The sequence below is a fragment of the Melospiza melodia genome (genome assembly GCF_035770615.1).
Source record: "Melospiza melodia melodia isolate bMelMel2 chromosome 7 unlocalized genomic scaffold, bMelMel2.pri SUPER_7_unloc_1, whole genome shotgun sequence".
In the NCBI taxonomy this organism is placed as follows: domain Eukaryota; kingdom Metazoa; phylum Chordata; class Aves; order Passeriformes; family Passerellidae; genus Melospiza; species Melospiza melodia.
This window is the reverse complement of record NW_026948497.1, coordinates 5,570,099-5,639,689: the sequence shown is the minus strand read 5'-3', so window position 1 is coordinate 5,639,689 and position 69,591 is coordinate 5,570,099. Positions and strand designations below refer to the sequence as shown.

The 69,591-nt window shown below is 52.0% G+C and overlaps 2 protein-coding genes, 2 long non-coding RNA genes and 2 pseudogenes across 4 annotated transcripts; 2 read left to right on the top strand and 4 right to left on the bottom strand.

The window, feature by feature from the left end:
• Window positions 1–3,863, bottom strand: part of LOC134432827 (zinc finger protein 850-like) — a 7,715-nt pseudogene extending 3,852 nt beyond the window's left edge.
• A 15,636-nt stretch (window positions 3,864–19,499) lies between these two features.
• Window positions 19,500–28,540, bottom strand: LOC134432771 (zinc finger protein 239-like; annotated as a pseudogene).
• A 258-nt stretch (window positions 28,541–28,798) lies between these two features.
• On the top strand, window positions 28,799–33,324 carry LOC134432846 (uncharacterized). Its single transcript, XR_010031411.1, has 3 exons — window positions 28,799–29,038; window positions 30,451–30,515; window positions 33,193–33,324. It is a non-coding gene; the product is annotated as an uncharacterized LOC134432846 (long non-coding RNA).
• A 33-nt stretch (window positions 33,325–33,357) lies between these two features.
• On the bottom strand, window positions 33,358–39,944 carry LOC134432833 (serine/threonine-protein kinase PAK 3-like). Its single transcript, XM_063181739.1, has 10 exons — window positions 39,346–39,944; window positions 38,846–38,883; window positions 38,064–38,445; window positions 37,479–37,784; window positions 37,224–37,287; window positions 36,345–36,393; window positions 35,214–35,323; window positions 34,338–34,455; window positions 33,845–33,944; window positions 33,358–33,593 (listed from the first exon to the last, which is right to left on the bottom strand). The coding sequence occupies exons 1-10, from the start codon at window positions 39,620–39,622 to the stop codon at window positions 33,358–33,360; spliced, it is 1,680 nt and encodes a 559-aa protein (XP_063037809.1). The 5' UTR covers window positions 39,623–39,944.
• Window positions 39,945–40,000: 56 nt separating this feature from the next.
• LOC134432837 (uncharacterized) lies at window positions 40,001–42,569 on the top strand. Its single transcript, XR_010031402.1, has 3 exons — window positions 40,001–40,072; window positions 42,155–42,253; window positions 42,356–42,569. It is a non-coding gene; the product is annotated as an uncharacterized LOC134432837 (long non-coding RNA).
• Window positions 42,570–48,784: 6,215 nt separating this feature from the next.
• On the bottom strand, window positions 48,785–52,229 carry LOC134432743 (class I histocompatibility antigen, F10 alpha chain-like). Its single transcript, XM_063181638.1, has 5 exons — window positions 52,145–52,229; window positions 50,386–50,649; window positions 49,759–50,034; window positions 49,175–49,447; window positions 48,785–49,089 (listed from the first exon to the last, which is right to left on the bottom strand). Exons 1-5 carry the CDS (start codon window positions 52,209–52,211, stop codon window positions 48,785–48,787), a joined length of 1,185 nt encoding a protein of 394 aa, XP_063037708.1. The 5' UTR covers window positions 52,212–52,229.
• Window positions 52,230–69,591: the final 17,362 nt, after the last annotated feature.

The window sequence follows — 69,591 nt, the reverse complement described above, 5'->3', positions numbered from 1 at the left end:
CCTGTGCCTGAAAGCCCCACAATTTCAAAGGTATAATATTGTGGAGGGAGGGGGCCATCTTTTCCGTTCCAGGAAGGTTGCTGCCTTCCTTGGCAGACACTTCTCTTTTAAACCAGGACAACTGTCAAGCAAATCACAGCAGAAGGAAAAGTAAAACTAATCCTACCAAAAACACCTTCCCCTCACCTCTGCCTGCTTCCCAGGCTTTGCTTTCTCCCAGATTCCCTCCCTTCTCCCCAGCCAGAGGCGTAGGGGATGGGGGTCACAGCCCGGTCCTGTCACAGCCTCCCCTCAGGGACAGGAATCCTCGTCCTGCTCCGGCCTGGGGTCCCTCCCACGGGACACATCCCTCGGGAACGGGCTGCTCCAGCGGGGATCGCCCCGGGCTCACGGTGCCGCCAGGAGCCGCTTCCATGGCTCTGCAGGGGCTTCCCAGGGGCTCGGGGGAAGATCTGAGAGAGGCTGAAAAGAGAGAAGATCTGGAGAGGCTCAGGGTCTCTCTCAGTCATCACCTGCTCCGGGCTGGGCTATTGCGGGGCTGCAGGTGGGTCCCTGCTCCATCCCGGCTTCAGCCACAGCTCCCAGCGCCTCCAGCTCCAGGTGACCCCAAGCTCCCAGTGGTCCAGGGCAGCAGCAGTTCCTCGGCCTCCTGCCTGGGCCATTCTGGGGTGAGCAAATCTCAGCATTTCCTGGGAGAGCAGCACACTGCAAGGCCCGGGGCAATTTATCCCGTGTACCCAATCTGCACCTCACCCAGCTGATTCTCCCAATCTGCACCTCACCCAGCTGATTCTCCCATTACTCCTCTCCTTGAGCGTGGCCTGGTGAGAATGGAGGGGAGGAACAGTCCTGGGCAGTCCCACACCTTCTCCCTCGGGGCAACCCCAGGGCTCAGCCCCACATTGCTTTGATTTCCCCCAAAAAGGGAAAACCGCCCCAGACCCCTTCAGCTGACCAGAGGATGGGACAGGGCTTAGCAGAACACTTGCAATATTGTTTTTCCTGAGTCTGGAAAGAACCAGCCAAACTGAACCGATGTGGGACCCCCCAGCAGTGCCCCTCTGCCGTCCCAGCTGCAGCCCTCGCTGGCTGCTCCAGGCTCAAGGGCAGACTGGGAGCTCTGGGAAGGGGCCTTGGCTCGGGCTGCAGCCCCCGGGGCAGCCCCACGGCAGCTCCGAGGCTCCTCCAGCTGGGATGGAACGGGCAGGGGGAGCAGGGGAAGGGACGGGGCTGCCGGTGCCAGGGGAACACAAGGGACACCGGAGGCACTTCACAAGCATTCAATGCAAAAGATAAAATCACAAGGAAGACAAAAGGAACAGCAACAGCGTCACCGTAGCACAGGGCCACAGGAGGACGTGTCCCACCGGAGTGCAGTGACGCTGGCCAGATGCCAGGCACCCCCCAAAGCCGCTCTCTCACTGCCCTCCACAGCTAGACAGAGGAGACAAAATTTAACCAGGGCAAAACAGGCTCAAAACTGGAGATATTAATTGAATTTATTGCTAACAAACTGGGGACTAGTAGAAGTAGTAGACTAGTAGAAGTAGAAAAAAAACCCTCCAAAACACCTTTACCCACCCCTCCCTCCTTCCAGCTCTACCTCCTACTTGACAGTCCAGGGAGACAGGGAATGGGGCCATGCTCAGTTCATGCCCCATGGCTTCTCCCTCTGCTCAGGGACAGGAATCATTTCCCAGCTCAGTACTGGAGTCCCTCCCATAGGAAAGGTTCCCGAGGAACTTCTCCAAGCTGAGTCCATCCCATGGGGCACAGCCCCCTCTAAGTGCAGCAGCGTGGATCACTGTGCCCCAGGGTCAGTCCTGCCAGGACCATCCAAAGGGATGTTTCTGCCCCTGCATTCATCCAGGTGCCCATGAGGCTACAGGAAAATGTGGAGCACCCCCAGCCAGGACTACAGATCACCAGGGCTCTGCCCAACAGGGGTCAATGGAGATCATCCAACGTGGATCCTCCCATGGGGGATGGAGCTGGAGCAGCACACAAAGCTCTTCCCACACTTGGGGCACTCGAAGAGCTTCCCTCAGTGGCACTTCCGTTTGTGTTGTGTCAAATAAGAGCTCTTGGTGAAGCTCTTCCCACACTCCCCACACTCATAGGGCCTCTCCCCGATGTGGATGCGCCGGTGGGTGGTGAGGGAGGAGCCGCGTTTGAAGCCCTTCCCACAGTCGGGGCAGCGGAAGGGCTTCCCCTCGGTGTGCATGGGCTGATGATGGAGGAGATGGGCACAGAGCCGAAACCTCTTCCCACACCCAGGACACTCGTAGGGCCTCTCCCCGGTGTGGATGCTCTGGTGGCGGCTGAGGTAGGACAGGAGCTTGAACCTCTTCCCACAGTCCTCACACTGGTAGGGCCTTTCCTCAGAGTGCAGGCGCTGGTGGTTGATGAGGTCAGAGTAGTCACTGAAGCTCTTTTCTACACGTGTAGGGCCGTTCTCCTGTGTGAATCAGACAAAAGCTATCGCTGAAGCTCTTCTCGCATTCCAAGCATTTATAGGGCCGTTACCCAGTATGGATCTTCTGGTGGCTGCGCAGGCTGGACTTGTGGCTGAAGCTCTTCCTACATTCCAAACACTCATAAAGTCGTTCTCCAGTGTGAGTTCTCTGGGGGTGACTCAGGGCAAACCTCTCGCTGAATCTTTTCCCACACTCCAGGCACTCATGGGGCCTTTCCCCGGTATGGATCCTCTGGTGCTTGGTCAGACTGGAGCTCCAGCTGAAGCTCTGCCCACACTCCAAGCACTCATAGGGCTTTTCCCCAGTGTGGATCACCTGGTGCTGCCTCAGGATGGAGCTACACTTGTAGCTCTTCCCACATTCCCCACACTTGTAGGGCCATTCCGCCGTATGGATCACCTGGTGTTTCTTCAGACAGGAGTTGTAGCTGTAGCTCTTCCCACATTCCAAGCACTTGTGTGGCCTCTCTCCAGCCTGAGGCTTCTCCACCAGCTCTGAGCTCTGGCTGGATCTTTGGCCGCCTTCCTGGCTCAGGGGGGCTCTTCCCTCCTCACAGCTCCCTGGGCTGGGTTTGCAGCCGCTCCTCGTGAGGGATCTCTGGAGCTTCTCCTCCTCCATCTGTCCACAGCTTGGGAATGACAAATCCTGGTCTGGGGGAAAAAACAAGGGGTAAGAGCCTTGGGCTGGGAGTTCCTCCTGCAGAGGACTATTGCTGGGAGTCTCCAGGCTTTTGAGTTCAAACAAATGTGCAAAGCACCAAGATACAGCTCTCAAAATGACCCTCACAGGAGATCTGCCCCTCTTGTCTCTTCAATCTGGGGTTTGGTTTCTCTTCCTTGAGCTGATGGGAGTCCCGTGGCTCCTGGAGTTCCCCCTCTCTGAAGTCTTGCATACAGATGACCCAGGGGATTTTGAGGGTCCCAGAGGTCCGTTCTCCCCTGATTCTCTGCTCCAGGATTCCACAGATCCCAGGGATCCCCACACCCCCGGCCCTTCCCTCCCCTCTTCAGGCTGCTGGGTCTCACCCAACCATGGAACCACCCCTCTCACCTTCTCCCACTCCTGGGGTCTTGAGGTACCACTCCACTGCTCTTCTGGGAGGGTCCCCAAGACTGATGTCCTCCCACTAGCAGAACCTGGTGATTGCCATGAGGGACCCTTAATATTCCCAAAAGGAGAATCAGCTTTGGGGTCCTGCAAGATCCATACATACCCACAAAAAACCAAACCCTCTCAGGGACCACTAAGATATTTGAGTCTTGATTCTGGAATCTGCCAACTCCAAACACTTCCCCCAGAAGAACCCCTCTGGAGGACTCCCTGATACATTTGGGGTGAGCTCCCCCCCAGTCACCAGCAGGATGGAAACTTGTGCTTCTCCTTCTGCTCCTCTTCCTGCTCCTCCTTCTCCTCTCCCCCTCCCCTCCTCCTCCTTGACCAACCCAGATCCCCCTTTCCCACCCCCCTCTGCCCCACAGCTGAAAAAGCATCACCGGCTGCTGGCTGGGGGGAACCAGCCCAAGGAGCTCCCCAAGGATGGACAGGGAGTTTGGGGAACCGCCCAGCGCGGATCCATCCCCTCCCACAGCCCTGGGGAATCGCTCCAGGGACTGAGTGATGGGCACACAAAGGGAACACCACGGAACCCCTTTGCTGCTGTCCCCCTGCCCTTATCCACCTCTCCTATCCTTTGTCTATCATCCCCTCTAAATCCCAGCTCCCCTCTGGCTCAGTTTAGGGCTGACCCTCCCCTGTCCCTCGCAGTTTTAGTGTCCTAAATGCCCTTTTATGGCTTCTCCCCCCTTTTCCCATTGTATTGAAAAGAATGAGATGAAAGTGTCTTTACAAACAGATAGTGTGGATCTCCTTTGAGGTAGATAAGGAAGTAACAGGAGAAATCATGAGTTTTAGAAAATGTTATTAATCAACAGGAAATGCTGCTCAGCCAAGGTCCTGCTAAATTCATGAACTTTGTGAAGGAGAACAAAGATTTAACGGAGCCATGAATACTGTATTTTATACAAAAGGGTAGAATGTTGAGTTTGCACATTCTCCCAGAGGCAATTAAGGACGTGAACATGCAAGGGGGCAATAAGGGAAAGTCAAGAAGTGATATGGACAACAGAGCATGGATGCTGTTTGTGTGCTGCAAAGGGATTGGGTGAAGGGGAGTGTGCAGCATTCTGGTTAAGGCAAGAAGCAGCAGGAGGAATCTATGTGGTAAGAAAAAAGATGATGGAAAAGAGGAGGATGAGAACAATACTGAGGATTGGGATCTTTTTCAGCAGGGTCTTATCCTCAACCTTTGTCAGCTGATCATTTGTATCCCTGGTTTCCAGGAGAGCAAATCAAGGAGGTCAGGGTTTCAGGGGCTTTCTCTGTGGGAAGCAGCACCGGGAGCAGAGCTGCGGCACCGGGAGCACGGGCTGGGGGCCTGTGGGGAGCTGCGGGGCCGGGCCGGGGCTGTGGGGCAGCCGGGGCTCAGCGCCGGGCGCTGCCTGACCCCACCAGCCCTGGGCAGGGCCGGCAGCGGCCCCCGGCCCCCAGGAGGCTGCGGGACGCCCCGGCCGCTGCCCGGCCCCGTGGAGCTGCCGGCCCTGCCCGCCAGGGGCGCCTTAGGACACTGCGGCAGGACAGGGAGCGGCTCTGGGCTACGGGCTGGGGAGGGCACCCTGAGCACAGGGAGGAGGAGCAAGGAACACCTGGGAAAGGCGGATTGTACACGGAAGGATCAGGATTTTCTTTTAAGGATTTCGTTTGGGTCACTTGAGAAATGAATGATTTTGGAAAAAACTTGGCAGCTTTCAGAGGATGAGCAGCCACAGGCACTGAGGGGGCTGCAGGAGGGGCACAAGAAGGCCCTGCAGCACTTGGGCACAAAGGCACAGCAGGTGAGTGCAAGAAGGGAGCAGCAAAAGGCCAAGCTGAAGGCAAAGGCCAGGGCACAGCTCCTACAGCCCCTGAGAGATCAACCCCAGGGCCCAAGGGGGCCCCAGCACCCAGGGCACGGCTCGGCCACAAGCACCTGGCAGAGGCATTGCCCTCCTCGGCAGGGGAGAGCCCACCCAAACAGCCCCTGGCAAGGAACCAGGGCTCCAGCTGCAGGGCACAAGGACACTGCAAGCACAGACAGCAGCACCCTCAGGACAAGCAAGTCCACCCCTTGATGGACATGGATTGGCAGGGCTGTCACAGCTCCCATCACACCAGGGACCCCCCACACTGCAGCCCTTGAGAACATTCAGGGTGCGTTTGCATTGAGAGGAGGCATTTTCTGATGGACACAGGGGCCTCTCAATCCACTCTGAATCTCAGACTCAAGGGGGGAAAATTGTCAAAAAGTTGTTTGATCATTCAGGGAATAAGTGGGAAAAATGAGCAGGTGTGTTTTCTTCAACCACTATTAGAAGATGTGGGAGATAGATTTGAAATGCATGGGTTTCTACTTCCTCCTAATAGTGATTATCATTTGCTGGAAAGGGATTGAATGGCTAATGTGGAAATACAGATTTGCATTCTAAAAGGTAAAACAGAGGCTCATGCTGTATCTTTGTGTGAGATGAGTGGCAAGGCCTGTGCTAAAGTGAACCCTGAAGTGTGGGCAGCCCCAGGAAAATACAAACAATCTGATATGGAGCCTCTCCAAAGTATTTTGTAGCAACCAGGACAAGAGGTGTCTAAAAGAAACACCCTATTCCAAGGGTGAGAAGGAAGGAAGGGCTCACAGGCTGGTACTGAATCCCTGTTAAAGGCAGAGCTTTTGGAGCCAGGGATCTCTCCCTACAACATCCCTATCTTGCCAGTCAACAAACTGGATAGGTGGACAGGAGGAGGAACCACAGAATTTTCAAGTGTTAAAATGAAGATTAACTGAGGATGCTGCCCTGGGCCTTCCAGACAGGGAAAAAGAATTTGAATTGTATGTTAAACAGGGCCATGCCAAAGGAATTCTTGTGTTAAAATGTTTAACCCAGTGGCCAGAGTGGCCTCATTGTCTGCAGAATTGTGCAGCCAGGGCTTTCATGGGAACTGAGGCCTGAGAACTGATAACAGCAGGAACTCTTGTTGTTTAAGTCTGGCATCAAGGTAAAGGTTTCACAAACAAAAGAGCCTCTAAATGGATGAGCAGGGCTCGGTTATTCCAGTATGAAACTTGTTCAGTGGCACAGGAGGATTTAGAACTGAGGACAGGGCAAGGGTTTAACCCAGCCTCCTGTTTGAACAGCCTGGAGAGGGGCTGGCAAGGAACCCAGGACTGCACTCAAGGGACAGAGCTCCAGACCCAGGCTGGGACAGATTGATGGGACACACACACCTTGGGACTCTGCTGCTGCCGACACCCAGGACACCCAGCCAGGACATCGGCTCCTGCCCAAGGAGTGCAAAGCAGCACCACTGGTGGCCAAGGGGCCCATGCCAAGTGTCCCTGAGGCCAGAAACAGCCGCCAGCACAGCTCAACACGGGGGGACCCCTCAGCCTGGCCTCAAGGGCTCTGAAGCCCCGGAGATTTGCACTTCCCGCCCACAGCAGGAGGATGGGAGGCCGCCCCTGAGCCTGCCCTGAAGGCAACGCAGCAGCAGCCAGGGCTCCACAGCGGGCCAAGCCCCTGCGCCTGCCCACAGATCCTCGGCTGGAATCCTCTGCAATCCTGGCCACCCTCCTCTGCCATCTCCAGCCACTGGGGCCAAGCCTTGCTGCCACTGCTGCAGCTTCAGCGCTGGCTGGGCCTGCACTGCCACAGCTGCTGGGGAACACCACGGCACAATTCCACTCTGGGGCTCACTGACACCCACGCTCTGGGCTGCCTGCCATTCCACTGCTGCAAAATGTACCGATTTGGGTTCTTTTAAACCTTATTTCTCTGCTCAGGCTTGGTTTGTCTTTGCCTTGGGGAAAGGAATTTTAAAGGTTTAATTTAAGGGACGTTACACCACTCAACAGAGATGAGCTTAACATGTTAACAGACTGGAAATAGCACCCACAGAGATAACGACAGCAACAAAACATCAACATTGCCCTGCAGCAAACAGCAACCAACAGCTACCCCAGACACTGCCCCCGGCAGAGCTGGAGACACCTGGGCTGGAAAAGGCTGAGAAGGAAATCCAGGAGTGTGGAGACCGAATTCACATCAGAGGGGAAGAAATCCGGGTCCAACAGGAAACCAAATGCTAAATAAGAACTCGGCAACTTGGAAGCAATGTACAATAAACTATTTCAATGGGTTTTGGACAGTAAAATCTTAATGATAAATCTAGTAAAACCCACGTGTCATGGAATGATTTTTCTCGACACAGCCGGGCTACATGCGGATGAAATTATTTCTGTTGCACATCCTGGACAGAATCAATTAATGCCTTGATTCTTTAACACTAGAAATATTGTTGAAGAATTTTGGTTCTTCTTGCAGTTTTGTTGACAACATTACACGATTAGAATGTTTTTTCTTAATAATCCTACTTTTATACTGCCAGTTAGATTAGGGGTGTTGGGCCAGGGGTGTGAGAGTCAGTTTTTAGTCGTAGGAGATGAAGTAGAAAAAATCTTTATGGTTTTGGATTTTTTTGTGTATGTGCATGTGTGGCTGTTGTGATGGCAAAATTTTGGTATGGGCTCTTCGATATTCAAATTTAGGACTCATTTTTAAAAACTAGAAGAGCTTTAAAGGTGACCCTTAAACTGGTAAAAAGTTAATATTGGTAAAATAAAAGTAGCTTTTAGGGGGGCCACAAGTGAGTCACAGAATGGCTTCCCTGGAAGTCAAGCTTCATTCCAGGCAGCCTGGAGAGGAGCTTTAGAAATGCAAATGAACACTGCCGGGGCAAAGTGCGGACAATGTACCTGGGTCTCTTGCCTGGGGCAGGAATTGGGCTGATTCCCTCTGCCCCTCACCCCAAGCTCTGCCTGCTTGCACTGATGGAATTTGCACAGCTCAAGGCAGAGCCCAGGGGGAGGATATCTGACCCTGCAACAGAAACGGGTGAAGCTGCAAAGGGAAACAGCACATGGAGAATGTTGGGAAAACTTCACTATAAATAAATGGGGGGAATCATCCCTCTGCCCACTCCAACACGTGCTGTCACTGTCTGTGTTATATAGGGTATATCAGAGCACTGGGGATTTTTTGCTAACACAACTTCAGAAAAATCAGCTGGGAATCCAAGTTTTTGATGATTCAACTAGAGAAAAGTGGTTTGATGATTCAATTAGAGAAAACTGATGCAGTCTTGGCTAGAAGAGAGCACCCAAAATGGGGAAAAGATGAACGGCCACCAGAACAAATCCTACAACACCATGGACCAGCCCCTGGGAACCCGAACCAATTCATATCAGGAGCCACAGAACCCATTTCTCATTTCAATGGCATCATTAGATTACAAGCTGCCCTCGCAATAACCAACCAGACAGCTCCAGCTCCTGACCTTCCTGCTGAGCAGTCTGGGGCGAACTCCCCGTCCCAGCTCACCCGCGAGATGAAGAGGGCGAGGGAGCGGAGGCGCTCCCGGGGCTGCAGGGCCGCACACTGAGCGGGGAGCCCGCCACGAACCATCTTCTTTCTCCTCTTCCTGCTCCTGCTCCTCCTCTTCCTCTCTCCCTCCTCTTGCCCCCGCTCCTCCTCCGTCTTTCCTCCCACTCGCCCCCCTGTTGCTAATCCCGCCTCCTTCTCCTCTTCCTCTGATCCCGGCCATTCTCAAGCTCCTTTGTCTTCCCTCCTCCTTCTCCTCCATCTCTTCTCGTGCTGCCCCGGGCCCAGCGCCCGCGCTTTGTCCTCATGTCGGCTTCTCCCTGCCCAAGAAGGTCAGGGCGAGTCCCGGGGGTCGTGTCCTCCCTCCCCCGGGGTGTGTGCGCTCCCGCCGGGCCCCCCAGCCCGGTGTCACCCCCTTTTCTCTGCCCACAGAGCTCCTGAGCCGGCGGCGGCCGCAGCCCCTCCCCGTGGGCTCGGGCCCGGCCGGGACCCCCCGCTCCGTCCCCGCTCCGCTGATTTTGGGGGGGTCCCGTGTCCCCCCAGCCCCGCTGGCGCTCTGCCCCCGCCCAGTGCCTGCTCCCAGTGTTTCCAATAAAACTTCCCAGTTAAACCCAGTCCAATTTATGGGGAGGGACTCGGGGCGACCCCGCGGGGGGCTCGAGATTGGGGGTGGCAGAACCGACCCCGGGATGGATCGGGAATGGGGACCCCCGTGTGTCCCCCCGTGTGTCCCCGCTCGGGGGGGCCTTGATATGAACCCCAGCGGGGCACCCAGCAAACCCCGAAAGGCGCCAGGACCCTCCTAAGTCGCCCCACAGGCCCCAAGGACTCCCAGACACCACAGAAAAATTCTACCGAAAAAGAAATCTGCGGAAAGCAGCCAGTCAGAGAAGGCGGTGAACATTTTTTATTAAAACAACGCTGGGCGCTGATGATTCCCCAGTTGCCAGGCCGGCCCCAGAGCCCAGCGCTGCCCCAGCCCGACCTGCCCCGGCTCCATCCCGGCTCCTCCCGCGGGAAGCGACGGCGTCGGGATAAGGAGGGGCCAAGGGTACGCGCCAGGCCCGGGGGGAGTAGGGGAAGGGATGGAGGAGGAGGAGGAGGAGGAGTAGTGCCGAGGAAGGAACAGGAGAAGGACCAGAGGGAAGAGAAGGAGGCGGGATTAGGAAGGAGGGGAAGCGGGAGGAGACGGCGGAGGAGGAGTCCCCATCCCAAGGTGCTAACCCCTTGTTTTTCCTCTCAAATCAGGGTTTCTCATTCCCAAGCTGTGGCCGGATGGAGGAGGAGGAAAAGCCCTGGAGATACCGCACGTGGAGGGGCTGCAAACCCAGCCCAGGGAGGTGTGAGGAGGAAAGAGCCTCCCTGAGCCAGGAAGGCGGCCAGAGATCCAGCCAGAGCTCAGAGCTGGTGGAGAAGCCTCATGGCAGGGAGAAGCCACACACCTGCTTGTGTGAGGAATGAAATCCTGGAGATGAGACTTCCTTTTCAGAGTAGTAATTGGTAGTTGATGTTATTGAAATTGATAAGGTCTTAATTTGAAATGTTGGTCTGTTGTTAAACATTGAATGTTAGAGTTCTAGGACTTGCCTTCAGTTGCCGTTGCTAAATAGTAATTTTATATTTTACCCTGTATGCGTATCTCTCCTCATCATACTCGGTATTTGTACCCGGTGTTAGTCTGTTGTTAAACCTGGAATGTTAGAATTCTAAGACTTGCCTTTAGTTGCCGCTGTTAGATGTTACTATTTTACCATGTATTTGTATCTCTCACCGTCATACTCTGGATTTGTACCCCTTTCCATCTCACCCATTCCTGTCGGGAACAACTTCCCTGCTCCCCTGCTCCCAGGAGGACTTGCACCTGGACTGAATTCAAATGAAAGGCTGTGGGAACTATGTGAACCCTCTCAAAACAACAAACCAACACATAAACTTTGACTGTAACCCACCAGAACCACACTAAGTCACCCACCCTTGACCAGAGCCAGATCCCGTCCTGCCACAATAACTTTGGTAGTACCCAGATTGGAGGATACCCTTGGGCTACGAGCCAATATTGCCTTCCTAAGGACTCTCCTGAGAAGGGCAGCCTCAGCTCTGCCGAGAGACAAAGCTGCACTCCTCCTCCTCCTCCTCCTCAGCGTTGTCCTGTGGGAACAGTGGTGCTGTGTGCGACCCTTTGGGTTCCCCACCCAGAGCTGTCTTTAATAAAGGCCTTTTAAAGGAGCTGCTCTCCTGCCCCTATTTATAACATTTGGAATGTGGGAACAGCTTCAGACAGAGCCCCAGACCACATCCACCACCAAAAACCCACACCAGGGAACAGCCCTACAGGTGCTTGGAATGTGGGAAGGGCTTTAACCACAACTTCCACCTCATCCGGCACCAGCACATGCACACCAGGAGAGGCCCTGAGTGTGGGAAGAGCTTCTCCAGGAGCTCTCACTTGACCTGACACCAGCGGAGGCACCACTAAGGGAAGCCCTGCGAGTGTCCCGAGTGTGGGAAGAGCTTCATGCACTGTTTCAGCTCCATCCCGCATGGGAGGATCCGCGCTGGATGATCCCCAGTGACCCCCGTTGGGCAGAGCCCTGGTTATTCATGGTCGTCATGATCCTGTTGTGTGGAGGGAAGGTGTTGGAGAGATTTCTTTCCATTCTCCTTGTGCTGCTGTGATTTGGTTGGTAATAAATTCCCTCCGTGTGCCCAGGCGGGGTCTGTGATGCTCATTTTGGGGTTTGATGAGGGATCTCTCCCTGTCTTATCCCAACCCAGGAACTCTTGGTTAAATTCTCTCTGCCCTGTGCAGCTGCGGGGACAGGGACAGAGTGGCTTTGGTGGGTGGCTGACATCAGGCCAGCATCACCCAGGCCATCGGCACCCCTGAGATCCCAGTGTGGTGGTGCATTGCCCCCTCCTCCTTTCCAGGCTGCAGTGTGATCTGAGAAATGCTTGTTAGGTCTTGTCCTTGGAAACAGCACCTGGGTTTTGCTCTTTCCAGACTTATCAGAAATACTGTCTGCTGCCAGGAACTGCTAAAAGGCTCCTGTTATCCTTATGGCCAGCCTTGAAAAATGTTCCTCTCGCCTGAATGGCACAACATTCCTTTCTCACACTTTTAGAGGAAGTGCCAAGCCAAGCTGTGGCTGGGATGAAACACCCTTGTGACTGAAGCCCACTCTCTTGTGGCCCTATCAATAGCAGTCCAAAAGGAGACCCTGTGAGCTGTCCTGGGCCACTGTGGGCTGTGACCCTCAGTCTCCCTCTGAGGGGGCCTCTCAGAGCCAGCAAACCCTGGGGATCATGCTGGATCATGCCCTCGGGTTTGCTCTGCCTGCAGGATCACTGAAACCTGTCCTGGCTGATGCCCTCACTCCTCAAGGCCCCAACCTTCATCCAGCAGGAGATGCAAAAGCATCTGGAGGGAGGATTTCAGTGACCCCCGAGGGGAATTTTTCACAGGCACCTTGCTTGCACTGACTGTTTCTGTTTGTGTGTGTGCTCCTGCACATATGCCATAGGAAATCAGGGAGAAATAATGCTTTCTTAGATGTGTAAGTACCTTGGATATCTAAGTTAGGCCTGTAAGCAAGGTTCAGTTATAGTTCTGAACTTACTTAAATGCTGCTAAGTATTGTTCCTTTGCTCAGTTGTTGAACGTAAGTTGCTAAACATTAAATCTGACTCTTGCTCATGCCTTTGCCACTGATTTTTAATCAATCTCAAACATTCTTGTTGCGGAAGATGAAACAGGAAAGCCTTTATAAATATGATTGTCTGGCAAAAGCAAAAGATTTTGAGAATATAGAAATTATAAGCAAGATTGAAATGAAAGCAAGCTTTGAGATCCCTCGGTTACGGAGCAACTGGAAAACAATGGTGTGGCCCAGCTGAAGGTGATCCCCTTTTGATGAAACAATTCCCTCTGCTTGCAGACAGCTCCAAGAGTCAGAGCAGACCCTACCAGCTTGGCAGAAGGAATCCAAAGAGGAGTTTTTAGGGTTTAAAATGTAACACATTATGGTAATGTATTGATTCTCATAGGCTGTATGTAAATGCTATAGGATTTGTATCTTGTACTAGATTGGTTAGTGAGAATCAGAATATTCAACACAGAAGAAGATTTATTGTATTGTAACGGGAACCTTGGTCTCTTACCCCTTTTACTCTCTTGCCTCTCTTACTCTCTTACCCTCTCATCCTCTCTACCCCTCTCTTCTCTCAGGCCTGCTCCAGCTGTGCCTGGCAGCTCCAAGCAGGGCCCTGCACCCAGGCCCTTTGCAATAAACCCCAAGTTCCAGACCTGGCTGCAGAGATCTCTCGTCTCTGTCCCTCCCGACCATCCTAACCCCTGACACTCCTACAGCTCTCGTTCCTGACTGCCCCACAATGTCCCACATCCCCGAGGGTGTCACAAGGGCCACAGCCGGCACCCAGCAGCCGAGGGACAGCCTGGAAGGGGCCGGGAGCAGCCGCGGCCTTGTGGCCTTGCAGCCCCCGCGGTGCCCGGAGCCCGGGCAGGCTCCGGCCGCGGTGCCAGCGACAGCGCCGCCCTGCCGAGCGCCGGGGCCGCAGCCCGGGCTGCCGGGGAGCGGGAACGGCCCGGCCGGACGCGCCGGGGCCCTGCGGGCCGTGGCTCCGTGTCCCGGGGGGGCCGGGGCCCAGGGGGACCCTCCGGGCTCTGCCGGGCACCGGGGCTCGGCCCTGCCCCGCCCAGGGACCCCCGGGGGCACCGAGCGCAGCCCCGGCCATTGGCAGGGCACGGGGAGCCGAGCGGGGCAGCGGCACCACGGAAACACCGAGGGCTGCCCGGGCACAGCCGGGGAGAGCCGCGCTGGAGAGCCGGGAGAGGCTGCTCGGAGCTGGCCCGGGGCTCGGGCACCTGGGGAACAGAGCCCGGCTCGGAGCTGACTCTGAGCCTGAGACACCTGAGAAATGACAGCGCGTGTTGCTAGACACACTTCATTATTCTGTATATTCTCAATGTGAGTTTCTATGAGGGAACATTTCTTACATTCATTTTACAATATTTTCTCCCTTTAAAATGAGATTAATCACTTTTTGTTATAAATCTGGAGGGATGGACTGGGAAAGGTTGTGGGTAATGGAGTTTTTTATTCACCGTATTTTCAAACCTGAGATGTGCAAGTCCAGACTTGGACTCCAACAGCAGTGTCTGGTTCTGACTGCTCTGCTTTTCACAGTGTGATCCCGGTTCTTTCAAATCCAGCAGTCAAAGCCCTTGAAACACGGAAAAGCAGGGAATCAGGTTAAAGCCCTTGGAGGGTTTGCTCTGTCCGTACATTCCCCATCTCCCCTGGTGTCCGTTCAGCCTCTCCGCTCCTGTCCTGGTGCACATTGCTGTATCCCGAGTTCAGTACGTGCTGTTATAGATAGATGGAGACCTGTGATTATTGTGTATGCAGTTGTCTCGCAGTGAGTTGCTGTGACGGCACATTCCGTGCTCCTCTGCTTTGTGCCCAAAGAATGGTTATTGTGTCTTTAACCCCCGGCAGCGGGGAAGGGCCGTGTGCGGGGCCGGGGCGGGAGCGGCTCCTTGTTCGCTGCTGGGGCGTTTCGAAGCCTCGCTGCGCGGCTTTTCCGCGGCTCTCTCTGCGCCCCGTGGTGTTCTGTGTGGCTGAAAAGCTTTTTCGGGCCAGGCAAAGAAAGGATTTTCCTTTCCTGGGTCGGGAGAGGCTGCAGCGCGAGCCTCGGAGTGCCCGGGGCCGAACTGAGCAGCGGCTGTGCCGGAGCCCGGGGCCCCGCGGGCAGGAGCGGAGCGGCGCCGCTGCCGCCCGAAGCCGCTGCGAGCCGGGCCGGGCCGCGCCGGGCCGGGAGAGAAAACAGCCCGAGGCTGCGGCGCCGCCGCTCCACCCGCCGGGACCGCGCCCGCGGAGCGCGGCTGGGGAGGAGCGCAACGCCGGGCGAGCCCCGGGCTCGCATCGCCTTGGGACAGCCCCTGGTTGGCTTTTCCCTGCGGGAGAAGCCGGTGCCGCCTGTAGCCTGTGTCGTGAGCGGGGATTTCTCTGGCATTTTGGGTCTTTTGTCCCAGAGTGTGTGTGGGGGCTAAGGGCTGAAAACTCACTGTCTATTAATGTTTTTTAATGGTTTTTTGTTCGTGCCTTGTGGGCATTCTGTTTGTTAATACACTGTTGGATTTTTTTTTTTTTCAGTTTCATCTATTAGCGTTCATTTCCTGTTGGTGGAAAGGGATTATTGGAATTCTGTAGAGGGGACAACATTCACCCCAGAGTGTCCTCCTTTAAATCATCTCTCAACCTGAGATACCCTACAAGTGCTTGGAATGTGGAATGAGCTCCAGCCAGAGCTCCCACCTGATCCGGCACCAGGAGATCCAAAGCAAGGAACATCCCTGCTGGGGCTTGGGATGTGGGAAGAGCTTCATATGGAAGTCTGACCTGGTTACCCATCATAGGATCCACCTCAGGGAATTGCCCTACAAATGCTTGGAATTTGGGCAGAGCTTCCAGTAAGAACTCCCACCTCATCAAGGTCAACAAGATCCACACCGGGCAATGGCGCTGTGGGTGTGGGGAGTGTGGGAACGGCTTCAGCCCGAGCTCCCAGCTCGTCACCCTCCAGTGCATCCACACCAGGGACAGTCCCTGCAGGTGTCCCAAGTGTGGGATGAGATTCTCACAGAGCCCTCACTTGACCCAACACAAACGGAGGCGCCACTGAGGGAAGCCCTGCGAGTGCCCCGAGTGTGGGAAGAGCTTTGTGTGCTTCTCCAGCTCCATCCCCCATGGGAGGATCCACGCTGGATGATCCACAGTGACCCCCACTGGGCAGAGCCCTGATGATCCCTGATCCGTGTGATCCCTACCGAGTGCAGGGAAAGTGTTGGAGAGATTTCTTTCTCCTTGCTGCTGTGATTTGGTTGGCAATAAATTCACTCCCTGTGCCCAGGCTGGGTCTGTTTTGCCTGTGCCGGTGCTCAGGATGGGACTGCTCCTGTTCCTTTTCTGAGCTCCTGGGCTTCTCCTTTGTGTTTCCTCTCCCTGTGCAGCTGCAGAGGGCAGGCACAAAGCAGTTTTTGTGGCTTCCAGGCAGGGTCAGCTGAGCCCTGGATGATCAAAGGGGTTTGTGGATGTTCCCTGTTTGCGGGTGTCCCTGCTGGAGGAGGGTGTCCCTCCTTGCTGCAGCCCCAGCCCTCAGGCAGAGCTCAGCCAGGCAGAGAACACCCTCAGATGTGGCCTCATTTTTGAGCACTCCTGAGCCCCTCGAAATCTCCATCCCCATTTTGGGTTAACCTGAGGTTCTGGATATCTCTGACCCCATTTTTGGAGCTGTTTTGGGCATGCAGGTTTTGTTAGCAGGGACGGTTCAGGGCTGGGTTTTGAGAGAAGCTGCTGGAAGCTTCCTTCATGTCCCACAGAGTCAATCCCTGGTGCCTGAACGATGGAGATGCCGCATGCAGAGATTCATGGGGATGCAATGATTCACCTGCAGCCACTGGAGAAGCCATGCTGGAACATGGGGGTGCCTGACAGGAGGCTGTGTCTACGGTTGAAAGGTGTAGCTGGTGTGTGTATATTAATGGTATAAGGAAGGGTAAGACCAACTGTTGCCACATTTCTCTTCATAGAGAAAAGCAAGGCACAATTCTTCCCAAGAATATTTCTGGGTTTCACATTCTCTGAACATCAGAGAAAGAAAACATAATTCTCATTTGCTGTGCCTGTGTTGTGCAAAAGTAGAATGTAACATGGAGATTGTTTATCCAAAGTGATGGTGTTTTGTTTCCTAGACCTATCAGGGCCAAGTGTGTGTGTGAGTTGGGACTGTCAGCCGACAGTGACGGGATGAGTGCAGTGAAGTGCAGTTGAGTGCAAAGTGACTGCTTGGCAGATTCAGTTTAGATATAATGTATATTGTATAGAATAATATAGTATAATAAAATAATTAATTAGCCTTCTGATATCCATGGAGTAAGATGAATCATTCCTCTCCTTTGTGGGGGCGCCTTTGATTCGATAAGTGGTGACCGCAGACGTGTGCTGTAGCCTGGACTGCAGAACCAGGACCCTGAATTTGGGCGGAGTTGGCGGCCAGACCGAGCACAGAAGAATCTGCCGAATCCTCCCAGCAGCGTGTCCGGATCCTTCGCGGGAGAGGCGGGAGAAGCCGCGGACAGCCTTTAGGACCCAGCGGACCCCAGCCGCTGAAACGGGACACTGCCGCCTGCTTTCCCCCTTCCTGCGTCTCCCTAGGTGGAGGCTCGGTCTTTTCCGGCCGAGTTTGGCCCCCTAGCCTTAAAGGCGAGGCCTGGGGAAGCCCTTCTGGCAGGCACTGCCCGAATGGGGGGACTTTGACTTTGGGAAGAAATGTCTGTAGACATCAGCACTCGATTTGCGGGGAGAGAGAGAGTCACTTTTAGGATATGGAGAACCTGGTTTGTGACCACGGAGTTCTCGTGCCCTCAGAGAAACTTCACGAGTTTGGTCCCTCCTGTTGCCAAGACACTCGCAGCACGGTGGGGCCGGGTGGTGAGAACAAAGACCCCCACCATGGGCCGGGTCTGGCCTCTCGGCCCGCCCCCCCCCCTTTGACTCCCCCACCCGGGCCCGGGCCGCCACCCCATGGGACGGGTCTGGTTTCCTTGGCCCGCCCAACAAGGAGGGGCTCAGGGACATGGAACAGAAATAGGAACAGGGGAAGGAGCCAATGGGGTCGAACAGCTTTTTGAGCGAAGCTTCTTGCGTCTCCTAAAAACCAGGGAATGCCCCCCCAGGGTGTCCACAGTGGCAGGTGGAGGTGACCCCACACCAGGGGAGGTTTCCAGCAGCACCAGGAGCTGGTGGGTCCAGTCACCATTGGGGACCACATTAGGGGTCATCACGTGCCCCAAGAGCTCCTGCTGGCCCTGGAACCACCTCAGCTGCACCTGCGCAAGGTGAAAATCCATCACAGAGCAGTGCAGGCAGCTGGGGCTGGCCTGGGAGCTCCAAGGCACCAGAGAGGTAGACACGCTGGGGGGCTCTGGAAGAGAGCAGGGAGACACGGGGGGTATGGGGAGAAAGAGGGTGCAGGGCTGTTGTGGCACTAAGAGGGACTGGGAATGGAATGGGGTGGCACTAAAAGTGAGTGGAGCAGGTTGGGGAGCACTGAGGGGGCAGGGGCAGATCTAAATGAACTGAGAATAAACTGGAAATGGACTGGGAGGGATGGAGGGAATCCTAGGGACTGGGCTTGAACAGTAAGGGACTGGGACTGAACTAAGCAGAATAGATTGAGACTTGGAAGACCTGGATGAGAACTGGAAGGCACTGGACGGGGGACAGATGGAGGACACTGGAAGGGGCAGGGAATGAAGTGAGAAGCACTGGGAGTGTGAGGATCTCTGCATCCCCGTGGATGTCTGTGGAGGGTCAAAAATGGGACATCACAGCATGATCAATGTGATCAAGTGAAGCCGATTTATCGCTCAAATAAGTTACATTTATACCATGTTCACGCACCATAAGCGAATACATGATTGGTTCAGTCTGTGCATGCACCTCAAGCTGTCAGCTAATTGTTTAGTTTTCTTTCTTCATGCGCTCTGCTGTGGCTTTTAGCTCCATCTTCATACCCTGCCTTCCATCCTGGACTTGTTTACTCCTGAGTACGCTCTTCCTCTTTCGTGTCCTTAAGGCCGCTGCGACCTCCTGCTCAGTCTCAGTGAAGGCTGGGTTGTGCACACGCCCACAGTTCTGCAAGAAACCCTCAACAGATGTCCAGGGGCTGTGGGGGGATCTCTGCATCCAGCACCTCCATCTTTGGAACCACCAGGGATTGGCTCTGCTGGACATGGAGGAAGCTTCCATAGCTTCTCTCAGAACCCACCCCTAGAGAGCACCCCCGCTACAAAAAACAGGCTGTGCAAACCCAAAGCAGCTCTAAAAATGGATATTCAGGAACTCAGGTGAACTCCAAGATGGGTATTGAATTGTCCAGGGGCTCAGGTGTGCCCATAAATGAGGCCCCAGGTGAGGGCATTCTGTGCTTGGCTGAGCGCTGCCTGCGGGCTGGGGCTGCAGCAAGGGGGGCACCCTCCTCCTGCCGGGATGTCCCACGAACAGGGGAGCCCCACAAGCCCCTCAGAACCCCGGAGCTGGGCTGGCCCTGCCAGAACGCTGGGAGCCACCAAAACTGCTCTGTCCTTGCCCTCTGCAGTGGCACAGGGAGAGGAAATACAAGGAAAGGGCCAGGAGTGCAGAGAACGACCGGGAGACATCCCGTCATGAGCACCAGCACAGGCAAAACAGACCCAGCCTGGGTACAGGGAGTGAATTTACTACCAACCAAATCACAGCAGGATAAGGAGAAGGGAAAGAAATCTCTCCAACACTTTCCCCCCACAAAATGGAGATCATGCAGAACAGGGGTCACCAGAGCTCTTCCCAACGGGGGTCACTGGGGACCATCCACTGCGGATCCTCCAACGGGAGCTGAAGCAGCGCGCTTCAACGAGTCCCAGAGAGCAACCTGTGCTTTCAGGGCCTGGAGCACGCTTACTAAAGGAGCTGGCAAAGGAGGGGAGGGACAGGTCTTTCTTTGGAGATCTGAAAACCTTTTATTGCCAGGAAGAGGGCCCAGGGACAAAGACCCAGCAGGGTTGGGGACACAGGGTTAAATATGGAAAAAGGGACTGACTTGAACGCCAAGAACCAATGGAAATGGGGAAAAGTGGTGCAGAGGAAGGGCAGTAAACTAGGGGAACCAATGGGATAACAGGAACGGAACACTGCAGCAAACTGGGGCCAATGTGATCAGGCGAGAGAAGAACATTCTAGGGGGATACAAATATAATAAAAAGGGGCTGAACAGGGGCAATGTCAACTGGATAAACCAATGAAATTTAACACATTACATGTGTCTGTAGAGGCCAATGGGAGGGAGGCTCCTCTAACCCTAACCTCAGAGGAGTGTTTCTCCTTGCTTGTTTCTTCTGCTCCTCCAGAACTGAGGTGTTACAGCCCCACTGGCAGGCCCCTGAGTCTCCACAGGGGATGGAGTTGAAGCAGTTCACGAAGCTCTTCCTGCACTTGGAACACTCGCAGGGCTTCCCTTACTGGTGCGTCCGTTGGTGCTGAGTCAAGCCAGAGCTGCTGGAGAAGCTCTTCCCACACTCCCCACACTCGTAGGGCCTCTCCCCGGTGTGGGTGCGCCGGTGCAGGGTGAGGTGGGAGTTGCGGTTGAAGCCCTTCCCGCAGTCGGGGCAGCGGAAGGGCCTCTCGTCTGTGTGAGTGCGCTGATGCAGGAGGACATGGGACTTGCTCCGAAACCTCTTCCCACACTCGGAACACTCGTAGGGCCTCTCGCCAGTGTGGGTCCTCCGGTGCCGGATCAGGTCGGAGTGCCACCCGAAGCTTTTCCCACAGTCCAAGCACTCGTAGGGCTTTTCCCCAGTGTGGATCCTCCGGTGTTCCATCAGGCTGCAGCTCTGTCTGAAGCTCTTCTTACACAAATAACACTCATAGGGCCGTTCTCCAGTGTGGATCCTCAGGTGCCGGATCAGGTTGGAGCTGTCTCTGAAGGTCTTCTCACATTCCCCACACTTGTAGGGTTCTTCCACCTGTTCTCCAGTGTGGATCATCTGGTGCCGGAGCAGGTGGGAGCTCCGGCTGAAGCCCTTCCCACATTCCAAGCACTTGTGGGGCTTCTCCACCAGCTCTGAGCTCTGGCTGGACCTCGCACCACCTTTCTGGCACATAGGGGGTCTTTCCTTCTTGCAGCTCCCTGGGCTGGGTTTGCAGCCCCTCCTCATGCTGCATCTCTGGGGCTCTTCCTTCTCCTCCATTGGCCCAAGGCTTGGGAAGGACAAATCTTGGTCTGGGGGGAGGAAGAATAGGTGAACACCTTAGGCTGAGGTTCCTCCTACCCAAGTTCCTCTCAGAAAGTGACCAGATATTATGTGTCCATAAAAATCTCCAAAACACAAAGGCTCAGCCCCCAAAAAAATCCTCACAGGAGATTCACCTCTCTTGTTTCTCCACTCTGGGTTTTGGGGTTTCCCTTCCCTTGGCTGATCGGGTTCCTGTGGCTCCTCTATTCTGGGGTCTTGCTTACAGATGACCCAGGGTATTTGAGGGTCCCAGTGGTCCCTTCTCCCCTGAATCCCTATTAGAGGGTTCCATGGATGTCGGGATCTCTAGCTGGTCAGAGTGACCCCGAGAAAAGTTCGAAAGTCTTTTTTCCCAGCCCGGTGCCTGAAGAAGGAGTCAGGGCTCTTCATTTCTCAATCTCAAGGTTGCTTATAAAAAATTTTCTCCTGGCCTGCCGAGGTCAGCTCAGCAGGACAGTTCCAGGCACTCTGCCTGCCCACAGAGCAGCGTTATGTCTTTATACTATTATGGCTTTATTATGTCTTTATACTAAAAACTACGTATACAATGTTTACAATAACTTTCCAATACCTATCACCTACGTTAGACAGCAAGCTTCTACTCTAAACCAATCTAAAAGTGCCAACATCACAGCAGAAGATGGAGGCCAAGAAGAAGAAGGAGAAAGGCTGGACACACTCAGTTCCCTCCATATTGCCTCCTGAACCCCCCATACCAAAAACCCCAAAATCAACTTTTCCACCCTGTGATAACTTCACTGTCATTCTACTCAAACTGTTGTGGCCTGCTGATCTTCATACAAGGTTGGTAACTTGCTCCATGGGTCATAATCAAAACCACCGGCATTTTGGGCTCTGTGCCAGGGTCTCAGAGCCCCCTGACAGGGGTCTTGGCTGCTCAGGACAGTAAGAAGGATGTCCTGGGTTCTGACACATGGATCCCAGGAGTCCCCCAACTCCAGAATCTTCTCCTCCCCCCTTCAGGATGCTGTGGGTCCAACAGCTATGAGATTGCTCCTCTCCACTCTAACCACTGCAGGGGTCCTGCAGTTCCCCTCCACCACTCTCCTGGGGGGCACCAAGACTGATGTGCTCCTTCCGCCAGTACCTGGTGATCATCCCGTGGATCGCCAAATATCCCCCCAAAGTGGAATCTGTGATTCAGCTTTCAGCTCCTGCAAGACTCAAACTTCTCCCCCCCAGAGAAACACAAGGCCTCCCAGGGACCTCTGGAATCTGCCAACTCCAAACGCTTCCCCTAGAAGTGTTTGTTTCCCTCCCCTCTGGAGGACTCCCTGATACATTTGGGCTGAGCTCCCCCACCCAGTCACCAGCAGGATGGAAACTTGTGCTTCTCCTTCTGCTCCTCTTCCTGCTCCTCCTTCTCCTCTCCCCCTCCCCTCCTCCTCCTTGACCAACCCAGATCCCCCTTTCCCACCCCCCTCTGCCCCACAGCTGAAAAAGCATCACCGGCTGCTGGCTGGGGGGAACCAGCCCACGGAGCTCCCCAAGGATGGACAGGGAGTTTGGGGAACCGCCCAGCGCGGATCCATCCCCTCCCACAGCCCTGGGGAATCGCTCCAGGGACTGAGTGATGGGGACACAAAGGGAACACCACGGAACCCCTTTGCTGCTGTCCCCCTGCCCTTATCCACCTCTCCTATCCTTTGTCTACCATCCCCTCTAAATCCCAGCTCTCCTCTGGCTCAGTTTAGGGCTGACCCTCCCCTGTCCCTTGCAGTTTTAATGTCCTAAATGCCCTTTTATGGCTTCTCCCCCCTTTTCCCATCATATTGAAAAGAATGAGATGAAAGTGTCTACAAAAAAATGGTGTGAATCTCCTTTGAGATAGAGGAAGGGACTTGTAGATAAGGAAGTGACAGGAGAAACCATCAGTCTCAGAAAATGTTATTATTTGACATGGACTCCTGCTCAGCCAAGGTCCTGCCAATTCCTGACCCTCCAGAAAAAGAACAAAGACTTAACAAAGCCATTATTATCATACGTGATAAAAAAGTGGATAATGTTGAGGTAGATTGCACATTCCCCCAGAGGTAATTAAGGACACGGATACCCAGAGGGGCAATAAGGGAAGTGGAGAAGGGATATGGACAACAGGGGATGCATGCTGTTGGTGTGCTGGGAAGGGATTGGGTGAAGGGGAGTGTGCAGCAATATGGTTAAGGCAAGGAGCAGCAAGAGGAGTCTATGTGGTATGAAAAAGGATGATGCAAAGGAGGAGGAAAAGAATGAATTGTGAGGATTTGGAATGTTCAGCACCATCTAATCCTCAAAATTTGCCAGGTGATGCAGGACCAATTACAGATCCTTTTCTATCCCCGGTTTCCAGGACAGCAAATCAAGGAGGTCAGGGTTTCAGGGGGTTTCTCTGTGGGCGGCAGCACCGGGCGCAGAGCTGCGGCACCGGGAGCACGGGCTGGGGGCCTGTGGGGAGCTGCGGGGCCGGGCCGGGGCTGTGGGGCAGCCGGGGCTCAGCGCCGGGCGCTGCCTGACCCCACCAGCCCCGGGCAGGGCCGGCAGCGGCCCCCGGCCCCCAGGAGGCTGCGGGACGCCCCGGCCGCTGCCCGGCCCCGTGGAGCTGCCGGCCCTGCCCGCCGGGGGCGCCTTTGGACACTGCGGCAGGACAGGGAGCGGCTCTGGGCTACGGGCTGGGGAGGGCACCCTGAGCACAGGGAGGAGGAGCAAGGAACACCTGGGAAAGGCGGATTGTACACGGAAGGATCAGGATTTTCTTTTAAGGATTTCGTTTGGGTCACTTGAGAAATGAATGATTTTGGAAAAAAACTTGGCAGCTTTCAGAGGATGAGCAGCCACAGGCACTCAGGGGGGCTGCAGGAGGGGCACAAGAAGGCCCTGCAGCACTTGGGCACAAAGGCACAGCAGGTGAATGCAAGAAGGGAGCAGCAAAAGGCCAAGCTGAAGGCAAAGGCCAGGGCACAGTTCCTACAGCCCCTGAGGGATCAACCCCAGGGCCCAAGGGGGCCCCAGCACCCAGGGCACGGCTCGGCCACAAGCACCTGGCAGAGGCATTGCCCTCCTCGGCAGGGGAGAGCCCACCCAAACAGCCCCTGGCAAGGAACCAGGGCTCCAGCTGCAGGGCACAAGGACACTGCAAGCACAGACAGCAGCACCCTCAGCACCAGCAAGTCCACCCCTTGATGCACATGGATTGGCAGGGCTGTCACAGCTCCCATCACACCAGGGACCCTCCACACTGCAGCCCTTGAGAACATTCAGGGTGGGTCTGCATTGAGAGGAGGCATTTCCTGATGGACAGAGGGGCCCTCAATCCACTCTGAATCTCAGATGTAAGGGGGGAAAATTGACAGAAATTCTTTGAATATTCAGAGGGTTAGTGGAAAAAATGAGCAAGTATGTTTTCTTCAACCACTCAGTACATGTGGTGTACAGGTTTAAAAACATTAATTTTTGCTTGCTCCTAATTGTGATTATAATTTCTGGGAAGGAATTTTATGGCAAATGTGTGAATGCAAATTTATATGGCAAAACTTATTGAATTACTTTAACCATTCCCTATTCCGCGAGAGGGAAGGAAGGGCTCACAGCCTGGTATTGAGTCCTTGTAAAGGCAGAGCTTTTGGAGCCAGGGATCTCTTCCTGCAATGCTCCTATCTTGCCAGTCTAGAAACCAGAAGGATGGACTGCAGAAGAAAAGCAGAATTTTCAAGTGTTAAAATAAAGATTAACTGAGGCGTCCGTGGCCCTCCTAGACAGGGAAAATAAAATGTAAGTGAACGTTAAACAGGGCCATGCCAAAGGAATTCTTGTGCTAAAATGTTTAACCCAGTGGCCAGAGTGGCCTCATTATCTGCAGAATTGTGCAACCACAGCTTCCACAGGAACTGAGAGCTGAAAACTGATGACAACAGGAACTCTTATTGTTCAAGTCTGGCATCAAGGTAAAGCTTTGACAAACAAAAGAGCCTCTAAATGGATGAGCAGGGGTCGGTTATTACAGTATGAAACTTGTTCAATGGCACAGGAGGATTTAGAACTGAGGACAGGGCAAGGGTTTAACCCAGCCTCCTGTGTGAACAGCCTGGAGAGGGGCTGGCAAGGAACCCAGGACTGCACTCAAGGGACAGAGCTCCACACCCAGGCGGGGACAGATTGATGATGGGACATTGCCTGGCCTGAGGGAGAAAATGTGTTTGTGGATGGCTCTGCAAGGGCAGCAGAAGGGAAAAGAGCTACAAGACAGGCTGTTATTAAGGAAGGGGAATCAGACACAGCGCAGGTCACTGCCCCATGCTCAGCTCAACCCGTGGAGCTGTGGGTGCTTGTGAGAGCCTGGCACTGAAATGCCCTGAGCAGGAAGGCTTCAATATCTTCTGCTGACACCATGGCACCTAACAGGGGGGCAAAAGCAATTCTCACTGCTTCAGCAATCACTTCATCAATTATGAAGGTATTTTAAAAAAGAATAATTTCAAATTTCATTTATTAAAAAAAAATATATTTCTCTAATTGTGCTTCTTTTCCCTTTGCTTTGGGGAAAGGAGTTTTGAATTATTTTTTTAAGGGACGTGACAGCATTCAATAGAGATGAGGTTAACATGTTAATAGACTGGGAATAGCCCAAAAGACACCCACAGAGATAACGACCAGCAAGAAAACATCAACAGTGTCCAGCAGCAAACAGCAACCAACAGCTACCCCAGACACCACCCCTGGCACAGCTGGAGACACCTGGGCTGGAAAAGGCTGAGAAGGAAATCCAGGAGTGTGGACCCAATTCACATCAGAGGGGAAGAAATCTGGGTCCCATAGGAAATCAAATACTAAGAACAACCCAACTTCTAAACAATGAATATTAAACCAATGGATTTATATTGGGTCAGACTGTAGAAAGTTTAGGATAAATCTAGTAAAACTCACATGTCATGGAATGATTTTTCTCTACACAGCCGGGCTATATGCGGATGAAATTATTTCTGTTGCACATCCTGGCCAGAATCAAGTAATGCCTTGATTATATAACACTAAAAATATTGTTGGAGAGTTTTTGTTCTTCCTCCAGATTCAGTGCTAAGATTACAACATCAGAATGTTTTTTTCTTAACAATCTTACTTTAATATTGTCAGTTACGTTTGGACCAGGGTTCTGAGAACCAATTTTTATTCTTACGGGAAGTAACAGAAATTTTTATTCCGTTGGGAGGTTTTTGTGTATGTGTATGCATAGCCCTTAGTGATGGCAAAATTTTGTTATGGGTTCTTCCATACTCACTTTAGGCTGCCTTTTAAAACCTAGAAGAGCATTAAAGGTGACCCTTTAGTTGTAAACAGTTAACAGAATATTGTTTAAAAAAAGCAGAAAAATAAAAGCAGTGGAGGGGAGGGAACACATGAGATACCAGATTGCTGCACTGGAACACAAGGTTCAGTTTAACACTGCTGGGCAAAGTGTGGACAATGCACCTGGGTCTCTTGCCCGGGGCAGGAATTGGGCTGATTCCCTCTGCCCCTCACCCCAAGCTCTGCCTGCTGGCACTGATGGAATTTGCACAGCTCAAGGCAGAGCCCACGGGGAGGATATCTGACCCTGCAACAGAAACGGGTGAAGCTGCAAAGGGAAATAGCAAATGGAGAATGTTGGGAAAACTTCACTAAAATAAGTGGGGGGGAATCATCCCTCTGCCATCTCCAATATGTGCTGTCACTGTCTGTGTTATATAGGGTGTATTAGAGCACTGGGGATTTTTGCTACCAAAAATTCAGGGAAATCGGGTGGGAATCCAAGTATTTGATTATTTAATTAGAGAAAAGTGGTCAATTGATGCAACCCTGGCTCATGAGGAAGTGCCCAAAAATGGGGAAAAGATGAACGGCCAGCAGAACAAATCCTACAACACCATGGACCAGCCCCTGGGAACCCGAACCAATTCATATCAGGAGCCACAGAACCCATTTCTCATTTCCATGGCATCATTAGATTACAAGCGTCCTCGCAATAACCAACCAGACAGCTCCAGCTCCTGACCTTCCTGCTGACAAACCCACTGAAATGAGGAACACAACACTTAACCATGGGATGGGGTCAGATCATCTGTTAGCAGAAAAAGGAGGAGTTTGTGGAAAATTAAATGACACAAACTGCTGTTGGCAAGCAGATGAGAAAGGAAAAGTGGTGAAACAGAAAACAAAGGAAATAAGAAAACAGCTCATGCACTAATCCAAACGTGGAAAGAATGGGAATGGGACACGGTTTCGTGGCTCTCTGGCAGACCATGGGTTAAACAAATGCTGTTTCTCCTCTGATGTGCTACAGCAACTCTCATCTTTTTACCATGCGCCACACCTTGAGAGTGAAGCTCACTCAGAAGGTGAGCAAGGGGATTGTTATAGATGGGTAATATGATGATTGCCTCTTGGAATTAAGGGATGAATATTTTGTGTATGTTAAGAGAAGCTTTGCTGATGTATGGTTACCTTATTTTTGTTTGTAATTTGGACAACCTCTGTTCTCCTCGCTGTCCCCCATCCCCTCCTGTACTGTTGCTGCTGGAGAGCCGCGGTTGTCAGATTTGTCGGGGTGATGTGGAGGGAGGGCGGCACATGTGCCCCTTGCATGGGGCAGGCAGAAATGGGGAACACCGCACCTCCAATCGAGCTGCATGAAGTTCTCCATCAATGACGGCAAGGAAGAGCTGACTGGCACTTGGGAGGTGCCACGGTTGACTGATGAGACACCAGCGTAGAAAAGGTGGAGCAGCCATTTAGTGGATGAGCATCTGGCAGATAGCCATGCTGGCAGCACTCCCCCTTTTACCTTATTCAGTCCTTTCTTGTGTTTGTTTTAGTTTAATAAAACTTTAAAGTTTTAAAGTGAATGGTCATTTCTCACAGGTATGCAGGTGGCAGCCAGGCCTCCTGATCCAGAAATGCCTACGAAATGACAGGGAATGAGGTAATTGAAAATAATCCCTAAACGAAAGAGGACCCAGTTACAAAAAACAAGTCAATGTGAGAATCGGCTTGGAGATAGGGCCAGTGACTTGTAGTAACGGGAGAAACCATCAGTCTCAGAAAATGTTACTAATTAACACAGACTGCTGCTCAAACTAAGTCCCGCTGAATTCCCGAGCCTCGAGAAGAAAAAAGACTTAACAGAGCCACGAATATCGGATGTTATATGGGGGGGAGGGTTTGCATCTTCAGGGAGACATGCAGTTCGCGGATCAGGAAGTCTGAACAATCCAAGTACCTCAGCCAGTGGGCAAAGGGAGAGGGAGATGAGGATGGGGAATATAAAGGAGCCTGCATTTAAGAGACACCTGAAGGAAATTGCCCACGGCCTCTCCCTCTGCTCAGTAATATAAGTCACTTTTACAGGACTCCTCTGTCTCCTCTGGGCACAGAAACCTCCGGCCACGGGAATTTCCCCGCACAGCCCCGGGCACGGGGCAGCCCCCTCAGTCCCAGCCACAGTAACCGGGCCGAGCCAGCGCTGCTCCGGCAGCGGCTCCTGCCGAGGCAGCGGCCGCAAGGAGACCGCGGGCAGCCGCTCCCGCAGCGCCCTCACGCCAGCGGCAACACGGGCCGGACACGGCACAACGAACCCGCCCGAGACCCCTGCCGCCCCCGAGGCCCGCAGCCAGCCCCGAGCCCCCGCACAACCCAGCGCGGCTCCCACCTGCGCTGCGGCCGCCTCCGAGCTCCGCCGCCGCCTCACCGCGCTCCGGCCGCTGCCGCCGCTCACGGGCCCGCCCACACGCTCCGCCAATGGCGCCGCTGCCCAGCCACGGCCGCCCTCAGCCCGCCACCGGGACCCTGCTCCGCCCCGCTCCCACCAATCAGCGCGCCACAACCACGACTGACGGCACCGTCGCCCAATCCCAGCCAGGGGCGGGCTCTGCACACGGCACAGCCCCGCCCCGCGCTCTCAGGGCCCCCCGGTCTGCGTGACGGCAGAGCCGGAGCTGAGGAACAGCCCTGGAACGGGCCCGGGCCCGAGGGGATTGAGCTGAAAACACAAACAAACTTCTCCCGCCACGGCTTTCCCGACACTGCGGCTCCGGTGGCTCCGGCTCAGCGGGAAGCCCTGGAGCCTCACTTCTCCTACCCCTTATTAGTAGCAGCAGTGCATCGCTTTGATTTCCCTCAAAAACGGAAAACTGCTCAAAACCTTTGTGGATAAGTGGGGGAGGGGAGAGATTTCTGACAGAGAACTTCAAAAACTCAGAGCAGGATAATGAGAAGTAAGTGAAGACCCTTAAATCCAGCTTTCCCCCACGCCTCTCTCCTTCCAGCTGCGCCTCCTACCCCGGCAGTGCCGCAGACAGGGAATGGGGCCGGGCTCAGTTCATGCCCCGGGGCTTCTCCCTCTGCTCAGGGACAGGAGTCGTTCCCCTGCTGCACTCTGGGCTCTCTCCCACCGGAGACTTCTCCAGGAACTTCTCCAAGCTGAGTCCATCCCACGGGGCACAGCCCCCTCCAAGTGCTGCAGCGTGGGTCACTGTGCCCCGGGGTCAGTCCTGCCAGGACAGGCTGCTCCAGCGGGCCCCTCTGGCCGCGGGGTCACAGCCTCCTCTCAGGCATCACCGTGCTCCAGCGTGGCTGCTCCGGGGGCTGCAGGGGGATCTCTGCATCCCCATGGATCTGCAGGGGGATCTCTGCATCCCCACGGATCTCTGCATCCGACACCGCCGTCTTTGGAGTCACCACGAATAGGCTGAGCTCTACCTGAAGCTCTCCTCACATTCCCCACACCCTTCCCAGCACAGGGAGGGTTTTTCCTCTTCACAGCTCCCCAGGCTGACAAGGAGTGGAAGAGACATGGAGAAGGGAAAAGGAAAAGGCAGAAGGAGAGGAAGGAACAAGAGGGAACAAGGGAGGAAGGAGATGAGAAAGGAACGTGGATGGATGTATGACAGAATGAGGAGAAGAAGGAGGGCAGACAAGGAGAAGATGGGATTTGCCTCCATGCCAGAGGGAAGGGGAAGGAGATCCCCCCAGTCCATCTCTGGCAGGATGGCGTTGGCAGTGAGGCTGTCCTGCAGCGATGCTGGGCTGGGAGATGGAGCAGCAGACAGGGGAAAGGGGCAGTGATTCCTCCTGCCCTGCCTGGCTGTCCCAGCCTGGAGTGTCCTGGCGCTGCCGAGGCCCTTGGAGCGTCCGGCACTCCGGAGCCCGAAGCTCATGGCTGCTTTATAAAGCTGACAAAGTCGGCAGGATGGGTCTGGGTATGATCCCAGCAAACTGGGTTTATTGGTACAGGAGCAGGGCACAGAGCTGAGCAGGGCCCAGGAACAGAGACAGGGTGCAAGCTGAGGGCACAGGGGGTTTTTATCTGGGGTAGTGAGGGTGGAGCTGAGGGTCAGGGTCCAATGGATATGGGGGAAAATGGTGCAAAGGAGGGGTTAAGGGTCGGGTTAGCTAACAGGGGCAGAGGAATGCAGTAAATTAGGGCAAATGGAGGGACAGAGAGAGGAGAATATTCTAGGGACTAACCAGAGATGGGTAACAGGGGTTGAACTAGGGTAATTAGGCCAATGGGGTAACCTTGAAATCTATTCCTCTTATTGGGGACCAGTCCTCCACGAGTGGGAGATTAAACTCTAATGGTAGGCCCATGGGCCTCCACACTAATGCATTTTCCTTTTCTTTGCAGTCTTTTCTTCTCCATCCAGACAAACTTTATGATTGACAGATCATGACTTGGGAGAACAACAAGGGGTGAGTACCTTGGGTGTTGTGAGAAAGGAGCCTCACGCTTTAGAATTTTTAGAATTTTAATAAGGGATAACTAGAGACACATGAATAACAGCACTGGTGCTTGGCGATGGCCTGAGGCACACCTGTTAACCACAGCAACTCTTCTTATCTCCTTTTCCCCCTACATTGGTCAAATACATATTCATAATCATTATAGTAATTCAAACATTTCTTTTAACTTGTTTACATGTTCCAGGAATTCTTTAGGTTGGTTTGACCCCCAACTCGCCGTTTTAGAGCACGTGCAGGAATCGTGGATTGCTGTTTTCAGGGTTGTGTGTCACTCCCTCACAATGGCCTCTGTTCTGTGGTTTCAGCAGGTGACAGTTATTGACAGTGGAAGGGTCAGTGGCAGGGCTCCTCATCACATCCCTTCCTTAAATGTTATCTGACCATGCAGATGGTTTTAGCCATTTCCACAGGTCCTTTAAATAAACATTAGCTATTTCACAAACATCTCTGAGTTATTATTGTCAGTTAGTTAGAAAAATAAAAGCATTAGTTATTATTTCACAACTACAGCTACTTCTGCAAAAGTTAACAGTATAATGGACAACATCTGGCATCCACTTTAATATTTTGCAAAAGCCAAAACTATAATGCATGTTTTTCACACTGTTCGCAAATTAAAATATCATCCATAAATGATGTTCTGAGGATATTGAGCTACACAAAGGCCAGGGCGTTGGCCACAAAAACCTGACAAATTATGCTATAGCAAAAGCAGTTAAAAGTGATTACAAACTGTACTGCATCAAGATTGTTGTAATTAAGAATACTTTGCAGAAGTCAATACATAATAGCAAAAGCCAACACTACCCAGTTATTTATAACAAACCCAGGGCAGGTTTTTCCCTTGCATGGAGCACTTGGGCCTTCCCCGGGCCCCTTCTGCCCTCGTGCAGAGCCGGTGGCATTTTCCAGCACACCCAGTTTGTAACCCAGAGCCGGGTGCAGCCGAGAAGGCTCCAAGCGCCTCCTTCCAGGCTGACTCTGCAGGGGCCGAGGCTGCTCTGGGCTCTGCCAGGGCTCTGCTGGGGCTCAGCTCTGGGCCAGGCTGGGCCCGCTCTCCCCTCACATTGCTCCGGGCAGCTGAGGCACAGCGGGAGAAGGAAGGGACACGGCAAGGCAGTGGAGGTTTAAAAGAGTTTTTATTTAAAAAACTGCCATAACAAACAGGCTGTCATAAGAACCATAACAAACAGGCTGTCCTAACTACCCTAACCAACTAGCAGTGCTAACTACCATAACCAACTAACGGTGCTAACTACCATAACTACCTAGTTGACCTAACTACTGTAACAAGAAGCTGCCCTCAAGTGCTTCATCTCCTCCGCTGCTCCCTCAGTTGCTTTGCTGCAGTGATCAGAGGTGTCAGGCTGGAGAGAGGCTTGGCTGATGATAAAAATGGGTGCTGCCAAAAGGATAAAAAGGAAAGAAATGAACTGTTACTTTCCAGAGTCAAGTTCCTCACAGGCTCTGTTGCAACAGGACAAAGGGAAATGGTTTGAAACTCAGGAGTGGGAAGCAGGCTCAGATTAGATCTAAGGAAGAGTGTTTTAACCAGGGGAGTGGGGAAACACTGACAGAAGGTGCCCAGAGATGTGGGAGGTGCCTCCTCCCTGGAAACATCCAAGCTCAGGTCAGGCAGGGCTCTGGGCCCCCTGAGCTGCTTGAAGATGTCCCTGCTCGCTGTGGGGCACCAGGCCCAGATGAGCTCCAAAGGAGCCTGCCAAGCCACAGCAGGCGAGGATTCTGCTTGCTCTGCGTGTGGAACGCAGCCAGACTGGAGACTGTCGGAGGGGGCCCCACAAGAAAACCCCTCCCTGGCGCTGCTGCTTCCCCTGCAGCCCCTGGCCCTCACCTGCAGCAGCTCCTGGGCAGCCCAGCGCCGCTCCTCGTCCGGCTCCAGGCTGCACTCGAGGCAGTCCCGCAGCAGAGCCGACAGGCGCCGGGGCTCCTGCAGCTGCGGGGTCCCGTTCTGCCGGATCAGAGCGCGAGCCTGCAGGGAAAGCAAACTCAGCGCTCTGCTGGCTCCCTTCACACCCACACGGGCTCACATCCACCCGGGGCCTCAGCCCCAGCTCCAGGGGCACTTTCCTCCCTGCCAGAGATGCTGCTCAGAGCTCATTTTGCTAAGCCAGCCAAAAAAACCAAACCCTGGGGCTGCCACAGCCACTGCAACATCCAAATGATCTCGCCTTGAGAGCCAGTTTCATTGGCTGACTTTGTTCGTTGGAACCTCCGTCAGAAATATTGTGTTATTTCAGAGGATTCTTACATCAAGTGCATCTCTGCAGTGCCACTGACACTCAAGTAGATGCATTCCTGATGCCCCGTCCCAAAAACTGCCAGGCAAGAAAGAGGAGATTTGTGTTGCTGAAAGCTCAGGATTGGTGACAAAGAGAAAGTAGCTTGGACTAGGAAAGAAATATGTTAGACTCTAAATGGGATGTTAAGCAATCATCTTCAGGTTTTAGACAAGTTTCCCAGTGAGACGAATCAGGGGGGTGATCATCTTGCAAAACCTCTTTTAGAAACTCCTTCAGAAAACTTGTTGGGATTTGTGGGTGGGATTTGGGGATGGTTTGGGGTTTTCTTGCAACATTAGAGATACTGCATTCCTTCACATTTTCAGGTCATCCTCACAGCCAGAAGAGCTGCAACAACATAAATCCCAAAGCAGATTTTTGCTGGAGACTGCAGAATAATCATCTGTGTTAAGGATGGAGTCCTCTGGGAATTCTTTTCCCCATGTGTAGAAACCTCCAGCTGCTGCTCCCAGTGCAGGGTCCCCCTGTGCTCACAGGCCTCTGCAGCCACTGCAGAATTTGCCTCTTACCATGGCCGCCGATTCCTTGAAGTAAGGAGGTTCTCCTTCCACCATCTCGATGGTCACAATTCCAAAGGCCCAGATGTCCACCTTGGGGCCATAAGGAGATCTGGTCACAACTTCTGGGGCCATCCAGTGAGCAGTGCCCACCATGGAGCTGCACTGGTCCTGCTCAGGGCTGAGCTGAGCACAGAGGCCAAAATCAGCTGAGAACAGAAACAAACCCTGTCAAAGGCAGCTGGAATGAAGAAACCAAGCACAAAGAAGGGCCATAGGCAGAGCAAAGGCACTGCTGGCACCCTGCTCCTCTCCTGAGCTCTCTGCAGGGACAGCCGCTCTCAGCTGGCAGCAGGGGCCGGGCAGTGCCCCCAGCAGCCCTTGTGGGGCTCTGGCCCTCCCTGGGAAGCAGCCCCACACCCGCAGCCCGGGAGAGCTGTGCCTGGCCAGGAACACCCACCCAGCCTGACAGAGCCGTCCATGCCCAGGAGGATGTTGGAGCTCTTCAGATCCCTGTGGATCACCCGGTTGGAATGGAGGAAATCCAGGCCCTGCAGACACTGAGAGAGAACAAGAAACATGAGGGCAAAAACCAATGGCCAGAATATATCACACAAGAAAGGACAGTTCAGAATTCTGCCAGCAGCAGCTTTGCTGTGACTGGCCAGGAGTGCAGTGCACACAAGCTCCAGGCAAACGGTTCAAGGCAAAGCTGAGAACAGCAAATCAAATCCAAACCCGACAGAGAGTACCACAACAGCAGGAGACAGAACAAGAACAGAGTAGAAGTGCAGTGATGCTGGCAGGCCGTTCACTGCAGAGGCTCTTTCTTCTCCAGCTCACAAAAACAACACAGAAACAAAGCCCTGAGCACGGAGCCTCTCCTGTTCTCACGCCCGGTTTGGAAGGACCATCGTGTCCCAGCCATGGGAGTGACAAGCAGGATCCCTCACCTCCCGACTGACAGCTGCCATCTCTCCTTCAGCCATGCGTATCTGTCTGACAACATCCTGCAAAGTTCCTCCATCCATGTATTGCATCACCAGCCAGACATCTCCATCAACAAGGAAGCTGGAAGAGGAAAGCAATGGCATGGAAATTAAAGTGCAGAGCTCAATTCCCCCATGGAAAAGCCTGGAGTGGAGTTTTGTTTCCAGGTCAATTATCAATGAGGACAGAATCAGATGGAGAGACATTCCTGCCAGGCTGCACAGCCCATGGAATCTGCACAGTCTAAAGGAGAAGGAGACACCTGTGAGAAAGGAGAGGAATGAGATGGCAAGCAGGTGAAAAATGCAGTTTAGCAACAGCCCAGATCAATGTGGAACCACAACCCTTGGCCCCAGCTGGTTCAGCACCTGAACTCATCAGTTCCACCATTCCCTGCAGAACAAGGCAACACAACTGCCAGGGTTATCCAGGGGAGGAGGCTGTGCAGCACTTGGGACAAAAGCAGTCAGAAAACCTTTCAGAAAGTCCCTTCAGAAACAGGCAAGGCCAGTGAAAAATGGGTAAATGAGGCATTTTTGGAAAGAAGAACCTGGTCTTCCTGGCATCTGTAGCAATGGAAAAGGGCTGGGAAGAAGAAGCCAAGGGAAATAATTTCTGCTGTGGTTCATCAGCACTTGTTAGAAGACACAGCAAACGGGGAGGAACTTGAAGGAAAAACCAAAGCAAAGCAACCAAAGCACATGGAGGGAGTGAACTGCCAGGTTGTTGTTTTGGGAAGATGTGGCTGTGTCAGGCATTTTCAAAACAGGCTACAGACTCCAGATGCCAGGAAAGGTTAATGCAGGGCCTGGGCATGGGATAAGAGCTGAAGCACTCACCTGTCCAGAAATTTGACAATGTTGGGGTTCTTCTTGTCCTTCAGGAGCAGGATCTCATTCACAGCTCGTTCCCTGTTCTGCCCTCTGAGACTCATTTTCTTGATGGCCACCTGAAGGGACATTGCAGCCTTTAACTGCAGGAGTCTGTGCCAGGAGGCCACAGCAAACACGGAGCGAGTCTTTTTGGAGCAACGGAGCCAGGCTGGGCCCAACTGCCTTGGGATGGGACACCAGAGCTCAGCAAGGGCCATTCCCACGGCCCATTGCTCTGCCAGCTGGGGGCTGCTTACAGAACACATGGCCAGAGACATTTGGCCTTGCAAGCTCTGCAGAAATGGTCCCTCAGCTGTCAGCCTCAAAGCTCTAACAACATTCTCTGCACCTACAGTCCCCTCAAATGGCCTCAACACTCTCATTATTATTATTATTATTCAATCACATGTTGCAAGCAGGAGGTAATTCTGGTTCTGTAAAAACAGAGCAAAACAGCCAGGACCCCTTTAGCAATTCTATGGGATTTGGTCATGATTTCAGATCTAACTGCTCTGTTTGGGATTGCACAACAAAGCAAACACACACATCCATTGCTCAGGTGATGCCTGTCACAGGCTGTCACTGACACCAGACCCAAACACAACTGCAGGATTTAGGAGAGAGCTTTGCTTTGACATCCATCTTCTCATTTCTCTCCCTCTCCTTCTGTGAACAGCTGAAGTAGGACTAAAACCCCAAACTGAGCCCAAGTAGGATCTCTCCCTAATTAGGCCTTGAGGGTCCCTTTGAAGATAAAAGGCAGGATGGGAAAACTGCTAAATAATGTTCCTGTCTGAGGCTGGGATGAAGATAAACTGGACCTCAGTCTCCAGCAGCTGATGCATTCACACTTTTAGATATGAAGACCAAGCCAGGACGTCCTTCACTGACAGACATCGCTGCCCTCCTTCCATTCCTTTGGCACTTGAGAAGGACCAAGTCTGTCCCAGCTGTGCTCTGCAGGCTGACACTGCTCTGCCTTCAGAGGAGCAGCCTGGGCAGGAAAGCTCTTCTGGCCCCCAGAGCTGCAGCCACAGCTCCCAGCAGAGGGGAAAGCCCTGCAGAGCTGCCAGCCGTGCTGGGCGTGTTGGCACTGACCTCTCCTCCAGTGGCCCTGTCGAGTCCTTTGTAAACGGTTCCGAAAGCCCTGGAGACAAAAGAGCAGAGAAGAAAGAAGCAGCGCTTTAGGCCCTGGCAGTGAAAGCCAGCCCAGACAGGAGATCTCTGCTGCCTGCAGCATTCACAAACACCTGGGTGCATCGACCCTTCCAACAGCAGCACAGCAGCCACCAGCCCTCTGCCATGCAAGGTGTGCAAGAGGAAACGGAGACCCAACACGAAGGAATTGGGCTGGAGCAAATCCCAAATGTCCACCCTGAACTGCTTTAGCTCAAAACCTGAGGTGAGAAATGGGTGTCTAAAGAAGTGGAAAAGAATGCATTTCATCCTTTTTCATTTCCTGCCTAAGACCTGCAGGATCCACAAGGGCCCTGCCATCAGGCAGGTGATGCATTTTACCCCAGAGTGCATCAGCTCTATGTCTGTTACTGAATGTATGGGGTCTGCTACCTGTGCTAGAATAGAGCACTTATTAGTTCATCTCTGGTTTCTGTTTCTAAACCATTAGGTTGATAATCCTGACCAGTGGATATTTTTTGAAGCAAAATATTTGAAAGAAATATTCTTGAGAACTGTTTTCTGACAGTCACCAGATGGTGAGTTGCTCTTTAGGCAATCCAGTTCCAGGGACAGAAGATCTTCCAGGTCCTGCTCCTTGCTGCAGGCAGGACACTGCCAGCCTCAGGGGCCTTTGACGGCGCCTTCTGACCACAGTTATCAATTCTGATCAGGACTGAGAGACAGCAGGATGGTAGCCAAGTGTCTGAAGGTGCTTTGGGCTCTCCTGACCTCTCACTTGATCCTGCACCAGCACAACACCCAGCCCTGCCTGTGCAGAAGCAGCTGCCGTGCACTTACCCTTGGCCAATCTGCTCCACCTCCAGGTATTTCTGGCCAGGCTCCGCCTCGCTCACGGTGTTCCCTGAAAGAAAAAACGTGGAAGACGCTCCCTCCCAGAGTGAGAGCCCGCCTTGCAGCAGAGCCAGAACCAGCCCCACTCCCTGGGGCCGTGAGCCCCTTGGTGTCAGCTGGGGAAGGACAATTAATGGCTCTGTGACATTCAGCTGCAGAGCAACCCTGGGTGCAGCTGATGCCCAGACACACACACAGCACCTGCTCGGGCACCCAGGAACAGAGCAGACGTACTCAGCTGCATCAGGCACCACTCCCCTCTCCCCTCTGGCTGCAGGACTGTGCTGCTGTCAGAATGTTCAGCCCAGGATCCCACAGTAGAGGGAGCTTCATTGTCCTCTTCCCAAGCAGAGGGAGGTTCTCCAGCCTCTTCCCAAAATGCTGCAGCTTCTCCATCCTCTTCCCAAAATACTGCAGGTTCGCCATCATCTTTCCAAGCCAGGGGATGGTCACTGTCCACTTCCCATGCTGGGAGATGTTCACTCTCCTCTTCCCAAGACACAGGATGTCCTCCATCCTGTGGGAGGAGGATGGGCGATGGGAGATGTCCTCCATCCTCATCCCACTCCGGGAGATGTCCTCCATCCTCATCCCACACTGCACGTTGTCTGTTGTCCTTGTTCCACACTGGGAGATGTCCTCCATCCTTATTCCACACCAGGAGATGTCCTCCATCCTCATTCCTCTCCAGGAGATGTCCTCCATCCTCATCCCACTCCGGGAGATGTCCGTTGTCCTCATCCCACACTGGGAGATGTCCTCCATCCTCATTCCACACCGGGAGATGTCCTCCATCCTCATCCCACTCCGGGAGATGTCCTCCATCCTCATCCCACACTGCGAATTGTCCGTTGTCCTCCTCCCACTCCGTGGGAGCTTGGCCATTCTGGTCCCACTCCAGGGCACATCCACCGTACTCGTCCCACACCGGGAGATGTCCCCTGTCCTTGTCCCACACCGCGGGAGCCTCGCCGTTGCATTCCCACACCGCGGGATGTTCGCCCTCGTCTCCCAGAGCAGTGGGAAGTTCACTGTCATCTCCCGGCACTGAGGGAAGTTCACCATCGTACCCCAGAGCAGCGGGAAGCTCACTGCTGTCTTCCTCCTCTTTGGCCTCCTCTTTGGAAGCAGAGGGAGCCCCAGGAGGTGCTGGTGCTGCTTTTGTGCCCTGTGGACAGACGGCAGCGTGAGGGACAGGAAGTTCTGTCTCAGTTATCACCTTATTTATCCTCAGCTGCACATCCAGCTGCACTAAGCAGAAAATGGGTTTGGAGCTGTTCCAACTAACAATGGGCTAAAGTTGACATTGCCCCTTATTGTTGGGAATTCGATATTCCACCATGGCTAAAGCCAGCAAGCAATCCTCTGCCTGCAAAACCAGACCTGCAGCTCTTCAAAAGCTCTTCAGCAGAAAAGGAGAAAACTGATGGGAATTCCTTTGCTGCTGCTGCTGCAAAGACACTGACAGGAACTTTCCTTCAGCCTCCCAGGCTGGCACTCGGCTGCCACAGGCTGAGCTCACACCTTGCTGCACAATTCCAAACACCAAAGGTTCCTTTCCCACTCACCGAAGGAGGAGCTGTTCGGAATGTAGACATGAGGTGCCCTGCAATGGGAGAGGGAACATGAACCAGATGCTGTTAGGAGAAAAACTGCCTGTGGTGGGAAATGCCACGGAGCAAGGCAACCCCGAGAGAGCATTTTGCTTTCACAGCATCCCTCCAGGAGCCACAGTCCCTTCCCACAGCAAGCAAGAGAGCAGCACAAAATACTGGGCTGGGTCAGTTCTTGGCTGGAGCAGCAAAGGGAGGGAGTTCCAGGCTCTGCTGGCACAGACTCCCTGCTTGAGGGGACAGAACCCCCCAGGGCTCATTGCAGATGCTGTGCACGCCCTGCTGGCTGCAGACACCCCCTTTTTCAGCTGCAGCTGCTGGCAGGAGCTCTCCCAAAGCAATGGTGTCTTCATGGCAATTTGGTTCCAAAGTCAACGCAGCTCCAGAGGAAGAACAGAAAGCACACAGCAAGCCCAAAGCCACAGATGCTGCACCGAGGGAAAACCTCTACTTACGTGCCAAGTGGGTTAAAAAATACCCCGAATAAGCCACAGAGTACAGAGTGCAAACTGCAGCAGCCACGTGCTGGAGCATTTTGGCTGCGCTGCACACGTCTGCAGCCTGTAGCCCTGCAAGCACAGAAGGACACCCGTCAGGGCTGGCCTGGCTGCTGAGAATGCCTCGGGCAGGAGGATCCTCCAGCAACGAGCCCAGAGCCACTCTGGGCACTGAGGCCTCCGTGTCCCACAGCAACGGGAACACCACGGGGACGTGGCGCTGTTCCTGTGACATCCCAGCAGCAGCTCACGCAGAAACCGCCTGGAAGGTTCTCCTGTGTCACAAAGGAGCACAAAGGACCCTCCCAGGGCACAGCCTATGGCCCAAAGGGTGCAAGAGGAACTCGGAAAATGCAGCAAACAAGAAGACCCCATAACTCACCCTGAACACTGAGGAGGAACAAGGACGCACCAAACCAAAGGAAACGTGACCTTTAGTCACTGATACTTCTGACTAAAAGTATCAAACCTTGTTCCATCTGGGATCTTTGTTCTGGTTCTAAATGCAAGCAAGGTTCTCCACTCTAAATACACAGAAGGCAGGAACTGGGGAGGAGGTGGGGTTAGGAAGGAGGAGGAGGAGGAGGGAGAGAGGAAAAGGAGGAGCAGGAACAGGAGGAGCAGGAACAGGAGGTTCCAGTGCCCCCTGTGGCCGCGGAACCATCACCCCTTCCTCGTCCTGCAGGTGAGCGGGGAGGGGAAGCTCGTCCCAAATCCATCGGGTGGTCCCTGAGAGGGTTTTTTATTGCTGTGTGTGTGGAGCTCACAGATTGTGGAATTGACCCCAACTATCATCTGGTGTCCCTGGGAGGTTTTTTTCTCTGTGTGTGTAGGTTTGGATCTTGCAGGAGCCCAAAGCTGAGCCCCTTGGGGGATCTTTGGGGGCCCACGTGGCCATTGCCCAGGGGAGGACATTGGTCCTGGGGACCCCCGGGAGAGCAGAGGAGGGGAACCCCTGGGATCCCCAGATTGGGGAGAGCAGAGAGGGGAGATCCCAGAGCTGGGGGACCCCAGCAGACTGGAAAGGGAGGGCCTGGAGAGGAGGGATCCCTGGGATCCCTGGAATCTCAAAGTAGAGCATCAGGGCAGAAGGGCCCCATGGACCCCCAAAAGCCCCTGGATCATCCCTAAGCAGGACACTGGAGAAGGGGGAACCCCTGGAACCATTGGGCTGAGTCTTGATATTGTGGAAATTTTCATGGGCACAAGACTCCTGCTGAGTTCCAGAGATGGACCGGGCCAGGAGGAGCCTCTACTCCAAGGCACTTCCACCTTTCCCCCAAATCAGTGTTTGTCATTCTCAAGCTGTGGATAGATGGAGGAGGAGGAAAAGCCCCAGAGATCCCTCAGGAGGAGGGGCTGCAAACCCAGCCCAGGGAGGTGTGAGGAGGAAAGAGCCGCCCTGAGCCAAGAAGGTGGCCAGAGATGCAGCCAGAGCTGAGAGCTGGTGGAGAAGCCTCATGGTAGGGAGAAGCCCCACAAGTGCTTGGAATCTGGGAAGGTTTTCAGCTACAGCTCCACCCTGATGGAACACCTGAGCATCCACACTGGGGAGAGGCTCTGTGAGTTTGGGGAATGTGGGAAGAGCTTCAGTGGGACCTCCGACCTCAGCAAGCACCACAAGATCCACACTGGGGAAGGGCCCTAGGAGTGCTTGGAATGTCAGAAGAGCTTCAGGTGGGATTCAGAGATTGTCACTCACCAGCACTTCCACACCAGGGAGAGGCCCTGCGAGTGTCCCGAGTGTGGGAAGAGCTTCGTGCGCTGCTCCAGCTCCATCCCCCATGGGAGGATCGTGGCTGGATGATCCCCAGGGACCCTCGTTGGGCAGAGCCCTGGTGACCCCTGTTCTGGCTGATCCGTGTTGGGCAGGGGGAAGGTGTTGGAGAGATTTCTTTCCCTTCTCCTTGTCCTGCCGTGATTTGGTAATAAATTCCCTCCGTGTGCCCAGGCCGGGTCTGTTGTGCCCGTGCAGGATTTGCTGAGGGATCTCTCCCAGTCCTTGTCCTCACGCAGGAACCCTCGGTTCCATTTTCTGTCCCTGTGCGGCGGCGGGGGCAGGGACAGAGCGGCTCTGGGGGTGCCTGGCATCGGGCCAGCGTCACCGCTCGCCACGGGCAGCCCTGAGATGCCGCGCACCTGGGCACGCATTGCTGGGCTCACCTGAGCTCCCACCTGCCCAGCGCCCCAAGGTTCCCCCCCCACCTCCCCAAAAACCCCCAGTCCGGGGCTGCAGCGTCCCGGGAACCCCTCAGCCAATCAAAACACAGCCAAAACGCGCCGCAGCCAATGAGAGCGGGTTGAAGAATCATCAGTTGTGTGGCGGAGTCTCTGAGATCGGGACCCCAAAAGTGGCGGCAGCCAATGAGAGCGCGCGGCGCTGCCGAGCCCGCCCTGCTCCGGACTGGCGCTCCCAGCGCAGCGCGGCTGCTTTGGGGCTGCTGCTCCCTGCCCGGCCCCGGCCATGGGGCGAGGGGCGGCAGCTGGGGCCCTGCTGGTGGCACTGGTGGTGCTGGGAGCCCCCCCCGGCTGCGGGCGCGGAGCTCTCGCGTGAGCGGGGGGCGGGAGGCGCTGGGACGGGAGGGAGAAGCGGGAAAAGGGGGCGAAGGGGGGAGCCCGGAATGGAGGGGGAGGAGGAGGGGACCCCCCAAAGGGAGAGCGGGATGGGCTGAGGGGTGGGGGGAGGTGAGTTAGGGGTGGGAGACAGTGGGAAAGTGGTGAAAAGGGGAGGGTGGAACCCCAAAACCGAGCCCATGGGACCCCGCAGAGTTGCCGCCGGAGCTGCCCGCAGCAAGATGCTGACAGGGATTAGGAACTCCGTGTTGGCTTCGTCTTCCTGGCGCTCGGCTTCCACCTGTGCAAGAAGGTGAGGGGGGGTCCCGAGGGTCATGTCCTCCCATCCCCCTGGGTGTGTGCGCTCCCCCCGGGGCCCCCCAGCCCGGTGTCATCCCCTTTTCTTTGCCCACAGAGCTCCTGAGCCGCCGGCGGCCGCAGCCCCTCCCCGTGGGCTCCATCCCAGCCGGGACCCCCGCTCCGTCCCTGCTCTGCTGATTATAGGGGTGGGTTTGTGTCCCCCCCCAACTCCGCTTTGACTCACAAGAGAACTTGCTAACACTTTATATGAAGTTCAGAGTTATATACTAGCACAGTACAGAATATGGAAAATATGAAAGTTAAAACTTAAGGCATCATTCTTATGGTCTTGATCACCACATGGCCATGGTTGTATTGTGGTCATGTCTTGGTCACAATCATCTCATGTTCATGGTCATCTCATGGTCATGGTTCTGTCATGGTCACATTCACGGTCATCTGACTGTAATGGTCATCTTATGATCATGGCTGTGTCATGGGCATGGTCATCTCATGGCCATCTCAGGGTGATGGTCATTTCCTGGTGACCACTTCCTGATGACCATCATCTTATTTTCGTGGATATCTCACTATAATGGTCATCTCACAGTCATGTCATGATCATGATCACACATAGCCATGGTGTGTTGTGATCATCTCTTGGTGGTCACAATCATCACATGCTCATGGTCATCTCATTGTAATGGTCATCACATGGTCATGGTTGTGTCATGGTCACGGTCATGATCATTGCATTGTCATAGTCATTTTATGATCATCTCATGTTCAACTCATTTGCCACAATCTTGTCATGATCATCTCTGGGCTATGGTTGGGTCATGGATGTGGTTATCTAATGATCACAGTCATGGCCATCACATGGTCACAGTCATTTGCTGACAGTCATCACGCATCCTCTCAGTCATCTCATTGTTATGCTCATCTCATGGTCACAATCACATCATGGTCAGCCCATGGCCATCTCATGGTCACAGAATTCACAGAATCACAAGGTTGGAAGAGACCTTAAAGATCACTGAGTCCAACCCATGCCCCAACACCTCAACTAAACCATGGCACTGAGTGCCATATCCAGTCTTTTCTTGAACACATCCAGGAATGGTGACTCCACCACCTCCCCAGGCAGGCCATTCCTGAACTTTATCACCCTTTCTGTAAGAAACCTTTTCCTAATATCCAACCTATATTTCCCTTGACGCAGCTTGAGACTGTGTCCTCTGATTCTGTCAGTGCTGACTGGAGAAAGAGACCAACCCCACCTGACTACAATCACCTTATTCAGGGAGCTGTAGAGAGTGATAAGGTCATCCCTGAGTCTCCTGTTCTCCAGGCTAAACAACCCCAGCTCCATCAGTTGTTCCTCACAGGGCTTGTGTTCCAAGCCTCTCACCAGCCTCGTTGCCTCCTCTGGACGCACTCAAGTGTCTCAATGTCCTTCCTAAACTGAGGGGTCCAGAACTGGACACAGCACTCAAGGTGTTGCCTCACCAGTGCTGAGTACAGGGGAAGGATGGCCTCCCTAGTTCTGCTGGCCACACCATTCCTGATACAGGCCAGGAGCCCTTGGCCTTCTTGGCCACCAGGGCACTCTGCTGGCTCATGTTCAGCTGGCTGTTGACCAGCACCCCCAGGTCCCTTTGTGCCTGGGCACTGTCCAGCCACACCATCCCCAGCCTATAGCACTGCAGAGGGTTATTGTGGCCAAAATGCAGGACTGGGCACTTGGATTTATTAAACTTCATCCTGTTAGACTCTGCCCATCTATTCAACTGTTTCAAGTCTGTCTGCAGAGCCCTCCCACCTTCCAACAGATGGACACACACTCCCAGTTTAGTGTCATCTGCAAACTTACTAATGAAAGACTCAATCCCTTCATCCATGTCATCAATAACGATATTAAACAGAACTGGTCCCAGCACAGACCCCTGAGGTACACCACTGGTGACTGGCTGCCAGCTGGATGCAGCACTGTTCACCACCACTCTCTGGGCCCAGCCATCCAGCCAATTCCTAACCCAGAACAGAGTGCTCCTGTCCCAGCCATGGGCTGCAGCTTTTCCAGGAGTGTGCTGTGGGAGACAGTGTCAAAGGCCTTGCTGAAGTCCAGGTACACAACATCCACAGCCACCAGGAGGGCCACCTGGTCATAAAAAGAGATCAGGTTGGTCAAACATGACCTACCCCTCCTAAACCCCTGCTGGCTGGGTCTGATACCCTGGCCATCCTGTGAGTTCTGTGTGATGACACTCAGTATGAACTATTCCATAACCTTACCTGGTACTGAGGTCAGACTGACTGGCCTAAAATTACCAGGATCCTCCATCCCACCCTTTTTGTGAATGGGTGTCACATTGGCCAGCTTCCAGTCATCTGGAACCTCACCAGTGAGCCAGGACTGCTGGTAAATGATAGAGAACAGCTTCACAAGCTCATCTGCCAGCTCCCTCATCACCCTGGGATGGATCCCATCTGGTCCCATGGATTTATGAATATCCAAGTGGCTCAGCAGTTCTCTGACTGCCTCCTCTTGGATAATGGGGGATACACTCTGCTCCCTGACACCACTGAGCAGCCCAAGAGCACAGTTGTCCTTGAAGGCAAGTCTTTTCACTAAAAACTGAGACAAAGAAAGTGTGTTAGGCACCTCTTCCTTCTCTTCATTTGCAGTTATTAAGTTCTCTCCCTCATCCAGTAAAGAACAAAGGTTGGTCTTACTCTTCCTTTCACCATTAATATATATATATATATATATATATATATATATATATATATATATATATAAACAGTTTTTGTTATCCTTTACAAAAGTCGCAATTTTAATTTCAAACTGAGCTTTAGCCTCCCTATTTTTTTTCCTGCATGCTCTAGCAGCCCCCTTAAATATTTCCTGAGAGACCTGACTCTCCTTCCAAAGATAATACATCCTTTTTTTATTCCTGAGTTCCTCCAAAACCTCCTTGCCTATCCAGGCTGGACGTTGCCTCCTCTACTCATCTTTTGGCACACAGGGACAGTCTGTTCCTGTGCCCTCAAGATCTCCATTTTGAAGCATGCCTACCCTTCCTGAACTCCTTTGTTTATAAGGACTGCTTCCCAAGGAACTCTCTCAATAAGTCTCCTGAATAGGCCAAAGTCTGCCCCCCCAAAGTCCAGTGTAAAAGTCTTATTAATGCTCCTCTTGACTTCACCAAATATTGAGAATTTTATCATTCCATGATCACTATGCCCCAAGTGGCCTCCAACTACCACATCTCCCACCAACTCATCTTTATTTGCAAATAGATCACGATGATCTTACGAGCATGGTCATCTCTTGGTCATCTCTTGGTCACAGTCATCACATGCGCACAGTAATCTCACATTCATGGTCATCTCATTAGAATGGTCATCTCATAACCATGGCCATGTCATAGTCATAGTCAAAAGTCATTGTATGGTCACGGTCATCTCATGATCATCTCGTGGTCAGCTCATGGCGACAGTCATATCATGGTCATCTCATGGCTGTGGTTGTGTCATGGTCATGATAATCTCAAGGTCACAGCCATTTCCTGATCAGCATCATCTCATGGTCATGGTTTTCTCATGGTCATCTCACACTCACCTCATGGTCACTATTGTTTCACAGCCAAGGTCATGTCATGGTGATGTCATGGCCATGGTTCTGTTTTGGTCATCTCATATTCATAGTCCTGCCATGGTTATCTCATGGTCATGGCCACCACATGGCCAGGGTCATCACATGGTCACATCATGGTCACCTCACAGTCATGGTCATCTCACTGTCATCTCAGAATCACCTCATGGTCACAGTGGTCTCATGGCCATGGTTGTGTTGTGGTCATATCATTGTCATCTCTTGGTCACAATCATCTCATGGTCATGGTTGTCTCATTGTCATATGTTGTCTCATGGCCATGGTTGTGTTGTGGTCATATCATTGTCATCTCTTGGTCACAATCATCTCATGGTCATGGTTGTCTCATTGTTATATGTTGTCTCATGGCCATGGTTATCTCTTGCTCATCTCGTGGTCTTTATGACCCCATGGCCATGGTCAAATCATGGTCATCTCATGACCTTGATCACTTCATAGCTGTGTCATGGTCATGAAATGCTCACGGTCATTAAATGATCATGGTCATCTCATGGTCGACTCATGGTCATAGCCATGTCATGGTCATGGTCATTTCCTCAGCACCATCATCTCATGTTCATGGTCATCCCCTGATCACCTCAAGGTCATGGTCCTCTCATGGTCATGATCTCATGCTCATGGCTATGTCATGGTCATCCGACGGTCACAGTCCTCTCACGGTCATGATCATATCATGGACATGGTCACAGTCATGGTCCTCACATGGTCATGGTCATACGAAGATCATCTCATGGTCAACTCATGGCCACAATCATCATGGTCATGTCATGATCACAATCATGGTCATGGTCATTTCATGGTCATGCACAGCAATGGGGAACAAGGACACATGGACCTCCTTGCTTGTTCCAAAGAAGTTCCTTTATTGTAACCAACTGAGGTTTTTTATACTTAAAACTTGCTCCAAACTTAACCAAAATAAGCACGCGTTTTTCTGCCTGCCATTGCAGTGTTGTTATTGATGTGTCCCTTTACCCAATCAGCTCTCTGATCATGTGGTGTCCACGCATCTCCTCAGCCAATCCCTGCCTCACACATGAGGCAACCACCAACCACCAACTCTCTGGCCATCGACCCACAGCTGAACCTCCCCAGAATGCCTTTTGGTGAACAGAAGTGAACAGGATTGAACAAAGGTGGGAAAGGTCCTTATTCTGTAAGGCTTATTCCCCACAGTTATGGTCATCACCATCACCTTATGGTCATGATCATCTCATGGTCATCTCACAGTCACCTCATGGTCACAACTGTCTCACAGCCATGGCTGCGTCATGATCATTTCATGGTCGTGATCACCACATGGCCATTGTGTGAGACGATTGTGGTCATCTCATGGTCACCTTTTGGTCAAGATCGTGTCATAGTCATAGTGATGGTCATCTCAAAGCCTTCATAATTTCATGGCCATGGTGGTGTCATGGTCATCTCATGGTCATCCCATTGTCATAATCATCTTATGGTCATCTTACGGTCATGGCCATCTCATAGTGATGGTCATGGTCATTTCCTGATCACCATCATCTCATGCTCAGGGTTATGTCACTGTAATGGTCATCTCATGATCATGTCATTGTCACTTCATGGTAATCTCATGGCCACCATCACGTCAGGGTCACCTCAAGGCCACAGTTGTGCCATGGCCAAGCCACAGTCATCTCTTGGTCCAAATCATTTCATGGTCAGGGTTGTGATTGTGTTATGGTCATGGTCACAGTCACGGTCATCCCAAGGTCATGGTCATCTCAGGGTTGTGTCACTCATGGTCATTCTCACGGCCATCTCATGCTCGTGTCATGGCCGTGGTCATGGCCAGGGAATCTCTCTGAGATCCTGAGCCCTGATTTTGGGACACTCAAGGACCTCTGGGGACAACAAGGCCTGGCCTGACCCCTCCCCCCATCTGACTGTCCCTCCAGGAGCCCAATGTGGCCAAACCCTCCTGGGGACACCTCAGACATGGGACACAGAGCGGGAAATTAATCCTGGGTGATGGAGCTGGTGTGGCTGCTCCTAGTGTTGCAGTCCAGCTCCTGATCTCCCCATCCTGCTCCTGGTGTTCCCATCCTGCTCCTGGTGTTCCCATCCTGCTCCTGGTGTCCCCATCCCTGCTTCAGTGACCCCATTCCCATTCTTGGCTCACAGAGGTGAACTACCAGACACTGGAGGAGGGAACCTGGATTTATTTCCCAAAGCAGGATAGTTTTGCACCAGAAGTGAAACATTGTGAATATTTGTTGTTCTTGCTTTTAAAACATTGGAAAATGGGAAATGGATCTGTTAGCAAGAGCTGTAGGGTGGGTGGGAGCAGCAGGATGAGCTCTGCTGGCAGCTCTCAGCTTTCCAGGGAAAAGGAAAGGGGCCAGATCCAGCTCCATGGATCACTCAGGCAGTGATTCCTGCCAGGATGAGAGAGGGTCATGGTGTCACCCTGTCCCTGTCCCCATTCCACAGGATGGACCTGGCTGGAGTCCATGGAGAGCAGGAGATGCTCCAGAATCCCACACAATCCCACCTCAATCCTGCTCCAATCCTGCTCCATCCATCCCACCCAATCCCACTCCATCCACTCTGCCACAACCCTGCTCCATCCCTCCCACACCAATCCTGCTCCATCCATCCCTCCCGATCCCGCTTCAGAATCCAGCCCCAATCCCACTCTACAATTCCACCTGATCCCACTCTGGACCCTGCTCTGATCAGAAATCCCTCCCCAATCCCAGTCTGTCCATCCTGCCCCAGTTCCTCTCTGGAATCTCACCCCGATCCTGCTCCATACCTGTGCTCAAGCCATTGGTTCCCACAACTTTTCCTGCAGAAAGAGAAGATCCATGAGATTCCAGCACAGATCACACACCAGAATTAACCTCAGGATCCATCCTGGGATCCGCACAGAGGGGATCCAGAGCTGGATCCACCACTGGAACTCACCGGCTGCAGGGTTGTATCCATTCCTGTCCCTCCTCCCTGTGGAAACAAAGTGGGATCAGTGTCAGTTGCACAGGATTCCCAGAACAGTGCCGGGTGGATCCATGTCCCTTCCCAACCCCCATCCCGTGTGTTACCGGATTGGAGCTTCCAGACGCCGAATCCGATGAGGACGATGAGATTGAGGATGGCAGCGATGACGGACACAGCGACCACCACAGTGAGATTCCCGTCAGATGTCGGCTCTGGGAAATGCGAGATAGTGAGGAGGGTGAGGGGAATCCCCATTTGGGAATTCCAAATCCCCAATCCCCACATTCCCAGCCTCACCCCAAGCGAAGATCCCAGGCTCTGGCATTCCGGGATGCTCCACCCTGCACCGGTACTGCTCCCGCTCCTCCGGCAGCGCCTCGATCCTGGCCCAGGTGTGGAAGGTGCCGTCGCTGTTGGGAACGATCCCGCCCCACTCCGTCTCCTGATCCAAGGTTTCACCCCCCTTCATCCAGCTGACTACGATGGTGTTGGGGTAGAATCCGTACGCGTGGCAGGACAGGATCAGCGTCCTGTGTTCCTCTCTTCCGGACACGTGGACATCAGGGGGCTCTGGAATGGGATAATGGTGATAGACATCCATGGAATTCCCACTGGAATGGGTCTGGGGTGAGATCTGACCATGGAATTCCTACTTGAATGGGATGGAGGGGAGATCTGACCATAGAATTCCCACTGGAATGGGGTGGAGGGGAGATCTGACCATGGAATTCCATGGAAATGGGATGGGAGTGAAATCTGACCATGGAATTCCATGGGAATGGGATGGAGGTGAGATCTATCCATGGAATTCCCATAGGAATTGACATGTTCTCAAGTCCTCCATTCCAAAATTCCAAATCCCACAGGAATTCTGCTCCCACCTTTGCGCTCCAGTTCCTTCTGCCCGTGTCTGACGTGCCTCTGGAGCCATTCCGGGCATTCATGTTTTAGGTAATTCATCAACCTCTCAGCCTCGGTCCCATCCTGTTCCCAGCACCTCCTGCTGATCTCACCAACGCTGTCAGCCGCCACAAATCTCCCGAATCCCAGGTCAAAGGAGATTAAATCCCAACCATCGTAGCCCTCCCGGCGGGACCCACGGACGCTCCCATCGGACAGGAGTTCACAGCGGTAAAGCCACTGTACGGTGTGGAGACCTGGGGGGATTGTACCCACAGAAACCCATGGAATTGTGTCCCAGCCCCACAGAGCCTCATCCCAGCCCCTTGGAGCCCCATGGATCCACATCCTAGCCCCATGGATTCACATCCCAGCCCCACAGATCTCATCTCAACCCCATGGATCCCAACCCAGCTCCATGGATCCAATCCCAGTCCCATGGATCCACATCCCAATCAATGGATCACAAGATATCCCATCCCAGCCTAACGGATCCCAACCAATTGGGATTTCAACCAATTGGAACCCCATGGATCCACATCCATGACCTATAGATCCCATCCCAACCCATGGATCCCCATCCCAGCCCCACAGCTCCCCCCACTCACCCCCGCTCTGGTTGTACCGCTCCCGCAGTGTCTCCAGGTTCCTGGCATTGATGTGCTGGTTCCCCACAGCAATCTGGGTCTCCCTATCCCAATATTCTGGATCAACTGAATCCTTTACCCACTCTGTCAGTGGCTCCATCCGGCCCCGCTCATTGTCGTAGCGTGTGAAAGGGATCCCATCCACAAACCCAATTTCCATGTACTGGGGGATTCCTGGGCTGGGCTCTGACACCGCCACGTGCAGGTGATGCATGGAGTGGAGAACTGGGGGGCATGGAGATTTGGGGGGGGTTGAGGGGATCATGGAACAATGAAAGGGGAACTGGGAGAGCTGGGAAGGGGTTTGGGGATCCTGGGGCCAAGGAAAGGGTGTGCAGGGTGGGAGAGGTGGGATGGACAGGAAAGGGCCTGCAAGGGGTCCTGGTGTCCAAAAATGGGGGCTCAAGGGGGTTCCAGTGTTATGGATGGGAAGGGGGGGAGGCAGGGACTGGAAAAGTGGGATGGGGGTTCCAGGGGATCCCTGTGCCCAGGAAAGGGGGTCCAGGGATCCCCAGTGCCAAGGAAAGGGGTCACAAGGTGGGGAGACCTGGGAATGGGAGGCTCAGGGGTCCTTGAAGCAGAGGAAAGGGGGGGCTGGGGGCTGAGAAAAACAGGAATGGGGTCCAGGTGATGTCAGAGACAAGGAAAAGGGGGGAATGGGGACTGGGGAAGGAAGGATGGATGGGAAAGGGGATGCAGGGAGATTGGTACTGGATAAGGGGGCACAGGGAGGCTCCAGTGCCCAGAACTGAAATTCAGGGAGGTCGCGGGGCCCAGAATTCCCCCTGGGACACTCCTGAACCCCCAAGAACCCCCCTTCCCCCAGCAGGACACACACTGGGAGGACGCAAAGATTGGAGAGTGAAACTGGGAGAGCTGGGAAGGGTTCAAGGTTCAAGGAAGGGACCGGGAGAGGTGGCATAGGGGGATACAGGGGGTCCCTGTGCCCACCAAAGGGGGTCCAGGGGTCCCCGGTGTTGAGGGCAGTGCGGTCTGGGAGCTGGGAAAGGCAGGAATGGGGCTCCAGGGGGTCCCTGGGTCACTGAAAGGGGGGTCTGGTGCTGGGAGAGGCGGGCGGATCCCGGGGACGCAGCTTGAGAGACGCGAAAGAGACTGAGGGAACGCGGGGGAAGGGGACGGGGGAAAGGGGAAATTCCAGGGAGTTCATCTGGATCCCTCTGGATGCCCCCTGCGAGACCCCTGAGACCCCTGGGACCCTCTAGAACCCCCTTTCGGGAAGGGACGGGAGTGGAAAACGGGAGGCACATGGAAAGTTCGGAGACCTGGGGAGTCCAAAGGTCAAGGAAAAGGGCGCGTCTCGGGTCTGGGAAATGCGGGATGTCCGAAAAGGGGGGACAGGGGGGTCCCAGAGCACTGACAGAGGTGTAGGGGAATCCCAGTTCCAGAAATGGAGATTCAGGGGGGTCCCAGGCGCCAGGAATGGGGGTTCAGGGGCTTCCCGTGCAGCGATTCAGAGTTCAAACCAGAAGTGGGAGATGCGGTGGGTCCCGGGGCCAGATAAGGGGGTGCAGGGGGGTCCCGCTGCCAGGAAATGAACGTTCACGGGGGTCCCTGTGCCCAGGAATGGGGGTTCAGGGGGTTTTTCCTGCGCAGGAATGGGGGTTCAGAGGATTCTCTTCCCGGAATTCTGGGTTCAAGTGGACCCCGGTGTCCGGTAATGGAAGTTCAGAGGGTTCCCGGTTTCGGGGTTCCCACTCACCTTTGGTCGCTGCCCCTGGGTCCCCCAGGAGTCCCAAGAGCAGCCCCAGACCCAGCGCTGCAGCCATGGCTCTGCTCCGCTGCGACCCCGCCCACAGCCCCCCGACCCCGCCCACAGCCCCTCCGACCCCGCCCACAGCCCAACCCCCACAGCAGCATTCGGCCCCCTATTTTCATGTTCGCCAATGGCAGCCCGATCTGTCAGTGACGTCACCGGTCGCCAGGCAGATCTCGGTCTCGCAGGTTGGGACGCGGAAGCGAAAGGGACCGAGGAGGGCGGGACGGGGAGGGGACGGGGGAATTGCAGAGAATCCCTCTGGATCCCTCTGGATCCCGCTGCGACCGCCCTGGAGCCCTCTGAGAACCACCTGGGAACCCCTGGGACCCCCTTAAGGAAGCGCCCGGAGTGGAGAACTGGGGGCACCCGGAAATTTGGGAGATCTGGGGGTGCAAAGGTGAAGGAAAAGGGCGGGTCTGGGATCTGGGAAGGGCGGGAGGGGCGGGGAGGGGTGCGGGGGGTTCCAGAGGGGTGTGAAGGAGGTCCAGGAAGGGGTCCCAGTCCCGGATAAGGGGGTGCAGGCGGTCCCCATGCCCAGGAACGGAGGTTCAGGGGGTCCCAGGTCAAGGGAAGGGGGGTGAGGGCAGTGGGGGGTGCAGGGGGTCCCTGTGCCCAGGAAAGGGGGTGCACGGGCAGATCCCCGGTGTTGAGGAAGGTGATGGGTGGGGGCTGGGGAAGGCAGGAGTAGGGGTTCAGGGTGTGCCAGGGTCAAGGGAAAGCGGGGGCTGGGGTGTCTGAGAGGGGGAGTGGCGGGAAAGGGGGTGCGGGGGGGGGCATGGGTATTGGATAAGGGGGTGCAGGGGGAGGTACCTGTGCCTGACAACGGAGGATTTGGGAGGGTTCCCGTCCCGAATATGGGGGTGCACGGGGGTGCTGGTGCAGCGGAATGGGGGTTCAAGGGGTCCTGGTGCTGTGTAAGGGGATGCAGTGGGGTCCCAGTGCCCAGGAATGGGGCTTCAGGGGGAGTCCCTTCCCAGCAATCGGGGTTCAGGGAGGTCCCGGTGCCAGACAACGGCGTGGCAGGGGTCCAGTGACCGGGAAGGGGGTGCAGGGGGTCCCCGTTCACATGAATGAAGGGCTCGAGGGAGTCCTGATGCAGTGGAATGGGATTCAGGGGGTCCCAGGGCTGGATAACGGGATGCACTGGGGTCCCAGTGCCCAGGAAATGGGGTTCAGGGGGGTTCACTTCCCGGATTCCGGGGTTCAAGGGGTCCTGCTGCCTGAAAATTGAGGTTCAGGGGGTCCCGGTGCCGGATAAGGGGATGCAGTGGGTCCCGGTGCCCAGAAATCGGGGTTCAGGGCGGTTTCCGTGCCCGGGATATTGGATTCAGGGGGTTCTAGGCTCCAGATAAGGGGGTACAGGGGTTATCGGGGCTGGGGAAGGCATTACAGGCGGGTCCCGGTGCCCCGAAATGAACGTTCACGGGGGTCTCTGTGCCCTAGAACGGGGGTTCGCCCGCAAATGGAAGTTCAGTGGTCCCCGTGCCCGGGAATTGCGGGTCAGGGGCTCTCGGTGCCAGGGCAGTCCCCGGTCCCCGGGCGGATCCCGGAGCCGCAGCTTGGGAGACGCGAAAGTGACCGGGGCAGCGCGGGGAGGGGGAGGGGACAGAGGAAACCCTGGGAATTCCCCTGAAACCCCCGGGACCTGCCCGGACCCCCCGCAGGACGCGCAGGGGGTGGAGAACTGGGGGGACGCAGAGATTGGGGGGTCTGGGGGCGTCCAAGGGTCGGGAAGGGACCCGGGAGAGCCGGGAAGGGTCCAAGGTTCAAGGAAGGGACTGGGAGAGGCGGGATGGGGGATCCAGGGGGTCTCTGTGCCCACCAAAGGGGGTCCAGGGGTCCCCGGTGTTGAGGGCAATGGGGTCTGGGAGCTGGGAAAGGCAGGAATGGGGGTTCAAGGGGTCCCTGGGTCACGGAAAGGGGGGTCTGGTGCTGGGAGAGGCGGGCGGATCCCGGGGACGCAGTTTGGGAGTGTCATGATCCGTCCTTACAAACGGGTTTCATGATGGCTCATGGATTGATCTCAGGGTGCAAAAGAACTGGCACGGTACAAGGGGGTTTGCAGCGATAATCAAAACAAATGCACCTTTATTGAAATAACCACAGCAAAAACGCACTGGGGAGGAATCAGGGAGAAAAGGAAAAAGAGGGAGGAAAAAGAATGGGTATACAGCTACCAAACGTCGAACTGCGAAGTCCCTCCATGTCCAGCCAATGGAGTTCACCAGGCCATGTCCGGGGAGATCTCAGAGGCCCAGCTCATCTGGACCCCAATTATACTCTTTTTTGATGGGGGAAGGGGGGATGGATTCTGCAATCGAATCAAAGTTAGTTTACTGTATCTTCGGGGGGAAAGAATGGTGTTTGGAAAGGGGCACGCACAGTCCATGTTTGGCAGTAGGTGAGAGCCATTGTTTTTGTGGTTGACTGCCTGCACTTGCAACATCCATCTTGCTTTGGGCAGCTTTCCTTCTCTCCCCCATAGACCTCCCCTGATTTGGGGGTTTCAGTCCCAGTCTCTGGAAGAAGGTGAGAGGGGCCTTCTCACATAGGGATTCTGTGTCTCGGTCTCTTGATGCAGAGGCTTCTTACATCTCAGTTTGTCTGTCACGGTTGTTACAAACGAGTGAGAGGGGTCTTCTTTGGGGGGGACCACACTAAAGCCTAGGAGAAGTTCAGCCAGGCCGAAAACGAGAGGTGGGGAGAATTCCAGAGCTATTGTGCAAAAGGGCAAAATGCCCTTTGAGCTCAGTGTAGCATATAGCAAATGCACCTGTGAAAACAATAATTTAGCAATGCTCTCAGGTCTCAGGCATATGACTTTCCCCTACAGGCTCAGAAACTTCAGACAGGAAGGGTCTGTTTTTCAGTGACCCCCTGTCCTGCTTTAGGGCAAATTTGTTAAAGAATCTGCAAAGGAGGGCCCCTCCAGAAAGCAAAACCCACACGGCCCCTCCCCCCAACCGGTTCGGGAAAAAATTCCTTGGAGAGAGGTGGAAAGAACCTGTTTATTTCAGGCACAGCAGCCCCCAGCACACAAAATGAACAATACCAGCTGACACCGCTCTGAGAAAGATGACAAAATGAGAAAGTCTCTTTCGAGGGTGATTGCTCTGTTCTCAGTCCCTCCGGCGCTGGGGCAGCTGCTGCAGCCAAACCTTCGGTGTTCCTGGGTCCCAGTCCGGAGCAGGTTCAAGATGGTCACAGAAACAGGAGAGGAGAAACAGTCTAGGAAGGGATGTGGACTGTTTAGCTAGAACTAGCTAATAAGCAGAAGCAAAAGCGAGAGCAGAAGCAAGAGCAGAAAAGCAAGCAAGCAAAGCAGCAAGCTGAAAGCAAGAAGTGAAAAACAGCCCTATGTACTGCCTGTCTCTGTGTCCCTGATAAGAGAAACCCAAACAAAACATCCACTCTTCAGAGCCAGTCTTAAAGGCACAGAACAGATGAATGGGGATACAAGCATCATAACGTCACCCCAGGACACCCCCCCAATGACGATCATGAGGCAGATGAGGGATATTTCAGACAGACTCTCACACGACCCCGTGACTCACTATTGTCTTGAGGGATCTTCATCAGCAGGGCTCTGGAGTGTCGTTGATGAGTCTGCAAAACTCACCGTACATTGGTAGTATAACCCGGAAAATAGGGACAGTATGACAGAGAGAGGAAAGAGAGAGATAGAGAGAGAAAAAGGAGGAAAAAAAAGGATAGGAAAAAGAGGGGGGAAAAGGAGACTATAAACAAACATAATTAATATTGATTATAACAGTATTATTCTCATAACAATTTTCAAAATGGTTAATTAAAATATTATTATTTTTGTAACAATTTTCAAATGGTTGAAACAAATCACAAATAATCAAAAGGAAAAGCAATAAACAAATCATAATATAAGCATTAACTTTAAAATTATTTTCTAAAACAAAACAATAAAAATTGAAGGTAATTCTCACAAAATCATAAACGGGAATCAAGGATTGCCCTAAAACACATATGCTTAATTCATAATTGCCTTGTCAACTGACATGGGGATGTCCACAGTGTACAGGGCATCAGCCAAGAGTGTGCATTGATTATAGATGTCAGTCTTGTTAGCCATTTCATCATCCTCCAATTCATAACGAATAGGGCTGCTGACAAGATAAAACAAAGCAGAATTAGAATCAAAAGGATAACAATGGGATGACACACTGTTTGGACACCCGTGGCAGTAGGTGACCACCCAAAGAGGGTATCTCACCACCTGTGCTCGGCATCTTTCTTTACCCTCTCCATAACACGCTGTATCTGTCTCACATTGTGATGAACAGTTACCAAGGTTTTCTGTCTGTTTTTCTTAATCTTTTCAAGGATTTCTACCAAGTCTTGATGGAGCAGCAGTTGTCTTACCAAAGTGAGATTCATCCCAATAGGAGTAGGCATCAGTTTGTGAATCAGTGTGTAGTTAGATTGCAATAGGTGGTGAGAGGTAACTGGAGCTTCATAAGAGAAATCACATCCTGTAATCTTGGTAAAGTTACAAGCACAAAAATTTGAATCATTTTTAGTATCTACTACAACATTCTCTACGAATACAAAATCACAAGCAGTTCTGAAGCATGCACACACCCATTGCCTATATGTATATATATAAAGACTGTTTCAGATGCCTCATTGGGACAAATTTCAAAATGACAGATATTTTGCTCTGTGTCTAAACAAATGTCTTAAGCTATGATTGCATTGCTTTTACAGATGAACCCTTGTTGTTCTCGGACAATACAAGATTCTAAATTGACAGTTTGCCATTTCTCACCAATTTGACGGGCCCATTCCCTATGCTCAGGATAGATAATAGCTCCATCAGGATTCAAACCTAATGCAATCGTAGGAACTATCAAATGCACTGAGGCATTAGGTATGGTTAACACAAAAGCTGTGGCTGTGTTTGTAATGGGGTTGTAAGTAAAATTCACTAAGTTCCACCAGGATTGGAATTCTCTTTCAAAATCAGTGGCTCTGTCCCAAATTATTTTCTGAATTTCAGTGGGAAAAGTGCCTTCTTCACCTTCTCTTACACTTGAGGCAGCAACTGACTGCTTCCACAATTGTGCTGGATACAGCTGAGAGCCAAAGAAACATTGTTTTGTGCAGCACCGAGTGCATCAATTACCAATTTGTGGTCATTTACATTTATGTTTTCCCAATTTGGCAAAATGTTTGATAGCAGCCACTGGTGTGTTCCTAAAGCCAGTAAGGACGACTGCAATGGTTGTTGTAATTTGGTCAAATCTCTAGTTGTAGCAGCCAATTTTATTCATTCACTTCTGAATCAATACTTTTTAGAATTTCCAATCCTGTTCCCACAACACTGGTTATGTCTCTTAGCATCCGTCTTTTAAAAGAGTTCTGCTTTTGCAGCCAGGTCATCCAGTCCTCAAAGGAAGTTTGCAAGAAAGGCGAACAGGCCGGCTGAATTTCTGAGACATTATTTTGCATCAGCAATTTGACTTGTTTAAGAGACCATGCCGGATTGAACAGTATTTTTTGTTGTCCTGTTTTCCCAATTATATATGGTCCATTTTCAAAAATTCTTGGGCTGAGCATAACCGGTGGTTGGGCTGGAGCGGTGGTGGTGTAAATTGTAACAAGTTGGGCTATAGCATTTACTATAAACTTAAAATGTAGGCCCTACAGGCCTACATTTTTTGGACCAAAGACAAACCACTTCTATTGTTTGTGCTAATGTAAAATTGTGCCAACAATCCTGTATACTTGGGTGCCTACAAACCTTTTCATGCTTGTTTGTTTGATCTGTCAAAACACTGATTGAGGTTGCCTTACTATGGGTAGTACCATTAATCATTCATATCCTATACTAATTTTTTTCCCCACTATCGCTTGAAGCTGCCAAGTTTTTGGTTTTCCCATTCCTGCCTAGTGTATATCTGATTTTCATGCATATCAACAGTTGATAGTTTTAAATCCTTCACATTTCCTGTGAATTCAGAAAAATGAACAAAAGCCTGGGACCAAGGCCATTTAGTACCAAGTTCACTAAGGGCGCTCTCAGTCCTTTCTACCCATTGGGGTGTGACTACTGTACTCAGTGTGGGCTTTGTTATACTGTGTATCTTAAATTTGTAAACCGGGCCTTTTAAACTTAATGGATCTGTCAAGTTATTTTGCCAACGCCATGTCACATGAGTTGGTTTGGCTAAAGTAAAATTATGCCAGCAGTCAATTAGTTCATTTCTATAATCCTTTTAATTGCATTGTTGGTTCTGGGGCCTAAAGTGTAGTTACCAACATACTCCTGCCAGCAGCACAGAGTGAGGGGAATTTGTTTATAACACTCCCACTTCGTTGTAGGACACAGTTCTGTTGTAGGGATGTGCAAATAGTTTTTTCCATCTGGTTCTAAAAAATTTACAGCAACTGTAATGGAGGAAGTTTTCTCATAGAGAGATCCTTCCACTTTTCTGCATGCGACCACAATTGGCTCTCCAATTGTTCCAGTTAGGGTTCTAGTCCGGTCCTTCTGATCCCATCCCCACTCACCTGGACAATATACCTCAGAGTCATGCAGCACTATAGACTCTAGGTTCAGGTGGTGACACTTGGGATACGCTCCTAGAACATTAGTGTGATGGATGGTAGCTTCAGACCAAAACCTCTCAGCAAGATTCTGTCCATGAAATTGTGGTAGGATGCAGAAAAGTATCACCAGTGTTATCATGGTTCAGATGATCCTCATGTCCCTTGGGGTTCTTCTGTAAAAGTAAACACAACAGAATCCTGCCACTAAGGGGCAGAAAAAGTTAGAATGATGGAATTATCCAGTGTGTATTAATCTGATGCTCTCTCCCTAGAACATCAGAGGCTACCCATGCATATTTATTCAGAAGGGTTTTCAGCACTAGTGGTCCTTCCCCTACAGTAGGGAAGTCCACCAGAACAGGTTGTCCAGGGTAATGTGCTGGAATCTTGAAATCATCTGGTCTCCCTAGAGAGGCAATTATGCTTGGAACTATCGGGCAAAAAGCAGTGATTTTGGGACACCCATTTGCCCCCCGTATATCATTCACACTTTTCACAGCTTCCCATAACCAAATATCCCAATTTCCCTCCTCTGGTTTCAGAAGTAATTCCAAAAGACCATTGATCCTTTCTATGATCCCATTAGCTTGAGGGTAGTAAGGGGTGTGAAAAGTCCACTTAATCCTTCATTTTTTGACTAATCCTGTACAATTCTAGCAGTGAAGTGCGACCCATTATCAGATTGAATTTCCTGTGGTGTTGGGAAAATTCCAAGCCATCCCTGCAATGCTTTAACAGTATTATCTTCTGTAGCTCTTTTAAAAGCATCGACCTGGACCAACCCAGATACAATTTCTAGTCCTACCAGCACAAAGTGTTTGCCCCCTGACTTCTTAAAGGGTCTGATATAATCTACCTGCCATGCGTCCCATAAGCCTTTACCCTTTCTTAAATGCAGAGGGTTAGCTTCCAAAGGATGTCTGTCCAGTCTCCAGTCTGTGATTGCTCACAGGCTGATATGCATGTTTTACACCTTTCCCTGGTGATAGCCAACCCTGGGCAAGTGCTTCCTTGCACAAATCTTTTGCATCTCTGTGCTGTCTTTTTACATGCAGCCATTCTAATAGTTGATCCCAGTCCTCTGTAATCTGTTCCTTTTTCAGGAGATTTAGTCTTGCTAAATCATCAGCTTTATTGTTCCACCTTCCTGCTGGATTTCCATCTGTCTGTAGTAAGGCTGCCCACCCCAACAAAGTTCTCTTGGCTTGCGATGTTTAAAATTTCTTGCTATTTTTCCTTTTGCCATACTGGAATTCTGTTAACTTCTCAATAATTTTGCTGCCAAAAGGAAGCTACTCAGTACATCCTTTATACACAGGATAGGAGTCAGTGTAGATGCAGACAGGAGAGGTATTCTGTACCTCACGTTGGAAAGCACTTCAAACAACTATCAGCTCCCCAACCTGAGCGCTGCCTTCTCCCTCAGTAATAATTTGTTCACCAGAGGGAATGTGGAGGTCTCTGCCCTGTATCTCCACACCTTCCTCTCTTGTTTAGCAGAGGCATCAGGGAAACAAGAATTTGCTGATTGTTTGGTGGACAAAGGAGGGACTACTTTAATTACAGAGGCAGGTTTGTCATGGCTTCTGCCCAAGTTCTCAGTATCTTGGATCACTAAATTTTTTGCAGCACCTTCTGTTATGGAGAAAGTGTTAGAGTCATGTTCAATCTGAGCATACCAGTTTGTAACTGAGGCCCTCTGGGCCACCCCGTCAGGTGGGGGGGTCCCAGTAGTGTCTTTATAACTTTGAAAAGGGCCTCTCAGACAATTAGTTGTTGTCGTGCAATTTTTTCCACTTCTATGAGAGCTAAGCTAACCACAAACAATCCTTTTTCCCAGGTGGTGTATCTTTTCTCAGCATCTTTGAAACCACAGGAGTAGAAACCAACAGGCCTCATCAGACCCTCAGAACCCCACTGCCAAATGTGTACTGATAGCCCTGAGGAGGCAAATCCACTTTCCACCTGAAAGGGATCTGTGGGATGGACAGGGTCCAGTCCTTGGTGAGCTGTTGCTTCAAAGATCAGTAATTGCATCGCTTCCTCCTGAGAAGGAGTCCAAATCCATTTCACCCCTTTGCTCAGCAAGTCATAAAGGGGCCTGGCAATTATTGAAATGTCTGGAATGTGTTTTCTCCAGAACACTAATAATCCTAGAGCTTGCTGGAGGTCTTTCCTGGATTCAGGCATTTTGATCTGATCTAAAGAGGTTAGGATATCAAGTGGAATACATGTCATACCTCCTTTCCAGCAAATTCCCAAAAACTTCTCTTCCTGAGAAGGCTTTTGAATTTTCTCAGAGAGAATTTGCAAATCAAGACTTTCTAAATGGGAGATTATTTATTGTTGGGTATCTCCCACTACTTCTATTTAATCTCCTCCCACCAGGATATCATCATGTATTGATAAACAGCTACATTGTCAGGTTTGGGTATTTTTTCTAATTCCTGGGCTAAAGTAAGGTGGACCAAAGTGGGGGAGTGTTTGTAGCCTTGAGGGAGCCTAGTGAAAATGTATTGCTGTCCTTTCCATGTGAAGGCAAAACGGCCCATATCTTCTGGCTGTATCATAAAAATTGTGTCTTTGACATCTATTATTGCCATGATTGAGTGAGCCTTTTCTTGAATTGATGTTATTAATTCAGCCAAATCTGGGACCACTGCTGTAAGAGGGTCTGTGTTGGCATTAAGCCTGTGAAAGTCAACTGTCAGCCTCCACTTCCCATTGGGTTTTCAAACTGGCCAGACTGGCAAGTTGAAAGGAGAATGGGTATTGACTATTACTCCTTGGTCTCACAAGTCCTGCATAACCGGTTGATGCCCTCTTTGGCACCAGAGGGTAGGAGGTATTGTTTTACATGAGCAATTTTGCTAGACAGTAAGGAGGGTGCAGCTTGGAGCAGTCTAATGTTAAGATGTGGCACACCAAATGACCACAGGAATCCTTCAGAACCTTCCCACTGCCTCCCAGCAAGAACATCCATCCCTAATAAATTGTTTGGAATATCCCCAATTACCACTTTGAGAACTAATTCATTCTCCTCTCCATGGAGCGTGAGTTTTACTAAGGTCACATTCATAGATTCTGTAGCTCCTAGGACGTTTAAAACACAACATTATTTCTTTGTTGGAGCAATTCTACACTTCTGGGCATCCTTTATGTTAGTGCAAAGATTTGTGCCCCAGTGTCAATTAGAAAGGTTACCAGTGTCCGTTGAGGCCTGTGATAGCTGTGATCAATATATCTTCTGATTTATTTTCAGTGAGCATTCTCAGATACATCCATGCTCTGATCCTTCGCTCACCGACAAGGGATGGAGAAACTAGTTTCTCTGGTTCTGTGTTTGCTTTGGCTCACATCCTAAATTCTGAGGGATAGGCTGGGAAAGGGTTTGTTTTAGCTCACTGCCTGGATTCTGAGAAGGGAGGGGTGCACTGGGTTGAACGGATAAATTCAGTTTCTGATAGTGCCAATTTGTTATTATTTTCTGTAATTTATCAAGGGGCAAACCATCCATCACCTCTCTGGGGACCCCCCTTTTAGCTTCCAACAACCATCAATGGTGGCAGTTAGAGATCTGTTTTCCCTTCTCTAAATTTTCACTGTGAGGAGCCCTGATAAACCAAACACCTTTTGTTTTTTCTGATTTCTCCTCCAGGGTTTTTACAGGGTTTTTGTAATTAATCAAATCTACTGTAATTAATCAAATCTACTCCCTCCATGTCCAAACTTTACAGCTACTGGAAGGTGAATTAGATTGAGAAGCTGGGGGCTGTGAGGGGATGGAGTATGGAGTGAAACCAGAATCAGTAGATCCAGTTTGGTCAGTGGGGTTACCAAGGAATCTACCTCGTCTCTCTATGGGACCCAAGGCCATTATGGTTTTCTGTAAAGTAATTGCTGTAGGTTTAGGAAGCCCTCAAATTAAAGAAGTCATAATTTCAGGCTTTACAGGTAATTGCACTGGCGACTGAAAACCGGGAATCAACTTTTATTCCATAAATCATTTGCAGGCAGGTGCCTTTGTGGGCGCTTTCCAGAAGCTGGTCGAGGGTACTGACTATAGCTAAAGGGTCTCCCCTTTCCAAAGTATTAATTCCCCTGGCCCAGAAAGCCGCACATTGTGTCAGGGACCATGTGTCACGCTTATCTCCTGTTGTTAAGAAAACTCCATGTCCCCAGTACCCACTGGTCTCCTGTTCCGTTAATTTAATTTTATCTCCCCCACTGAGGGACACTCAGAAGGCATATTCTTCTCTGATTCTTGTGGGAGGCGCCCATATTCTTTCTTCAGCTTAGCTAATTTGGTAGCACTGAATGGTATTTGTTCAGTTGTGATATGTGGTTCAAAATCTTCATCATTAACATAATTATATTCTGTTTTAACCAGGAGTCTCAAATGAGAGCAGCAGTTTTCTCCACAGTGTTTTACTGCTTCTAGTTCCTTATGGGGATAAATCTGTTTAATGTGAAGAGTTTCTTTTCCTCTGCCTGTGTTGAGGAATCAGCATTCAGTGAATTCTTAACATGTTCCTCTCTAAGGGCAGCTCGTAACAGATGGATCTCATTCCTTTATTAATTTAAGTTTTTTTCCAAATTTCAACTAGGTTTTGAAGGGAGTCCATTATAGCTTATTCCTCACTTCTTCACTTTAAGAGAGTTTCTATAGCTGCTGTAAGACAAGCTCCCAAAACTGAGCAGAGAATTGTTTTATTTTTGCCCAGTTTAAATTTTTTTCATGTTGTGAAGAACATATGCTATCAATAGCATTTTCCAAATTAAATCAGTTACTTTGTGCCCATTCTTCTTCTCCCAGAGAAGGTTTGGCATTGTGTTTGGCTAGTAGAGCATAAAATTCAGCTTTAACTTTTGCACTGAGGTTTTCAGTCATTTTATGAAAGGACCAAAACCACAACAGGGAGGTATGGACTTAAGTTACACAATCTCACAGCCTTTGCTGTGTTTCTGTTCCCTTCCCAATTCCCTGGGTGGGTGAAGAGACTAAATGTGCCTGGGAGGTTCTACTCAGTTACTTCAAGTTGTCCCTTCTCTTCCCAGACAGTCCAGATTCACACATACACATAAAACAGTTTCCCCTTTTGCACAAAGAGATCTTTTGTGAAATTCTGAAGACAGAACCCTCAATTGAGTATGGGGTTGCTTTTCACCCAGGCATGTGCAGTTTGTGGCAAATTCGAGTCACCTCCCTTGCTTTCTAGGCAACCGCTCATCCCTGTTGGGGTGTCAGGCTCGGTGTGCCTGGAGTGAAACATCCTTCCCCTGTTACAGACTACACACAACCCTGCAAACCCGTCTGTCTGTTGGAATCCTGTCCATGATGCCAATTTAATGTCATGATCCGTTCGTACAAGTGGGGTTGTGATGGTTCATTAACTGATCTCAGAGTGCAAAAACAACACAGAGGGGATTTCAGTCTTAATCAAAACAAATGCACCTTTTATTGAGTGCCCATAGCAAATGCAATAGAAGGAATAGAAAGGAGATAAAGGATAGAGGGAGAGAGAAAAAGAAGGGGTGGGAGTAGCTACCAAGGGAGAGACAAAATTCTCCTGGTCCAGCCAATAGATGTGTCTTGTCATGTTGGGGAGAATCTCAAATTCTTTGGATAACTCAGGGGTCTTTTATAGTCATCCACTGAGGGGGAACAGATAAAAGACAATGTAGAATAAGTCTATTGAAAATGAGTACAGACAGTCCATGTTCCAAAACAGGACAAGTCAATCTTAGCAGTGAGTGGGATCCATTGTTTTCAGGATTGGTGTCCATGAGAAACCAGTCTTGGCTCAGTGAACACACCTGCAGACATCACTTGGCAAACATCTTCCATCAGTCAGGCGAGCGCCCTGTGTTAAAATTTTAAGGGTCTCAGTCCTTGGGAGGGGTCCTTACAGTCCTTCCCCTTACAGCGGTCGTGAAGCAAATGAGGGATTTTCTGTAGGGGATCACCAAAGTTACCCCAGAAAGTTCATTTGGCCAAGAGGTGGGGAAATTCATGGGCCATTGTGATGAGCGAGGATCGTGAAGCAGGTGTAAGTGTACAGAGCAAGCCACTCGCTGTCAGCCCCTGCTCAAAGCAGTTGTACTGTTGTGACACAGCAAGCACAGCTGCAAACAATCACTTGGTGAGCATCCACCTCAACCAGGCCAGAACTCCAGCCTGGGTCTTCAGGATCTTGGTCTCTGTCCTTGCCACGGTCAGGAGGCAAATGAGGGAAACTTTGGACCATCTATTACATCAGTTTCCTTTATGTCTTCCTCAACAATACCCCCTCTGGGAGATATCTTCTGTTAATGGGCTGTCGCAGACATTTCTTCACAGAAATCCTTTTTTTCGGATTTCTGCGTCTTCTGGAGGGCAGAGGCCTCAGAAGAGAAGGTAAACAATTATTATCAGCTGCTGTGGCATGTAATGGGATGCACCTTGATTGGCTCATGCTTCTTGTTTATAATTAAGGGCCAATCACAAAGTGTAAGCCAGGGACTCAGTCCTTGGACACAACTTTGTTATAGATTCTTTCTATCAGTTCTTAGTTTAGCCTAGCAGCTCTGCAACCCCTCTCCTTTATTCTATTTAGTATAGTCTTAATGTATTATATATGATATATAAATGAATCAGCCTTCTGATTCAAGAAACAAGATTTACCGTCTCTCTCTCACCAGCAGCGACCCACTCAGGCGCAGTAATATCTGGTGACCCGAGGTGTCAGAGCTAAAATTAATTTGATAAGACCAGAGGAGCAAAATTGCTGCACTGGGTAAAAATCTTGTATGTGTAGCATTTGATGGTTGCTTTGAAGTGACCACAAAAGTGGATTCAAGCCAGGAGCTGAAGAACTGAAGATCCTGATCTGGACAGAGTTCACAGGCAAGGCTGACCACAAAAGAGAACCTTCTTCTGGAAAACCTTCAGGAAAGATGATGGAAAAGAGCAGCAGACCTGTGGAGCTGGCCAGAGCAAGCTGGACTCTTTCAGAAGGTACTGTTCACTTTTCTGTCCCTGAGGATTCAGCCCTTCATAGTCTGTGGCTGTTCGTATGGCAGACACATGCCTTGCCAGAAGAGATTCAATTCTCCCCTTCAGAGGAGAAGCTTATTGCCCTCTGGAAACACTGGTCTAGAGAAGATGGGGTTTTTTTTGTCAGAAACAGATCTCTATGGGTTCTTTAGATGGGCAAAGCTTTTTGCATTTTTTACTGATGTCCTGTACGCTCTAGATGTTTTTGTCTGGGAGTGCATGGACTCGATTATCCAGTGCGTCTACAGTCAGGGACACGTGTTGCCTTCTATCTACCCAGCATTTATAAAGCTTTTCCACTTCTGAAACGCAGAGCAGCTTGTTTTCCATGGATTTCTAACTGTTATGGACAAGCACCTTTTCCACCGCCCCTGGAAGAAGACGCGGTGGGGGAGGACATTTTGTTTCCCAGCCCCCACTGCTTCGCGGTGGGGGGGGGCTGAAACTTCGCCGGGCGAAGAAGTTTTTTTTACTCTTTCTCCGGAGCATGCTCAGATGGAGCCTTCTCCTTCCCCCCTTCTCCCCCGCAGGGGCGATGGGAGTGGACGCCGCTCAAGCCACAGCCGGCCTCTCAGACTCCGCCTCCTTCACACATGGGGGCGGCACCGGTCTCTGAGGCTTCCTCCACGCCCCTGCCAGAGCCGTCACTCCAGGAGATCCCGTCTCCACCTCTCCAGGCGGTCCCGCCCGCGGCTTCACCGGCCTCCCCGCCCCCGCAAGAGCCTGTGTCCGAGACTGAAGAAGAGACAGCACTTCTGGTCCTGGTTGAGCTGTTGCTAGGCAACGATGAGGAAGTGTCTCCAGCTTCCGGCTCAGCATCGGACACGGCAGAAGAGACAGTACTTCCGGTCCCGGTTGAGCTGTTGCTAAGCAACAGCGATGCTCCGCCGCCGCTTCTCCTGGCTCCACTGTTGCCGTTATGCGCTGCGACGGAGACTGCGACTGCGCCTCCGCAGCGGACCCCAGAGTCAGCGGCAGAAAACGGCGTTGAACCCACGGGACCCTCAGAGCAGCCCGCATCTGATCTTACAATCAGCATGATTCCCTTCCCAGTTCCGGCTCCCCCCTCGCCGCTCGGACTGGGCGCTCCAGCGGCTCTGCCGTTATCGGGGGCTCTGCCCTCCGGGTCGGCGTCAGAGACTGCCATGGCACTGGCGGCTTGTTCAAACTCGGACCATCCCAGACCGGCTGCCCCAGCAGCCGCCCCGGTGGGGGGTCTCTCCTTCAGTGGAGCGGGGGCTGCCCGCCAGCTGACTCTTGCGGCAGTCCAGCTGCCGGTTTTTAAGATCAGCATTCTCGGCGGTTTGGGGGGTGGTGTTTCGGTTGCTGTCGCATGGAGGCTGCCATCTCTGCCCCCCCTCTTGTGCCCTAGTGGCGAGGGGCAGGTGGGTTCTGCCAAAAGTTCTGCCTTTGGTCCCCAGCCCGGTGGGGGTGGTGCCATGAAGCAGATGGGAGACACACCTGATGCATCTGCATTGCAGAGGCAGGGGTGCAGGCCTGTGGGAATGCAGAGCCTTCCTCATGGGTTTGGCCTGGGCCGTTGGGCTCAGATAGTTCCTGGGCTGGCCCCACTGCGTGGCCTCCTTATGTTTTTGGGGATTCTGGTTTGTCCTACTGGACCTGGTCCCCCTTTGTAAGCCAGTTTTGGGGTTCCTGGTCCAGCATGGGCCAGGGCCCCCAGGTCCTTTTCCTTCTCTGGCACTGCTCTGCTCAGCTGCTGCTCTTTTGTTTTCGATCAAAAAAAAAAAAAAAAAAATTTAAAATTTAAAATTAAATAAAAAAGATTGAAAATAGCGGGCAGCAGCACTGAAGCATTGAAGGGCCAGAAAAGGACATTTTAAAATTGTACAAACTGTTTAAAATTGTGTTAGGACTGTCAATGGTTTTTTGATAACTATTGATGGGATTCTTTTTGCAGCAAGTTGTTTTCAGGACCAAAAAGGACTCTCAGATATTCCAAGGGAAACAACTTCGGCTCTTGGACTGTTCCTGAAACTCAGCTGCATGGACTCAAATTCTCTTTGCATTGTATTTTGCATTTTTCTTATATTGTAGCATTGTTTTAGTGATTTGTTAGTTATTGTATATTCTACAGGTGAAGAAATTTCCTGTTCATTCCACATCAGCATTTTTTTATTTTATACAATTTAGAAAGGTGAGATGTCGCAGACATTTCTTCACAGAAATCCTTTTTTTCGGATTTCTGCGTCTTCTGGAGGGCAGAGGCCTCAGAAGAGAAGGTAAACAATTATTATCAGCTGCTGTGGCATGTAATGGGATGCACCTTGATTGGCTCGTGCTTCTTGTTTATAATTAAGGGCCAATCACAAAGTGTAAGCCAGGGACTCAGTCCTTGGACACAACTTTGTTATAGATTCTTTCTATCAATTCTTAGTTTAGCCTAGCAGCTCTGCAACCTCTCTCCTTTATTCTATTTAGTATAGTCTTAATGTATTATATATGATATATAAATAAATCAGCCTTCTGATTCAAGAAACAAGATTCACTGTCTCTCTCTCACCAGCAGCGACCCACTCAGGCGCAGTAATAATGGGCCATTGAGTGTAACTGCATGACTGATAAAAATTTCATCATCCCATTGTGAAATGCTCCAGCCAGAGGGAGGAGCCAAGCATTCCTACCAGATATAATTTGACATTTGCAAGAAGAGAGACAGCCTTTTCCCACTGGATTCCCAGAGGAGCAGCTTTCTTTTCCACTGCATTCCCAGAGAAAGTCCAGGCCCATCTACGCCACCACTGGACCTTCAGAGGAAAACTCCACCCTTCTACAAGATCACTGCTTCAACAGAACAATACCTATCACTGCAGGTGCACTGCAGCCACCATTTAATAGGACTGGTACCACCACTGTGACCCACCAGGTGTCAGGTCATATTCTGACTCTGTCAGTGGGGTTTTTTGTTTGTACTATTGTGTTTGTATTTTTAATTTTCCCAGTAAAGAACTGTTATTCCTATTCCCATATCTTTGCTTGAGAGCCTTTTAATTTCAAAATTATAATATTTCAGAGGGAGGGGATTTACATTTTCCATTTCACAGGAAGCTCCTGCCTTCCTTAGCAGACACCTGTCTTTTCAAACTAAGACAGAGTGTCGTCCATATAATGTAGGATAATGGCATCTGGGAAAGTCCTTTGGATGGTAGATAGAACATGGGCCATGTACCACTGGCATAGAGGGTGAGGTTTCTGTTTTCCCAGCAGTTTCAGTGACAAGAATACAACATGAGAATCGTTTTTCATAATAATCCTACTTTATATTGTTAGGTAGGTTTGGGACAGAAGTGTGAGAATCAAGTTTTGGTACGGGTTTTTCAACGTTCACCTAGAACTGCTTTAAAGGTGACCATTTAACTCATAAACAGTTAATAGTTTGTTTAAATAACAAATCAAAAACCCTCCCCCCACCTAAAAGTATAACAAAACAAAAAAACAACCAACCAAATAAATAAAACCAAACAAAACAAAAAACAACAACATCAAAAAAAGCAGATTCTGGGGGGGGGACTACATAGCTGCTCTGGAAGAGAATCTGCATTCCAGGCAGCCTTGAGAGGAACTTAGAAATGCACATTAACCCTGCTGGGGCAAGGCGCGTGGACAATGTACCTGGGTCTTCCTTCGTGGGGCAGGAATTGGGCTGATTCCCTCTGCCCCTCACCCCAAGCTCTGCCTGCTTGCACTGATGGAATTTGCACAGCTCAAGGCAGAGCCCAGGGGGAGGATATCTGACCCTGCAACAGAAACGGGT

Excerpts from the sequence above, each read along its gene's own strand:
- LOC134432833 (XM_063181739.1), bottom strand. The coding sequence starts at position 39,622 with ATGTCACAGGAACAGCGCCACGTCCCCGTGGTGTTCCCGTTGCTGTGG. Across the intron at positions 36,394-37,223 it reads GTGGAGCAGATTGGCCAAGG|GGCTTTCGGAACCGTTTACA; the intron begins GTAAGTGCACGG and ends TTTTGTCTCCAG. Across the intron at positions 34,456-35,213 it reads ATTGTCAAATTTCTGGACAG|CTTCCTTGTTGATGGAGATG; the intron begins GTGAGTGCTTCA and ends TTCCTCTTCCAG.
- LOC134432743 (XM_063181638.1), bottom strand. The coding sequence starts at position 52,211 with ATGGCTGCAGCGCTGGGTCTGGGGCTGCTCTTGGGACTCCTGGGGGAC. Across the intron at positions 50,035-50,385 it reads GCGGTACAACCAGAGCGGGG|GTCTCCACACCGTACAGTGG; the intron begins GTGAGTGGGGGG and ends CAATCCCCCCAG. Across the intron at positions 49,448-49,758 it reads GAAGGAACTGGAGCGCAAAG|AGCCCCCTGATGTCCACGTG; the intron begins GTGGGAGCAGAA and ends ATCCCATTCCAG.